Source organism: Oncorhynchus tshawytscha, linkage group LG12 (assembly GCF_018296145.1).
Source record: "Oncorhynchus tshawytscha isolate Ot180627B linkage group LG12, Otsh_v2.0, whole genome shotgun sequence".
Classification (NCBI taxonomy): domain Eukaryota; kingdom Metazoa; phylum Chordata; class Actinopteri; order Salmoniformes; family Salmonidae; genus Oncorhynchus; species Oncorhynchus tshawytscha.
The window spans coordinates 36708069-36780157 of NC_056440.1; the positions used below are offsets into that span (position 1 = coordinate 36708069).

Below are 72089 nucleotides of genomic sequence, written 5' to 3' on the forward strand. Positions count from 1 at the left end.
GGTTTATGAACAGGGCCTAAAAAACAATGTTTTTGGTCCACCAGCCACTGTGGCAGTTAGATATAAAAATCTACCAGCCACTCAGAATTCTTACCAGCCAATACATGTATTCACCATAACAACACACAAAAAAACACACACAAAAACATAAATTCTCCAGGTTTCAGATTTCCTCCAGTTTTTTGTTCAGGTTTTCACTTTTAAAATGACACTTTTTGAATAGAAAACAAAAGTGGATGTTAAACCACATCAGGAGAACACTTTTGAGGTCTGGGGAAGAAAAAAGTATATATATTTTGGAGTGTGTATTAATTTCAATTGAGCAATTCAAGAGACTGATGTTTAGCTTGCGGTGTTTCTGTGTTGCATTCACAATAGAAGAGTTTGCTAAACAAAATATGACCCGATTGATACAAATCATTATGATATCATATCATTCAGCCAGGTAAGCCTACTTTGCAGTTAACATTTCATTTGTTATGTTTTATGAGAAAGCCTTTAGAAATGACTGTTTCAGCATCACTAACTTGCTACACAAAGTGGTTGACAGAGGCATTCCCAAGCCATTACATCTTCAGAAAGTTACAAGAAATACAAATCACTGATGCATTCTTTGCATGTGGGCTTTGGATTGAATGAATCTGTTCTCACTTTTCTCTTTAGGACACTCGGAAACAACTGCACAGTGAAGCCTATCATTACAGCAATTATTACAGAGGTGATTTTTTTTCCTGGTCGCACTGGTGCTTCCAAAATAAAATGTCAGGTCGCACAGCAAAATATCCAGGAGCATATGGGACCAAAATGGTCGCACTTTAGAGCCCAGAGCAAGATACCATTCCAAACTCCTCTATTTGTGTGATGAATGGTTGACACAAATAACAGTAGAACATGTAAAAGGATGGCCTTGTGCTGGAGGATTAAAGATGCCTTATGTGTTTTTAGGCTCATACTTTCATCTTTATGGCTGGGGTTTGACTCTTTTTTTCCCCTGCTCAAGAAGTCAGTCTTCACATACCAAGTACCCCTAATTCTAAAATATATCTGATTTCTGCTCCTTTAATCACCTGAATAGGCATTCCTTCATGCAATTTACAACAGACTATCATGTACAAACCTGGCCTCAGATTTTAAAAAATATATATTTTTCTTATCCGAGACATATGTTACGTTCATAGGAGGTTGGTGTCATCATGGAAACCATGTGTTGGATGTACTCAATTTTTGCCGTTCCAGACATTATTATGAGTTATTATGAGTTCCCCTCAGCAACCTCCTGTGGTTACGTTTCGTATGGTATGTATTAATTTGTGGGAGTCCATCATCCATTTCGCATGATATGTTAAGAATTACAATTCGTATGATACAGTATGTTACAAATTAGCAAAACCTACAATATGGCATGAATTTGTTAAACTTATGATATGTTACTAATTCCAATTTGTTGTAGTTAGCTAAGTGGCTAGGTGGCTAATGCTAATGTTAGCTAGCTGGTTAGGGTTAAGGTTAGGAGTTAGGTTAAAGGGTTAGGGGAAGGGTTAGCTAAAAGAGTTAGGGAAAGGGTTAGCTAACATGCTAAGTTGTTGCAAAGTAACTAAAAAGTAGTTAGCTAAATAGCTAAAATGCCAAAGTTGTTCATGATGGAGGGTGGCTCTTAATTGGGGAGGAGAGTTTCGTGGTAATGGTAGGAGTGGAATTGGTGGAATGGTATAAAACACATCCAACAAATGGTTTCCATGTGTTTGATGCCATTCCATTTGCTCCGTTCCAGCCATTATTATGAGCTGTCCTTCCCTCAGCAGCCTCCTGTGTTTTTTTCCCTGTGTTTTTTCCTGAAATGCAGAGACACATTTCAGTTGAAGGCATTCAGTTGTACAACTGACTAGGTATCCCCCACTTTCCCTAAGTGGCTAGGTGGCTAATGCTAACGTTGGCTAGCTGGTTAAGGTTAGGAGTTAGGTTAAAGGGTTAAGGTTACGGAAGGGTTAGCTAACATGCTACGTCGTTGCAAAGTATCTAAAAAGTAGTAGTAGTTGAAAATTTGCTAAAGTTGTTCGTGATGAGATTCAAACATGCAACCTTTGGCTTGCTAGATGTTCATGTTATACACCCACCCACCCTCTTTTCGTTTTCGCATCAAGTAACCTTCTGTCTTATGTAACCATACCAAACGTAACATATCATACTAATTTAAATGTGCTGGATTTACATTTACTGTGTTAGGTCTAGTCTATGAGACCAGGCTGCATGTACAGGTAAAAGGGAAAGAATTTCAGAACAAAAGTGAAGCAATCCATGCAAGCCACAACTGACATGTCCTACATGGGAAACCATGAACTTTCCTTACATACAAAGACTTTTTCACAAAAAAATTCCAGCATGCAATAGATGGATTAGTAGACTTTAGCGATGAACCCTCTAGAAGTCCCAAAGATTCTATAGCTTGACAAGTGTGGTATGCAATAGCTCCATTAGTTCTGCTCCTTGTCTTACAGTATGCATCACTTATAAGGGACTATTCATAAAAGTGTTGGCGTAATGACATAACGTAGTTGTTATCGTTGATGAAACTACCTCTGTCTAGTTGTGTTTTATTTAAAAGCATTCGACTTGGCAAACTGTACAGTATAGACATGATTTCTTACACTTTGTTGATTCATTTCTGTCTCTTCATATGACTTTTCAAGTGGCCGAATAAAAATGTTCTCCTATAGTATATCTTGTCTGCCTGTTGCATTATTCACATCCGTAAGGGATCATCGTTCTCCTGCTCAATGAGGAAAGTCACTTCAAAGGCTTGCCTTAGTCAGAGGGGCAATAGAGGACTGGGACTGACAAATGCACAAGTTGTAAAACTTAACAAGGTGTGAACGCCCTCCCGGTGCCCTGGCCTTCCAATGTGCAGCAGAAGCCTATGTTAGTCCTCAGGGACCTGGTACCAGGCCCGGGGGATGGAACAGTGACAGTGTTGTTCTTAGAGAGGAAACATCAGGTTGTTTTTGGTTGGACCAGAGCTGGCCCTGCAGGAGAGAGGAGTGGCATTGCCTGACTGGCTGGACACTCCTGATTTATCTGTGCATTTCAGAATTACGTTCCTAACCTCTTCACCTCTATGCTATTTATTTTATGTTTTCCCCCTGCTCTGTTCAGGCAAACACCCGTGCGCCTCACCCCTCGCCCAACTCCAGTACATGTTACCAGCTCCAGTGTAATCTAAAGTTTGGCTTGAACGCCACACCACACACTGTCTTGGCCACACTGGAGAGCAAGCATTGGGGAGGCTTGGATAAATTCTGTTATACTGCTGGACATTCTGGGACACATCAAACAGCATACTGTACATACTTTGAAACTGGTTTTAAATGACGTTATAGATTATCTATGCCAATCTAACCACACATTCATTCAGCCTTTGAAGACAAACTAGGAAGCACAGCTCCTCTTCATCAAAATGAAACCACAGCAAACACACAACCTGAGGTCACTGACTCCCTGGGAGGTGTGGCATTCTATTCGTCTCTTGAAAAATCAATCTCCTTTGAAAATGAATCATTTGACATCTGCAGGCAGATGAGCAGAATCATAGGCCTAATTTGTATCGATCTGACAGCTGCCTTTAACCCAGGTCGCCATGCTATATTGACGGATGGTTAGTCTCACGATCTTGGCTGTTGAAAGAAGCATGGACACCAATGAAGAAGATAGACATGGAATGTAGGTTACTGCTGATTCTGTTGTGGTTGATTTAACCAGAGTTGGATCATTTTCTCAAAGCATAGACCAGGGTATGTCTGTAGGTTGCCTCACATAGAATTGTGAGAGAGTAGCACCCTCCACTGGTTCAAATTAGAGAAACATTTCAAATGGAGGTAAATAAAGAGACAGTAATATAGTGCATATGACAAAGACTTAAGGCCATAACTTTATCAAAAGTCTAGCATTTATATTGATCTTGATATGGAATTATTCCACTCTGTCAGGGTAGCAAAACCTGACCAATAGAGATATCAAGTACAGAGAGAACATTTTCACCAATCAAGAGTTGAAGTTTTGCACCATCGATCAAAATCGGTCAATTAGCTTGATATTCTTAATCATCACAATTTTACCTGATTCGTCAAAGGCGTTGTGATGACAAGATTGTGCCACAAGCGAGTGACTTATAGTTTTCATCCTAAGGGTATTTTAACAGGAAACATGTTTCTATTAAATGTGTGTGGACCTGCTGTAGGCTAATATGATCAAAATATCAAATGGCGACACGGTGTTGTTGTGTGTGTGTCCTTCCAGACTTCCCTCTCACTCCATGGCGATCGTGACCAGCGGAGACATCTGTAGCTTCAGACCAACTGCAGGGCACTATTACACCATCATTTCAGAGGTGGCTGACAATCTGCATTTAATATTACCCTGAATGCCTCTTAGAGAGCAAACAACAATGGGGTGTGAATGGCAAAAAAAAAAGAAGAGTTTTCCAACCACTGAACGAACATTTATGGGTAAAAAGAAAGCATTCTTCTGGCCTTTATGACATGGTTCTGATGTTATCACTTCAGCTGAACAAAGGTTAAACACCGTAGGATTAGTAGTACTTGTTTGGCATTTCACTGTATTTCTAACGGAAGAGTTGTAGTTTCTTGGTGGTTACTGTACACCTTAAACTCGCTCCTGGGCTAGACATGCCATTTTATCACCTGTTCTAATTTGCATTCTCTTTGGATACCTATTACTTACCCTCTGAGTGAGTATCCAAAACACAATTGTATTTGCTCCCCTTTGGGATTTTCATCCTACTCAACACTGTCATTCAATCAAATAATATCTTCTCCAGAGTAAATTCAGGTTTTATCACTGGTGTGTTTACCACCGCTGTGGGTCCATCATGAAAAAATATCAAATTATTATCAGGGCATGTGTTGATAGGACAATGGATCTGGCCAAGCCCACATCTGCACTCTCCCACACAAGCCTTTCGCTTTCTTCATGCATGGGCTCGCTGTTATTCTTATTTTTCCTGGCACCGGCTGTGGCACCAGTAACTGGCTCGTTTTGTCGGTCTCTGTGTCAGAAGCGACAGGGCAGCCTCATGAGTACCCAGTACCGTCAAGTCATAGCCCCGGCCGTGTTCCTGCTACTGGGAATAGCAGGGATTCTACTGGTCGTCATCCCGATTGACGACGTGAGGGAACCTCCACAATTCATGGTAATAACGTTCGTTACCTTTTCTCATGTTTACGGGTGAGAAAATGAAAGTAGTTACCGTATTTGCATACACCTGTCGATGGGTGGTTTAGCCAATAATTTCACGACATAGTCTAGATAAAATTAGAGAAAATAACGTTAGGGCTAATGTGATAACAGTATTATATAATCTTTCTTAATCATTGCAGGGACTGATCATTACACAGGTTGTTTAATTAAAGCACCAGTTGGTGCCAACTGTTACAAATATAATATTGTCTGTAGGCTATAGCCCTACAGCTGGCTTGTAGGACTGAAAAACTGAAAATATGTTGGTTATAATGTTATGAAGGCATGCGATAATAGAGGCTAGGAAAACAGGACTATTTTTTGCTAACATAAGATATAATAGCATTTAGCCTACTATAATAACATTTGTAAACAATATTCTTGATGTTTTTGCACTATGGGTTGGGTAGGTTACTTTCTAAATGTAATCAGTTAAAGTTACTAGTTACCCAAACTCAGTAATGTAAAATGATTACATTGTTACTTTAAGATTACTTTCCCCTTAACAGGTATTAGAAGAAGGCAAAAATATACAGTACCAGACAAAATTTTGGATGCACCTACTCATTCAAGGGTTTTTCTTCATTTTTAAAATATTTTCTACATTGTAGAATAATAGTGAGGACATCAAAACTATGAAATAACACATATGGAATCATTGTTTGGGGTGGCAGGTAGCCTAGTGGTTAGAGCATTGGGCCAGTAACTGAAAGGTTGCTGGATCAAATCCCTGAGCTGACTAGGTATAAATCTGTCGTTCTGCCCCTGAACAAGCCAATTTCCCTGGTAGGCCGTCTTGTAAAGAACAATTTGTTCTTAACTGACTTCCCTAGTTCAACAAAGGTTTCTTGTAGTAACCAAAAAAGTGATAAACATATCAAAATATATTTTAAATGTGAGATTCTTCAAAATAGCCACCATTTACCTTGATGACAGCTTTGCACACTCTTTGCATTCTCTTAACCAGTTTGTTGGGAACGGATTACAGTTACATTTTTTTTGTAATCCATTACATTACATGTAATCCATTACTCCCCAACTCTGGGGGTCACTGGGAAACCACCCAGGACTACAACTCAACTGTTATTCCAAAGTCTTTATCAGGGGTCCATTCACCAACTTGCTATTCCTCACATTTAAATCCGTGTTTTTTTTATCCACTGTTTGATTTGAATGTGGGTTTAATGTTGCTTTCCCTCTTAACACAAAGGAGCAGGGGGAACTCCTAAAGTGGTGATGATATGCATTGCCGCAGGGTTCAGAGTTCTGCATTAGTGCATCACAATTGCAATTCATATCCAAGCTATTGTTTGTCAATTGAAGACTTATACTGAACAAAAATATAAAAGCAACATGCAACAATTTCAAAGATTTTACTGATATACAGGCCCTGATCTATGGATTTCACATGACTGGGAATACAGATATGCATCTGTTGGTCACAGATTCCTTAAAAAAAGGTAGGGGCGTGGATCAGTAAGTATCTGGTGTGACCCCCATTTGCTTCATGCAGCGCGACACATGTCCTTCACATAGAGTTGATCAGGCTGTTCATTGTGGCCTGTGGAATGTTGTCCCATTCTTCTTCAATGGCTGTGCGAAGTTGCTGGATATTGGCAGGAACTGGAACACGTCGTCCACGGAAACTGGAACACCCTTCATGTAACAAGACACCATACACACCCAAAAATGCTCAATTGGTCATATGTCTCATGAGTATGCATTCCATGTAAGAACTGGGACATTTTCAGTTTCCAGGAATAGTGTACAGATCCTTGCGACATGGGGCCATGCATTATCATGTTGAAACATGAGATAATGGCGGTGATGAATGGCATGACAATTGGCCTCAGGATCTCATCACGGTATCTCTGTGCATTGAAATTGCCATTGACGAAATGCAATTCTGTTCATTGTCCGTAGCTTATGCCTGCCCATATCATAACCCCACCACCACGAGGCACTCTGTTCACAACATTGACATCAGCAAACCGCTTGCCCACACTACCCCATACATGCTGTCTGCCATCTGCCCGGTACAGTTGAAACCGGGATTGATTTGTGAAGAGCACACTTCTCCAGCTTACCAGTGGTCATCGAAGGTGAGCATTTTCCCACTGAAGTCAGTTATGATGCCGAGCGGCAGTCAGGTACAGATCATTGTGTGGACGCAAGCATGCAGATGAGCTTCCCTGAGACGGTTTCTGACAGTTTGTGCAGAAATTCTTTGGTTGTACAAACCCACAATTTCATCAGCTGTCTGGGTGGCTGGTCTGACGATCCCGCAGGTGAAGAAGCCAGATGTGGAGGTCCTGGGCTGGCGTGGTTACACGTGGTCTACGGCTGTTAGGCCGGTTGGACGTACTGCCAAATTCACTAAAACAACATTGGAGGCTTCTTATGGTAATTTAATGTTAATTTCTCTATCTGGCAAATGCTCTGGTGTATATTTCTGCAGTCAGCATGCCTATTGCACACTCCCTCAACTTGAGACATCTGTGGCATTGTGTTGTACAACAAAACTGCACATTTTAGAGTGGCATTTTAAAGTCCCCAGCATAAGGTACACCTGTGTAATGAGCATGCTGTTTAATCAGCTTCTTGATAATCAATCCACCTGACAGGTGTGGCATATCTTGGCACAGCAGAAATGCTCACTAACAGGGATGTAAACAAATGTGTGCACACAATTTGAGAGGAATAAGCTTTTTGTGCTTATGGAACATTTTGGGGTTCTTTTATTTTAGCTCATGAAACATGGGACCAACCCTTTACATGTTGTGTTTATATTTTTGTTCAGTGTATTTTATGCCTCATTCAGTAGAATACGATTCATTCTTGGAATCTGTAGAAATAATGCTCTCTAAAGCGTCCCGAACCGGTTATATACAGTATATTCCCCATTACAAAGGCAATACAATAAACCACAAATGCAATATTATTTATACTATGGATATGCAAAATGTGTAGTTAAAAAGTTAGATCAAATTTAACAATTAAACGAAGACAGGTCAGAGACAAACAGATACTGAAACTTGGAGATGAGTAAACCAGCATTTCTGCAATTTGGCAATGCAATGCACCTGGACTGTACACTTGTTCATATACAGATCTGCCTGACATGCAGTATCTTGCCTAATAAACCCAACCTCAGAGCATACACTGGAAAACCTTTTTGAAATCAAGCCCAACTTCAAAGGGAAGCATAAAAGGAAGGGATGAAAGAGCAGAAAATAAATGAAAAGATGTAGAGAGAATAAAAGATATGCATGCCTCTTTTATTCAGCAAATGTTCTATTGTCCCTTTTGGTTACTTTTATCCTTTCTTTCTTTCTGTCCTCATCAGTTACTTTGGTGACCTTTTGTGGCCGTACTGTATTAATGAGAAACACATTTTGAAGGACCAGATGTTGGTCAGCGATACTTTGACTTTGGGAACCTTTCACTGTGCAGGGGAAGTAACACACATTTTGAAAATAAAAGCACTGAAATGTCAACAGGTGTAAGATGTACAATACATTTAAAAAGTACTGTAGTTTTGCCAGGTAAATTCTGAAACGTGTATTGCTTATTTACATTTAGTCTGTTTCTCTGATTTTTCCAACCGTTCTGTCTGTTTCAGTATGGAGTTGTCCTGGATGCTGGCTCGTCCCACACTGCCATGTACATCTACAAGTGGCCAGCTGATAAACAAAATGGCACTGGCATTGTCACTCAGCACAGCGAGTGCCATGTCAAGGGTAAGAGCGCTTTTGCTAATACATTATTAGGTATCAACCCCTAACACACCCACTAAAACTGAAGAGATTGCATATGTTAATGTGACACACACAATATCCACTTCGCCTATTTCAGGGAAAGGTGGAGCTATTACCATATTTCTCATACCTATCCATTCCAAATCTACATGAAATGCCTAGGGTAAGGGCTAGTATTGGATTTCGAATTCAGTAGTGTCTATCAGAGCCAGAAAGTCTGCCACTCATCCAGTGTTGGAGTGTTCTGGAAACTTTCACTTCTACTTACATTTTCCTCCAAAGGAATGAGGAATGACCGGTCAGAGACATTCATATTACAGAAGTGATTTTTCACAGTCATTATTTTTGTATAATTTCTGTTTAACTGAGTGGCCAGGTTCCTGTTTTTGTGCCATGTACGCTGTTTGCCCTCTACATTTCTTCCTCTAATACTAAAGTTTGGTTTCAGTTGAGCAGGTTACCATAGAAACACTTGTGAAATTGTATTCCATCCATTCAGATACATGTTCTCTCACGTGAAAGAAAAAAGGTCAGGCACAAGTCAAAATAGGCAGAAGTCATATGCACTTTGTGGTATTTCTTTTCTGATTCCTATTGTATTCTACTCTATTATTTTCTGTTGTATACCTACCCAGGAGGAGGGGTATCCAGCTATGCAGGTGAGCGAGGGGGTGCAGGACGCAGTCTGGAACCCTGTCTGGATCAGGCTTTGAAAGACATCCCCAAATCCAGACACCACCTCACCCCATTGTATCTGGGAGCCACAGCGGGTATGAGGCTTCTGAAGTGAGTGGGCAACACACCATTAAATGTACTTTCAGATCAGATACACAGTGCAATAGCATCTTCCATTCATGGATTATTTGAGCTGTCACATTAGAATGACTAATGAATGGCTTTATACTTAATATATGTTGGATAATGACAACATTTTGATAGGAACAGATCTAGACAATAATGTCTATTTCCTCTCTCTTTCCCACAGTATATCCAAACCCATAGAGTCAGAGAAGATACTAAAGGAAGTTGGCAGTAAGCTGCATACTTATCCTTTCGACTTCAGAGGGGCGACCATCTTGAGTGGACAGGAGGAGGGGGCATATGGCTGGGTCACTGTAAACTATCTGTTAGAGAACTTTATCAAGGTGAAGCTCCAGAGTCCACATCAGAGCCATTCAAGACAACTGAGGAATAAATGTTAAGCTGTGTTGGCAATGTAGATGAATAAGAAACATTGGTTTGTTTTTATTGTTTCTCAAGACCAACTGGCTGTCATTTAAATGTCCTTTTCATTCTTTCTTTTGTCACTTAGTATGGCTTTGCGGGGCATTGGCTTAGTCCTGGCAGAGATACAGTGGGTGCTCTGGACTTCGGAGGCGCCTCCACTCAGATTACCTTTGAGACTGCAGACGTGGTGGAGGACAAGAGTAACGTCATGGAGCTGCGTCTTTATGGTAGAGACTACCACCTATACACACAGAGCTTCCTGTGCTACGGCAGGGACCAGGTCTTACGCAGACTGCTGGCTCACTTGGTCAAGGTAACACACGTTCTCCTAAAACACAGTAGCATTTAAACATAGAATAGCATTCAAACACACAATCAAAGTGCATAATGATTGTAAAAACATAGATCAATGTTAGGCTCAAATATTGTACATCACAGGAGGTTGGTGGTACCTTATTTGGGGGTGAACGGGCTCACTATAATGGCTAGAGCGGAATCAGGGGAATGGTATCAAATACATCAAACACATGGTTTCAATGTATTTGATGCCATTCCATTTGCTCCGTTCCAGTCATTATTATGAGCCTTCCTCCCTTCAGCAGCCTCCACTGCAACTTATATCCATTTATCATGAGGATATGTCTACAGAGGTATGTCTTTTGTCTCCTCTGTCTCTCAGAATCAAGGTGCTGGGCCCCATGTATCACACCCCTGCTATCCAGCAGGTTTCAATGTCTCCATGAAGTTGGACAAGGTGTTTGACTCCCCATGCACGGCAGACCAAATGCCCACTCCCTACAGCCCCCAGGACCCCCTGACGGTGATTGGAACTGGGCATTACCAGCACTGCCTGGGCAACATGTCCAAGATATTCTCCTTTGACAGGTGCTCTTTCTCCAAGTGCTCCTTTGATGGAGTCTTTCAGCCCAACGTCACTGGTAGCTTCATGGTGAGGAGGATCCCCTGCATGGAACACACTTTAGGATCAATACATGGTTCACTGTCAGAATAGATCCCATGTTCTTTCAAATGTACACAGTATCCTAGTATTTAGTTCCAATGCATTCGGAAAGTATTCAGACCCCTTGACTTATTCCATATTTTGTTACATTCGGGGGGCTCCCGAGTGGCGCAGCAGTCTAAGGCACTAATTCTTAGAGCAAGAGGCTTCACTAACGTCCCTGTTTCAAATCCAGGCTGTATCATATCTGGCCGCCCTCAGGGAGTCCCATTGGCCGACGCACAATTGGCCCAGGTTTGGCCGGGGTAGGCCATCATTGTAAATAAGAATTTGTTCTTAACTGACTTGCCTAGTTAATTAAATATAAATAAATAATTACAGCCCATTTCTAAAATTGATTAAATATTTTTTCCCCTCATCAATCTACACACAATACTACATAATGACAAAGCAAAAACAGTTTTTTATAAATGTTTACACATTTATAAAAAACGTAAATATTACATTTACATAATTATTCAGACCCTTTACTCAGTACTTTGTTGAAGCACCTTTGGCAGCTATTAAAGCATTGAGTTGTCTTGGGTATGACGCTACAAGCTTGGCACACCTGTATTTGGGGAGTTTCTCCCATTCTTCTCTGCAGATCCTCTCAAGCTCTGTCAGGTTGGATGGGGAGCGTTGCTGCATAGCTCTTTTCAGGTCTCTCCAGAGATGTTCAATCGGGTTCAAGTCCGGGCTCTGGCTGGGCCACTGAAGGACAGTCAGAGACTTGTCCTGAATCCACTCCTGCATTGTCTTGGCTGTGTGCTTAGGGTCGATGTCATGTTGGAAGGTGAACCTTCAACTCAGTCTGAGGTCCTGAGCGCTCTGGAGTAGGTTTTCATTAAGGATCTCTCTGTACTTTTCTCTGTTCATCTTTCCCTTGATCCAGGGACTGGTCTACCAGTCCCTGCCGCTGAAAAACATCCCCACAGCATGATGCTGCCACCACCATGCTTCACTGTAAGGATGGTGCCAGGTTTCCTCCTGATGTGACACTTGGCATTCAGGCCAAAGTGTTCAATCTTTGTTTCATCAGACCAGAGAATCTTGTTTGTCATGGTCTGAGAGTCCTTTAGGTGCCTTTTGGCAAACTCCAAGTGGGCTGTCATGTGCCTTTTACTAAGGAGTGGCTTCCGTCTGGCCACTCAACCATAAAAGCCTGATTGGTGGAGTGCTGCAGAGATGGTTGTCCTTCTGGAAGGTTCTCCCATCTCCACAGAGGAACTCTGGAGCTCTGGCACAGTGACCATCGGGTTCTTGATCACCTCCCTGACCAAGGCCCTTCTCCCCCGATTCCTGGTGGTTCCAAACTCCTTCCATTTAAGAATGATGGAGGCCACTGTGTTTTTGGGACCTCCAATGCTGCAGATTTGTTTTGGTAACCTTCCCTAGATCTGTACCTTGACACAATCCTGTCTTGGAGCTCTATGGACAATTAATGGCTTGGTTTTTGCTCTGACATGCACTGTCAACTGTGGGACGTTCTTTAGACAGGTGTGTACCTTTCCAAATCATGTCCAATCATTTGAATTTACCACACAGGACATCACAAGGATGATCAATGGAAACAGGATGCACCTGAGCTCAATTTGGAGTCTCATAGCGAAGGGTCTGAATACTTATGTAAATAATTAATTTCTGTTTTTTATTTGTAATAAATTTGCACCATTTTTCTTCTTCATTTTTTTGCTTTGTCATTATGGGGTATTGTGTGTATATTGATGAGGAATTATTTTTATTTAATCAATTTTAGAATAAGGCTGTAACGTAACAGAATGTGGAAAATGTGTCTGAATATTTTCCGAATGCACTGTATGTACTTTGGTACGAGCTATTTAACAATAAGATGCATTGATTTCCTTTCAGGCAAGTATTTATTTGCTGACTTTTGGTCAGAACAATAGGGTTTTATGTTTTCATTCATAGGCTATGTCACTGTATGCCATTGTATGTAGACAAATCCCACAGCTGCATGAGATTAATTAGACAGGCTAATCCTCTGGGTATTGCTCTGATGTCAAGGGGCTGATTGAGCAATCTGTTTTATTTTCCTCTCCACAGGCGTTCTCTGCCTTCTTCTACACTCATGTCTTCCTGCAGCGCACCACTGGCATCACTGTAACATCCCCCACTCTACTGGAGGGAGCCACCCACACTGTCTGCAACATGGGCTATCAGGAAGTACTGTACTGCTGGGCTCAGCTGACTGACTCAGGCTATTCTTAGACAATTTATCTATGTCATAAACTTTGGTTGAAACAATGGTTTTCTCTTATTCTCACAACACTTAGAAAAAAAGGTGCTATCTAAAACCTAAAAGGGTTATTCGGCTGTCCTCATAGGAGAAGTCTTTGAAGAACCCTGGTTCCAGGTAAAACGCTTTTGGTTCCAGGTAGAACCCATTTGTGTTCCATGTAGAACCCTTTCCACAGAGGGTTTTACATGGAACCCAAAAGGGTTCTTTGTGGAAACAAAGAGGGTCCTACCTGGAACCAAAAAGTGTTATCCTATGGGTACAGTCAAAGAACCCTTTTGGAGACCTTTTTTTTAAGAGTGTACCGTGAATCTCGTATTACAGCAACTGAGTCAAATAGCATAAAAGGGTGGATGTTCTCCCAAATGTTGAATGCTGGGAAGAAAATATCTACTTAGGCTGTGAGAGTGAGCCTTAATTATGTTACCTGGAGGGTAGCAGGCACTGCACAGGATTATCAACTGAGTGAAAGGAGATATAATAGTCAGGGAATTTAATTCCATTACTGGTATTTTGGATGTTTTCTGAGAACTTATGAACATGTCCTGTTGATGTGTGTATCAAAGGAGGCAGGTGGGAGGAGCTATTGTAATGGCTGGAATTTTGTATTATTATTTATCGGGAGCCATTTGATTTTAGGGCTCCCGAGTGGCGCAGCGGTCTAAGGCAATGCATCTCAGTACTAGCGGCAGACACCCTAGTTGGAATCCAGGCTGTATCACAACCGGCCGTGATTGGGAGTCCCATAAGGCGGCGCACAATTGGCCCAACATTGTCCGGGTTTAGCCCGGTGTAGGCCGTCATTGTATATAATAAATTGTTCTTAACTGACTTGCCTAGTTAAATAAAGGTTACATCTAAAACCGAAAGGTTGCTAGATCGAATCTCCGAGTTGACGAGGTAAAAATCTGTTGTTCTGTCCCTGAACAAGGCAGTTAACCCACTGTTCCTAGGCCGTCATTGTAAATAAGAACTTGTGCTTAACTGACTTGCCTGGCTAAATAAAAAATATTGGGGAGAGCCGTTATGCTGTGAGGTGTTTTTTTAAACCAGGCTTGCTGTTCATTTACGCTATATGAGATGGGAGTTCCATGCAATCATGGCATGTATAATACTGTACATTTAATTTAATTTGTCTGGAATGGAATCAATGGAAACAAAGTGTTTAACTCCGTTCCATAGATTCCGTTACAGCCTTTACAAAGATCCCATCCTCTTATAGCTCCTCTCACCAGCAAGTGAACAGAGGAATACTAAGAATTCTATGAAATGAACATTGTCATCTTTTTCTAACCCCCCTCCACATAACAGATGCTAGAGAAGGCCCCAGACCAGAAGGGTCGTCTACAGGATTACTGTGCAGCCTCTGTCTTTATCCAGGTCCTCATGCTCCAAGGCTATGGCTTTGATGAGCTCTCCTTCCCTCGGATCTCTTTCCAGAGAAAGGTGAGCAACAAAGTAAACCTTATGAATGTTTGAATCTATTTCAATTAGGGATGCACGATATATCGGTGAACATATCGCAATCGGCCGATAAAGCCAACATCGGTATCGGCAGATGTCTCGTTAAACGACAGATGTGCAAAACCTATGTCAAAGCTGACGTGCATACCTATATAACGAAGGTAAATGACGTAATGACGCCACGTAAAATGTTGCGCTATACTGCAACACAGCATTCCTGAACTTGCCCACAATGTCTGCTGTGTGGATCGAGCAGTCAACAAGTCATTTGAAAGAGTAACAACATTTCAGTGAGACAGCTCAAAGGCGAAATCCATTACAGCCAAGATAATGATATTCATTGCCCTTGACAATCAACCGTTCTCTGTCTGGGTGATGTTGGTTTTCGCCGACTGGTAGAGCACCGGTTAACACTACCAAGTGCCTAATTTTCCGATGTTGCCCTACCGGAGTTACACAGTAATTGAGTCAGTTATTAGCTTCACAACATACATACTATGGAACGCGTTTGGGCCTGTGCATGTCAAGAAAAAGATACAGTAGCACTGTCAAAGCTGTACAAAAAAGTCAGCAAAACACTGCCCACGAACGATGTGTTTACAATACCGCGTTGGTAATTAAGCATAATTTGCTCGACCGCAAATACTCGGGTAGCTAGCTTTAGCTTGGTACCTAGCTAGCACCAATACAACCAGCCTGAAAACAATGACCAGCAAAAACTGCAGTCATTTTCATTATTCTTAGCAATGATTTAGAAATCCTTGTAAGTATTATCTAGGTTGCCACTTGTTGTTCGAATATTGAAATTAAACTTCAGTTAATTAAGATAAATAGCTAGCCAGCTACTTAACTCTGTTGCTCAAAGCTAACGTTATAAGCAGCCAATTAGCTTAATCTGGCTAGTGAGGCTCGACCGGACCAGGCTATGTGTTGTGAAGCTAGCCACAATAAGGATTAGGGACAATAGGTGGAATTTGCGGTTTGCCTTCAAAATAAAAGTATGTCATTGACAGTGATGCAAATGAATACAAATAGTAGAATTATGGCATACTTTTATTTTGGGGGGAAGAACATTGTTTGCATCCATGAGATAGCTAGCTTTAAAAAAAAAATGACCAGCACTGTAGGTGCGTGAGACAATTTTACCAGCATAATAGCATACGTATCGATGAATCGTTGTGACATGAAATACGAGTCATAGTGTAATTAATGTGTAATAACTCGGTAAAAAATGCATGAAAGCGTCATATTCAGGTCCTGATTGGTCAACAAGCTGATTTGACACGTCAAATAGTGTTATTTGACACGTTAAATAGTGTTAAATAGTATATTTTTGAGACTCAAAGACCCAAACGGCGTTCCTTAGAAATCCTGGTTGAGAATGAAAGGACTGAACAAATTAACAACGAAACAGCATAGGAAGTAAGTGAAAGAAATAGGTTTTGATTATGTTTCACTAGTAATGGGGACATACATAAATGGCAACAAAATAACGTTTTGGTCTGTGTGGTGCGTGTGTAACCTTTTATTTAACTAGGCAAGTCAGTTAAGAACAAATTCTTATTTACAATGACGGCCTACCCTGGCCAAACCCTGACGACGCTGTGCCAATTGTGCGCCGCCCTATGGGACTCCCAGTCACGGCCAGATGTGATAGATCCTGGATTCGAACCAGGGACTGTAGGGACGCCTCTTGCACTGAGATGCAGTGCCTTAGATTGCTGCATCCATGTGTGTGTGTTAACAATTTAACTGTACTAGAATGCTTAAACGTCCGCCTAAATGTTAAATATCGTATATCGGTATCGGCCAAAAATGTCATATTGGTGCGTCACTAATTTCAATGCAATAAAAGCTATTTCCATATAGATGTTTAATGTACCCATTGACTACTGTATTGAATTTGGAGTCCAGTTATGGTTTGATTTTCTTATTTTGTGCAGGCGGGAGACACCTCTATTGGCTGGGCCCTGGGTTACATGCTGAGTCTGAGCAGTCTGTTGCCAGGGGAGAGCATGGGACTGAGGAAGGCTCTGCGCCCCGAGGCCTGGGCTGGTCTCATCTTCCTCTTTGTCTTCCTCATCCTCATTGTGTCTGGATATCTTCTACTGAAGACCTGCCAAAAGAAGGACAGTGACAGCATCATCTAAGGTCTTCAAAGCACCATTTGGTTACTGTTCTCCCCAAACAGAATTATGCACTTATCAGTCCTAGAGTTTGTCATTCCAATGTCACATATTTTGTAGGAGGCTACAGGAGAACAGTGTATATCCAAATTTACAAAGAGATATTTAATTTGAAGTCAGATGTATTGTTGACCATTTATACTACATTTTGTACAAGTGTTTGATATTTGGTAATGTTTAAGTGATTTAATGTCATGTACTGTAATTCCAAACCATTCTATCTCGAGTACATGTTTTATAATCAAGGAAACTGAGGATAGATTTGTAGTAGCCTATATGCAGGTATGTGAGAGGTTAAATTTAAGTGCTTACAATGCTGTAATGCAAGTTAGCCATCTGAATTCATGAATTGTTTTTTTGTGCGGTTGTTAGACTGTGTTAACTCAGGACTCTGTTGTTTGTGTGTGTCATTCTTTGCTAGCATGTCATAACATTTTAAATGAGTTACATTTATTGCTTTTTCCTTGTTGATAATCTGTCATTTTGACAGACCATACCAAAGCAAGACTAAAAAGAAAAGGGAACCAAAATAATAAAAATCTATGAAAACCACAACTTATTATGTATTCTCTGGCTGATGTGACCTCTATGAGTAGTCATGCTGGTCATATCAATGTTTTGACATTGCGGTGACAGCTAAACATTTTGCTTTATTAAAAAAAAAAAAAAATTAATTGGAAAATCACTTCATAGAGTCCTTGAGACTTAGATAGTCTTGTTCATGTCCCTGTTGACTGTTCCTAATTCATGTTGTATTCTTGAAATGGTTGACGAAATCCGGGTTCCCATATGTCATTCTATGGAGAAGCGGAAATAATTGCGTTTCGGATTGTTTGTGCACATCGGCCTCTTTACTGGGTGCACTGCTTACATGAATCGTGCGTCATTAGCTAAAAAATAAATTATCGAACTTGTAGTCATTCGTTTACGAATATATTGCATTATTCGCCCTATGTTTCTTTAATTAAATGTATGTGTAGTTATATCGTACACAATTGAAAATGTTTGCGGGCCTACCTGAACTTGGGATATCCAATGGCGAGGATCTAAAAGAAACACTGACTAACTGCACAGAGCCTCTGAAAGCCATTGACCAGTTTCAGGTAAGCTAAGTAGCTTTAGCTAATCATGATGATACTAGCGGATCTGCAAAGTGGTTCAAGCTATGCGTTGTGTTCATTATTGACCATAATTATAATTTAAGTGGGTAGTTAACGTACTGCTGTCATTTAAACAACGTTAGTCCAATAGTCTTGCACTAAAATAGCCGTACGTTACTCCTACTATATTTCAAGTATTCTATTTGTTGACGAATTGGCTCTAGCTGCCAAATACTCTACTAAACGTGAATCGATTCTCAATTGCGGTATGGTTCTAGAAACAAAGCCCTCTACTTTCATAGCCGGTTTTAACACCGTTGCAGCTAACATAATGTTTCAGTGACAACAAAGCAAAGGCAGTATTGCCTTTAGATAGGTGGGTTAGCTGACGTCACCAAAAACGATGTGCACACTTCAATGAGTCCGTGAGTAGTTGTGATTCTGGATGGCCAGATAACGTTAGCTACCAACAATGAAACGGCCATGTAGGGACTCGTTTCATCTTGTTCATGATACCATGTCTTGTTTTGAGATATTTCATGTCAATGTTAATATGTTTAAAAAAATCCAATAGCTAGCTAACCAGCAACTGTAACGATGTATTTGAGACACGTGCTCATTGTGCAGCTGTAAACTATATTTCGTCTCATATGTTTTTTAATATTTTTTTTTACATGTTAACAATCTAAACCAGTCCCATAGTTGCAAAATAAAATATTCCTCAACTGCTTGCCGTCGACTCAAGCTTCGATTCCGTTAGGTATTGACTCCTACGATTCAGTATTTTTGCAATGGAGGAAACTTTGCCGTAGTCTATCTACTACGAGAACACAAGGTCCAGTGTTGTCAATTTAGCGACTTTGTTGCTATATTTAGCGAGTATTCAGACCCCTCTAGCGATACATGTTCAAAAAAGTGACTAGCGACTTTTTCTGGTGTTATTGGAGACTGACATGAAAGCACGTATCGTTCTCAACGAGCAGACGGTGCTGCGGTGGGCCCCCGCTATAAAAGCACCAGTCTCAACGTCCACAGTGAAGAGGCGACTCCTGGAACCTGGTCTTCTAGGCAGAGTTGCAAAGAAAAAGCCCTATCAGACTGGCGAATAAAAATAAAAGATTAAGATGGGCAAAATAACAGACACTGGATAGGGGATTTCTGCCTAGAAGTCGCCTCTTCACTGTTGACGATTATTTTATTTATTTTTTATTTATTTATCCGTTATTTTACCAGGTAAATTGACTGAGAACACGTTCTCATTTGCAGCAACGACCTGGGGAATAGTTACAGGGAAAAGGAGGGGGATGAAAGAGCCAATTGTAAACTGGGGATTAATTAGGTGACCTTGATGGTCTGAGGGCCAGATTGGGAATTTAGCCAGGACACAGGGGTTAATAACACCCCTACTCGTAAGATGCGACTGGTGTTTTGCAGGTACTAAACTCAGGAAAAAAATAAACATCCTCTCACTGTCAACTGCGTTTATTTTCAGCAAACGTAATGTGTAAATATTTGTATGAACGTAACAAGATTCATCAACTGAAACATAAACGGAACAAGTTCTATAGATCTATGACTAACATAAATGGAATAATGTGTCCCTGAACAAAGGGGGGGTCAAAATCAAAGTAACAGGATCTGGTGTGGTCTCCAGTTGCATTAAGTACTGCAGTGCATCTCCTCATGGACTGCACCAGATTTGCCTGTTTTTGCTGTGAGATGTTACCCCACTCTTCCACCAAGGCACCTGCAAGTTCCCAGACATTTCTGGGGGGGAATGGCCCTAGCCCTCTCCCTCCGACACAACAGGTCCCAGACGTGCTCAATTGGATTGAGATCCGGGTTCTTCGCTGGCCATGGCAGAACACTGACATTCCTGTCTTGCAGGAAATCACACACAGAACGAGCAGTATGGCTGGTGGCATTGTCATGCTGGAGGGTCATGTCAGGATGAGCCTGCAGGAAGGATACCACGTGAGGGAGGAGGATGTCTTCCCTGTAACGCACAGCATTGAGATTGCCTGCAATAACAAGAAGCACAGTCCAATGATGCTGTGACACACTTCCCCAGACCATGACGGACGCTTCACCTCCAAATTGGACGATAAACGGGAATCCGATCATCACCCCTGATAAGACTAAATTGCGACTCGTCAGTGAAGAGCACTTTTTACCAGTCCTGTCTGGTCCAGCGACAGTGGGTTTGTGCCCATAGGCGATGTTGTTGCCGGTGATGTCTGGTGAGGACCTGCCTTACAACAGGCCTACAAGCCCTCAGTCCAGCCTCTCTCAGCCTATTGCGGACAGTCTGAGCACTGATGGAGGGATTGTGCGTTCCTGGTGTAACTCGGGCAGTTGTTGTTGCCATCCTGTACCTGTCCCACAGGTGTGTTCGGATGTACTGATCCTGTGCAGGTGTTGTTACACGTGGTCTGCCACTGCGAGGACGATCAGCTGTCCATCCTGTCTCCCTTTAGCGCTGTCTTAGGCGTCTGTCTTAACGACCGTTCCACAGGTGCATGTTCATTTAATTGTTTATGGTTCATTGAACAAGCATGGGAAACGGTGTTTAAACCCTTTACAATGAACATCTGTGAAGTTATTAGGATTTTTATGATTTATCTTTGAAAGACAGGGTCCTGAAAAAGGGATGTTCATTTTTTTTAGTTCATTTAATTAAGCTGCCAGTTGAGGACTTGTGAGGTGTCTGTTTCTCAAACTAGACACTAATGTACTTTTCCTCTTGCTCAGTTGTGCACCAGGGCCTCCCACTCAAGTTTGTATTCTGGTTAGAGCCAGTTTGCGCTGTTCTGTGAAGGGAGTAGTACACAGCGTTGTATGAGATCTTCAGTTGCTTGGCAATTTCTCGCATGGAATAGCCTTCATTTCTCAGAACAAGAATAGACTGAAGAGTTTCAGAAGAGAGGTCTTGTTTCTGGACATTGTGAGCCTGTAATCGAACCCACAAATGCCGATGCTCCAGATTCTCAACTAGTCTAAAGAAGGCCAGTATTATTGCTTCTTTAACCAGGACAACAGTTTTCAGCTTTGCTAACATAATTGCAAAAGGGTTTTCTAATGATCAATTAGCCTTTTAAAATGATAAACTTGGATTAGCTAACACAACGTGCCATTGGAACACAGGACTGATGGTTGCTGAGAATAGACCTCTGTACGCCTATGTAGATATTCCATTTAATAATCTGCCCTTTCCAGCTACAATAGTAATTTACAACATTAACAATGTCTACACTGTATTTCTGATCAATTTTATGTTATTTTAGTGGACAAAAAATTTGCTTTTCTTTCAAAAACAAGGAAATGTCTGTGACCCTGAACTATTGAATGGTACTGTGTGTATAGTTGAAAGCAAAATCCATGCCATGAGGTTGAAGGAATTGTCTGTAGAGCTCTGCGACAGGATTGTGTCGATGCACAGATCTGGGGAAAGGTACCAAAACATGTCTGCAGCATTGAAGCTCCCAAGAATACAGTGACCTCCATTTTTCTTAAATGGAAGAAGTTCCAGTGAGCAATCAGGGGAGAAGAGCCTTCCTTGGTCAGGGAGGTGACCGAGAACCAGATGGTCACTCTGACAGAGCTTCAGAGTTTCTCTGTGGAGATGGGAGAACCTTCCTGAAGGACAACCTTCTCTGCAGCATTCCACCAATCAGTCCTTTATGGTAGAGTGGCCAGACGGAAGCCACTCATCAGTAAAAGGCACATGACAGCCCGCTTGATGAAACCAAGATTCAACTCTTTGGCCTGAATGCCAAGCGTCACGTCTGGAGAAAACCCGGCACCATCCTTACGGTGAAGCATGGTGGTGGCTGCATCATGCTGTGGGGGACGTTTTTCAGCAGCAGGGACTGGGAGACTAGTCAGGATCGAGGGAAAGATGAACGGAGCAAAGTACAGAGATCCTTGATGAAAACCTGCTCAGACTGAGTCAAAGGTTCACTTTCAAACAGGACAACGACCCTAAGCACACAGCCAAGAAAACTGAAGGGTGGCTTCGGGACAAGTCTCTGAATGTCCTTCAGTGGCCCAGCCAGATCCTGGACTTAAACCTGTTCGAACATCTCTGGAGAGACCTGAACATAGCTGTTCAGCGACGCTCCCCATCCAACCTGACAGAATGGGAGAAACTCCTCATAGAGGTGTGCAAAGCTTGTAGCGTCATACTCAAGAAGAGCTGTAATTGCTGCCAAAGGTGCTTCAACAAAGTACTGCATAAAGGGTGTGAATTCTTTATGTAAATGTAATGTGTGTGTGTGTGTGTGTGTGTGTATATATATATATATATACACACACACACACACACACACACACACACACACACACACACACACACACACACACACACACACACACACACACACACACACACACACACATTACATTTACATAAAGAATTCACACCCTTTATGCAGTACTTAATAATAATATTAATAATAATAATAATAATAATATTCAAGTGTGTGTGTGTAATACACACACACACATTTGAATATTTTTTTATTGAGAAATGCAATGGCGGCCGCTGTGCAACTTAGAAATAGCCCATAAAATGCCACCCGTGACCAATACATTTTCACCCACGTCTTTGTTTTCAAAGTAGCACAATTTGACAGAAAATAACCTGGCTAGCTAGCTATGTGCTAACAACAAAGGTATCTAGCTAACGTTAACTAATGTTATTTGAATGACGAGACCTATGCTCACTAACCACTTGCCACTTAACTCATAATTATTGTTACTAATTAACACAACATTTAGATTGATCCTCTTTCTCTACTTAGCAACCTCCCTGAGTATAAATTACAATAAAATATCACTGCTTCGATTTATCAAATGAATAACACCACTATTTCACTGCATTGATTATTATCTTACCGCCGGTCTGATAATGTGTTGTTTGCAGACAGAAAATGGCATTTTGTTGCCAACTCTTCAGTCAGCTCTTCCCTTCCTGGACCTTCACGGGACTCCTCGGTTGGAGTTTCACCAGTCGGTCTTTGACGAGCTTCGTGACAAGTTGATGGAGCGAGTCGCCACTATCGCAGAGGGCAAGGATGAGGAACGGTGCGACATCTCTTTACATATGTATAGCTGGCTAATAGTTAGCTAGTAAACACCAGGTCTGTATAGCGAAATCATCCGTTTAAACCGTTGTACATGTTTGACATGATTGATTGTTTGTGTATTCCACCTCCCTCTACAGTTATGGTAAACTTGAAGAGCTTCTAGAGAAGAGTTTTCCACTGGTGAAGATGCCCTCCATTCAGCCAGTGGTCATGCAGGTTCTGAAACATCTTCCAAAGGTAAGTCTCTGTCTTCCCACCATACTTTTAGTGAATGCATCTTTTAACCTGCAATGCAGATCTTTTCTATTTATAGTTGTTTGCACCTGCCATTGGCCATGTTTTCTCTCTTCAAAACACTGGTATCCTATCACAGCTCAGTATTTGAAATGTATTTCCTGATTGACTTTCTATGAACAGGTTCCAGAGAAAAAGCTGAAGCTTGTAATGGCTGATAAGGAACTGTATAAGGTCTGTGCTGTTGAGGTGAAGAGGCAGATCTGGCAGGACAACCAGGCTCTCTTCGGGGATGAGGTTTCGCCCCTGCTCAAGCAGTATATTGTGGAGAAGGAGGCAGCACTTTTCAGCAGTGATCTCTCTATTCTGCACAACTTCTTCAGCCCCTCCCCCAAAGCAAGACGCCAAGGAGAGGTGAGCCACCCGAGTACATCTGGACCTTTTCATTGCCTTTTGATTCCCAATAGATTCTGTTCACATTCCAGTAAGGATTTGTTTTGATTAGGGCCAGGAGCCTGTTATAAAAAATCGTTTTTACTAGTCAATCAACCTTTTGTCTATGAACTCCGAAGAGAGTTGGGTGTGTTTGAGGTGTGGTGGAAATTCTAACAGAGTGAGAGAGACTTGGTCATTTCTTCAAACTATCAATTAATTATTGCAATAATGAGGCTAACCTTTACTCAAATGCACAGTACTATATATAGCTGACTCTAACAATGCTCAGCCATGGTTGGTTCAATCCCCTCATGCAGACCAAGGAGCATCATAAGGCACTCTGGGTTCATCCTGTTGTTATCTGCACGTGGGTTGTTGTCTTAACCACACCCTGGCTTAGTTTCCCAGATGCCAGGATGATTTAGAGACAATGAGGAATTGTTCTAAACTCCTCCTGGCTATCTCTATCTCGGTTACACCCACCACGTCTTGTCTATGTAATGCGGTCTTTAACTCATTTGTCAGCTCAAGCCATCTCTAGTGACCATATGCCCAGATTAGCTGCAGGGAACTAGAGTGGAACCCATGAATACGCAGACACTAACAGCACAGAAATATCCTCCTATTTGAGAAGTATTAATTGCTAACTATTAATATCAAATCAGGTAAATATGTAATTTTTCTCTCACAGAGGCTAACCCTTTTTCTGTTTCATGTATGTACAGGTAGTCTTGAAGTTGACCCAGATGATTGGGAAGAATGTGAAACTGTATGACATGGTACTTCAGTTCCTGCGAACCCTCTTCCTGCGTACGCGTAACGTCCACTATTGCACCCTGCGTGCAGAGCTGCTCATGTCCCTCCATGACCTGGACATCAGTGAGATCTGTTCAGTAGACCCCTGCCACAAGGTATTCTCAATTCCTAGGAAAGAGACACTGCAACTGATCTGAGTTGCCTTCTTCTGTAGGCAAACTGAAACAGAAATCGTATTGATTTCAAAAAGCATGCAAATACGGTGGTGAATGTTCTGCATGCTGATGCAGAGTGCCGTATTTATGTCTATCTTGGCAGTTCACCTGGTGCTTGGATGCCTGTATCCGTGAGAAGTTTGTGGATGCCAAGCGAGCCCGGGAATTGCAAGGTTTTCTGGATGGAGTGAAGAAAGGACAAGAGCAAGTACTTGGGTGAGAAAATAAGAGTGGAGGAAATGTGACTGAACATGGCTTATGATTGTAGGATTCATAAAAACATGTGACAAATGTTGTGGGTCTTCTTGCTTTCCAGGGACCTGTCCATGATCCTGTGCGACCCATTTGCCTGTAACACCCTGGTTTTGAGTACGGTCCGAAACTTGCAAGAATTGCTCAGCCAGGACGCTCTACCCAGAGTAAGACGTTCAATGTTGTCTTTTGTGGTCTTAATGTTCTTTCTATCCATTTCTATATTCTGTCAATGCTTTGGGGAAACCTACTGCCACTACTAAAGAGAGATATTTCTGTGGGAATGAACAGGACAGTCCAGACCTGATGCTGCTGCTTAGAATGCTGTCTCTTGGACAAGGGGCTTGGGATATGATTGACAGCCAAGTCTTTAAAGAGCCCAGATTGGTATGTATTCACTTCTTGTTTCCACTAGTATTATTTTATAACCATGTGTTTTTCTTCAGTGAGTTAACGAGTGTAGTATATTTCTTATGCGCTACACAGTAACAATAGTTTGATTCACAGAGCTGGAAAACAACCTCTTTACAATTACCACTGCTAGATGGCGTAGATGTGACGTAACCAGCCAGGGCAGAGACTCATCATATTTGATTCGTTCCCCCTCAGGAACTGGAGGTTGTAACCCGTTTTCTACCAGCCATGTTGTCAGTAGTTGTGGACGACTACACCTTCACCGTAGAACAGAAGCTCCCCAGTGAGGAGAAGACGTCCCTCACTTATCCCACAGCCCTGCCTGATGCCTTCAACAAGTAAGCACTGGGATGGGCTGTCACACAGGGGATGGGGTTAGAATGGAACATGTTACTTTGGTAGACTTTGTATGGCTCTAAATAAATGTTTTATAAAAATATAGAATGTAAAACACGTTGTATTGATATTCTAAAATATACATGTATTTATTTTATTTAACCTTTATTTTACTAGGAAGGTCAGTTAGGAACAAATTCTTATTTACAATGACAGCCTAGGAACAGTGGGTTAACTGCCTTGTTCAGGGGCAGAACGACAGATTTTTTTTTTTTTTTTTTTTTGTCAGCTCGGAGTTTTGATCTTAGCAACCTTTCGGTTACTGGCCCAACGCTCTAACCACTTTGCTACCTGCCGCCTCCATGTAAATTTAAATTGTCAATATTATGTGCGGTGCACATGAGAGCTTTATGTTTAATGCATTTCAATGAGAAGCCTCTGATTTAAAGTGAGTTCTCCTCTGCCCTAGGTACCTGCAGGAGAACAGGGTGGCATGTGAGATAGGTCTGTACTACACACTCCACATTGCCAAGCAGAGGAACAAGAATGCCTTACAACGGTTACTTCCTGCTTTGGGTAGGTTCTGCCCTTGTTTTGCCACAGGTTAATAATAGAAGGAAATAAATACTGTTAGTGTATTGTTGTTATCCTGGCTCTCAACATTTTTTTCATTTAACTGCAGTGGAGACCCACAACGAAATGGCCTTTGGGGACATCTTCCTGCACCTCCTGACAGGGCACCTCACCTTGCTCTCTGATGAGTTTGGGACTGAAGAGTTCTGCTCTGCCGTGTTTGATGGCTTTCTGCTCGCCTCTTTCTCTAGGTCGGTCTTGTCATGGGTGGTACAGGAGATTACTGCAAATGTTGCATTTGAAACTGATGGAAATCTTACTGCACAGTTATGAAATCTGTAACATTGAAGTAGAATACTGTACTCACAATAGGCAAAAAAACAGCTATAGATTTCTCAATAATGGCTGATGCAAAAAAGGCTTTTGACCGTCTTGATTGGACTTTTCTATTCAAAACATTGGAAGCTTTCAACTTTTCATCTGAAGTAACATATTTTATTAAAAAATATATAAAAAATGTGTATAAATGTCCTAAAGCAAAAATATATATAAAATAATACATTATCTGATGGAATTGCTTTAGAAAGGAAGACAGTACCGGGATGTCCTCCCTCACCCTCCTGTTTCACTGGCAATTGAACCTCTTGTAGAAAGAATTAGACAGGACCCAAACATAACCGGTACTGGTAAACATTAATATAAATAATATTGCAGATGGTCTATTGATATACCTGACCAATATTGCCCCCTTTTCAAAAAATATTTGCAGAATACAAAAAAAATCTCAGGATATAAAATGAACGTGGGAAGAAAATGAAATGGCAATAGGAAGAAAATAAAACTTAAGATCTACAGCAATCCTTTAAGTATACCACAAAAAAATATGAAATGCTTAGGATCCTTAATGAGTGACAACAAAGTATATGAACGTCATTCCATTACTCAACTATATGAAAGCAGATCTAATTAAAAGGAATAATCTTCCCATAAATCTTACAGGTAGAGTAAACCTCTTTAGAATGGCATGGCTGACAAAGTTTAAAAAAAAATATATATTTTCGGTAATATTAATTACCCCACTGAAGACATTGCCTTTTAAAAAGTATACTTGGTCATAAGACTTTACAGTGCATTTGCAAAGTATTTCAGATCCCTTGTCTTTCCCACATTTTTGTTACGTTACAGCCTTATTGTAAAATGTATACTTTAAAAAAAATCTTCAATCTACACACAATACCCCATAATGACAAAGGAAAAACTGATTATTATATATTTTTGCAAATGTATTAAACATTTAAAAACGTACATATAATTTACATAAGTATTCAGACCCTTTACTCAGTACTTTGTTGAAGCACCTTTTTGTAGCAATTACAGCCTCAAGTCTTCTTGGGTATGACGCTACAAGCTTGGCACACCTGTATTTGGGGAGTTTCTCCCATTCTTCTCTGCAGATCCTCTCAAGCTCTGTCAGGTTGGATGGGGAGCGTCACGGCACAGCTATTTTCAGGTCCGGGCTCTGGCTGGGCCACTCTGGGATATTCAGAGATTTGTCCCGAAGCCCGAAAAATAGTTCAATCTTGGTTTCATCAGACCAGAGAATCTTGTTTCGTATCGCTTATCGAGAGTTCTTTAAGTGCCTTTGGCCAAACTCCAAGCGGGCTATCATGCCTTTTACTGAGGAGTGACTTCCATCTGGCCACATTACCATAAAGGCCTGATTGGTGGAGTGCTGCAGAGATGGTTGTCTTTCTAGAATGATCTCCACAGAGGAGCTCTGTCAGTGTGACCATCGGGTTCCCTTTTTACCTACTTTGTTACGTTACAGCCTAATTTTAAAATGCATTAAGTTAAAAAAAAATAATAATAATCAATCTACACACAATACACCATAAAAACAGATTTATTTTTTGTGTGCAAATTTATAGCAAATGCATCCTGTTTCCATTGATCATCCTTCAGATGTTTTTACAACGTGATTAGAGTCCACTTGTGGTAAATTCAAATGATTTGACATGACTTGGAAAGGCACACCTGTCTATATAAGGTCCCACAGTGGATGTCAGAGCAAAAACCAAGCCATGAATTGTCCGACTTCAACTGCATGTATGGATGGATGGATGGATGGTTGAAGTCGGAAGTTAGTAAAGACAAGTAAAAATGCCCTGTTTTAGGTTCAGTTTGGATCACCACTTTATTTTAAGAATGTGAAATGTCAGAATAATAGTAGAGAGAACAATTTATTTTAGCCTTTATTTCTTTCATCACATTCCCAGTGGGTCTGAAGTTTACATACACTGAATTATTATTTGGTAGCATTGCCTTTAAATTGTTTAACTTGGGTCAAATGTGTTGGGTAGCCTTCTACAAGCTTCCCACAGTAAGATGGGGGAATTTTGGTCCATTCCTCCTGACAGAGATGTTGTAACTGAGTCAGGTTTATAGGCCTCCTTGCTCGATACACGCTTTTTCAGTTCTTCCCACACATTTTCTATAGGATTGAGCCCAGGGCTTTGTGATGGCCATTCCAATACCTTAACTTTGTTGTCCTTAAGCCATTTTGCCACTTTGGAAGTATGCTTGGAGTCATTGTCCATTTGGAAGATCCATTTGCGACCAATCTTTAACTTCCTGACTGATGTCTTGAGATGTTGCTTCAATATATCCACATAATTTTCTTTCCTCATGATACCATCTATTTTGTGAAGTACACCAGTCCCTCCTGCAGCAAAGCACCCCCACAACATGATGCTGCAACCCCCGTGCTTCACGGTTGGGATGGTGTTCTTCGGCTTGCAAGCCCCCCCCTTTTCCTCCAAACATAATGATGGTCATTATGGCCAAACAGTTCTATTTTTGTTTCATCAGACCAGAGGACATTTCTCCAAAAAGTATCATCTTTGTCCCCATGTGCAGTTGCAACCCGTAGTCTGGCTTTTTTATGGCGGTTTTGGAGCAGTGGCTTCTTCCTTGCTGAGCGGCAATTGAGGTTATGTCAATATAGGACTCGTTTTACTGTGGACATAGATACTTTTATACCCGTTTCCTCCAGCATCTTCAAGGTCCTTTGCTGTTGTTCTGGGATTAATTTGTACTTCCGCACCAAAGTACGTTCATCTCTAGGAGGCAGAACGCGTCTCCTTCCTGAGCGGTATGACGGCTGCATGGTCCCATGGTGCTTATACTTGCGTACTATTGTTTGTACAGATGAACGCCGTTTGGAAATTGCTCCCAATGATGAACCAGACTTGTGGAGGTCTACCATTTTTTTTCTGATGTCTTGGCTGATTTCGTTTGATTTTTCCAATGATGTCATGCAAAGAGGCACTTAGTTTGAAGGTAGGCCTTGAAATACATACACCGGTACACCTCCAATTGACTCCAACGATGTCAATTAGCCTACCAGAAGCTAAAGCCATGACATAATTTTCTGGAATTTTCCAAGCTGTTTAAAGGCACAGTCAACTTAGTGTATGTAACTTCTGACCTACTGGAATTGTGACACAGTGAATTATAAGTGAAATAATCTGTCTGTAAACAATTGTTGGAAAAATGACTTGTCATGCACAATGTAGATGTCCTAACCGACTTGCCAAAACTATAGTGGGTTAACAAGAAATTTGTGGAGTGGTTGAAAAACGAGTTATAATGACTCCAACCTAAGTGTATGTAAACTTCCGACTTCAACTGTGTGTGTATATATGTGTGTGTGTATATGTGTATATATATATATATATATATATATATATATATATATATATGAATGACTGAATACAGCACTTCCTATACAAATGGTTACATATTTTGCCTTATCTCATGAAACCCATAACTCCCTGACATATTTTTGTGTATTCCAGTAAAGAGAATGTCCACAGACACACCCTACGCCTGTTGCTTCACCTTCATCACAAAGTGTTGCCATCTTGTGTGGAGACCTTACTGAAAACCCTGGAACCCCCAAAACAGGTGGGCAAGCTGCCATTTGGATGTATTTTTTTTGTAGCTTGAAACAGGTTCCGAACAATGCATGTCATTGAGACATCTGATTAACTTATGGTGTAATCATGCATTTTCCGCATGAGAACATTGTATTAACCGCATAAGCTCAGTGATTGAGGTTAGATTCATATTTCTAGTATGTGGCTCACACTAGGTGTTGTGTATTTTTATTCATTTTTTACTCCACCTGTGGCTTGTACTGTAACTAAAGTCAGCATTTCTCTGGTTATGTCACAAAGTCAGGGACATAGGAAACTCCTGGCCCTATGACATAGCTACTGTATTTCCATATTCCTCATTCTCTGTTCTCTGTGCTTGTCTGGTGTCTCTAGAGCAGTGACCAGGTGAAGGAGTTGTACACCCAGCTGACAGAGAAACTGGAGGCCCAAAAGAAGAGTCCTGCCCAGCCAGACGAAGCCCCCTCTCTTGACCTGGGGCTCCATCCTGTTACAGTGCCCACGACAGCCTCCACTCCAACCACACCACTTTGAGAGGAGGAGGTAGGACGCATCGAAAGAAACAAACCTAGTGGTTTGAAAAAAGGATGCTGATATTACATGTAGAATTGAGGTCGGCTCATGAAAACGTTAAAAAAAAAACGGCATAATGAACATTACAATATGCAATTTCCTCTATGGTTACTATGGTCAAGGTTTAGTTTGTGTTCTAATGCTTGGTTATTTTTTTAAAGCTATTTTTAAGGAATGGGGCAGTCCCACTCCTTTTGTCATTTGTTTTGCTTTATTGAAGAGATGGTAAAGTGTATGAAGACGGAGGCTGGACCAAACGGGCCACGGTGCTTGTTTAATTTTAAAGCGGTCTATTTTTAAGCAGTCTTCCAGCTTTACAAATGTAATTCGATGGCAGTTATTACTTTTATTAATATGTAGTCTTGCTGAATTATTGTTCAAAGTATGTTTTAATATGTACTGTAGCTATCTATCTAGACTGAATGTCAATGTGTGTAGGCCTACTGTTGTTTGGTTTGTGTCAGTGGTGAAACAAGCTGTAAATAAAATCACTATTTAGAAATTAAGTCCCAAAATATTTTCAAACATTAAAGTTGCCAAGGGAAGCAATATGACTAGTACTGGAATTAAGTAATCAAACATACAGTACCAGTCACAAGTTTGGAAACACCTACTCATTCAAGAGTTTCTTTATTTTTACTATTTTCTACGTTGTAGAATAATAGGAAAGACATCAAAACTATGAAATGACACACTCCCGATTTTGCAGGTTTCCCTACTTACAAAGCATGTAGAGGTCTGTAATTATTATCATAGGTACACTTCAAATGTGAGAGACGGAATCTAAAACAAAAATCCAGAAAATCACATTGTATGATTTTTAAATAATTAATTCGCGTTTCGCTTTGCTTATTTGAGCTGTTCTTGCTGTAATATGGCCTTGGCCCTATTTGGTGAAATACCATCTTCTGTATACCACCCTATACCTTGTCACAACACAACTGATTGACTCAAACGCATTAAGAAGTAAAGAAATTCCACAAATGAACTTTTAACAAGGTACACCTGTTAATTGAAATGCATTCCAGGTGACCGACTACCTTATGAAGCTAGCTGAGAGAATTCCAAGTGTGTGCAAAGCTGTCAAGGCAAAGGGTGGCTACTTTGAAGAATCTAAAATATATTTTGAATTAACACTTTTTTTTGGTTGCTACATGATTTCATATGTGTTATTTCATAGTTTTGATGTCTTCACTATTATTCTACAATGTAGAAAATATAAAAAATAAAGAAAAAACCTTGAAGGATTAGGTGTGTCCTTCAGGAGTGTGTGTGTATATTAATGAATGACTGAATACAGCACTTCCCATACAAATGGTGTTGAAGTTTATATACTCCTTAGCCAAATACATTTAAACTCAGTTTTTCACAATTCCTGACATTTAATCCTAGTAAAAATTCCCTGTCTTAGGTCAGTTAGGATCACCATTTTTATTTTAAGAATGTGAAATGTCAGAATAATAGTAGAGAATTATTTATTTAAGCTTTTACTTCTTTCATCACATTCCCAGTCAGTCAGAAGTTTACACACACTCAATTAGTATTTGGTAGCATTGCCTTTAAATTGTTTAACCTGGGACAAATGTGTTGGGTAGCCTTCCACAAGCTTCCCACAATATGTTGGGTGAATTTTGGCCCATTTCTCCTGACAGAGCTGGTGTAACTGAGTCAGGTTTGTAAGCCTCCTTGCTCGCACACACACTTTTTCAGTAATTCCCACACATTTTCTATAGGATTGAGCCCGGTGCAGAGTTAACAACCCTACGGTGCTTCACCGTAGGGTTGGTGCCAGGTTTCCTCCAGACACGTGACGCTTGCCATTCAGGCCAAGGAGTTCAATCTTGGTTTCATCAGACCAGAGAATCTTGTTTCTTATGGTCTGAGAGTTCTTTAGGTGTCTTTTGGGAAAACTCTAAGTGGGCTGTCATGTGCCTTTTTTTATTGAGGAGTGGCTTCCGTCTGGACACTACCATGAAGGCCTGATTGATGGAGTGCTGCAGAGATGGTTGTCCTTCTGGAAGGTTCTCCCATCTCCACAGAGGAGCTCTGTCAGTGAGGTCACCTCCTAGGCCCTTCTCCCACGATTGCTCAGTTTGGCTACTAGGAAGACTCTTGGTGGTTCCAAGCTTCTTTCATTGAAGAATGATGGAGGCCACTGTGTTCTTTGAGACCTTCAATGCTGCAGAAATGTTTTGGTACCCTTCCCCAGATCTGTGGCTCGACACAATCCTGTCTCTGAGCTCTACGGACAATTCCTTCGACCTCATGGCTTTGTTTTTGCTCTGACATGCACTGGCAAATGTGTGATTATATGGACAGGTGTGTGCCTTTCCAAATTCGTAAAAATATTTTTTTATAACATTTATAAATAAATTTGCAGAAATGTCTAAACCTGTTTTCACATTGTCATTATGGGGTGTTGTGTGTAGATTTGCTGAAGATTTGAAATCAAATGTAATCCAATTTAGTATATAGCTGTAACGTAACAATGTGTGAAAAGTAAATTGGTCTGAATTACTTTCCGTAGACACTGTAAGCATGTATGTATATGACTGTGGTGGGTAGGGTACATGATAGCCTAAATTTGTACCTTTTTATAGGTCGTCTTTTATTGTCTCGTCATCAAAATTCAGACGGAACTTTGTTGCAGGTGCGTGGTAACAATTGAATAACGTGAAAAAAAATAAGAAACCCGTCAAAGGAAGTGACAAAGTTAAGCTCAGTTAAACATGAGGTTATAATGAAGGAGATTCTTGGCTCGGACTTCACAGCCATAGACGACACAATCAACCAATCCATTGGGTAATACAGAGACTTCCTACAAGCAACAAAGATCAAGATATATCAGCGAGACAGAGGACTACCAGCTCAACCAGGTTTATGCATGGGATGGCCCAAGGACGGGAGCACCGAGAGGCCGACATAGGCACGCACCACTGAGCGCGGGGGGACTCGGCATCCACTGAGAGCAAATTCCCTACAGACAGCGACTCCAGCTACCATCGCACATAAACAGTTTTTTGTTGTTGTTGTTGTTGCCGAAAGCAGTACAACAAGGCTCCAAAAATAAACTATGCAGGAGAGGCAAGTGGTCAGAGGGACCAGGAACACAGGCCGTGGACACGGAGCTACAGCATAATCGATAAGAAACTTCTCCAAAAAAAAAAAGCTCACTGATGCACAAGGCTCAGTCTTATCTCAGGGCCTCTTTTGTACCTACATGTACAGACAAACCATTTGTTACGAAAGTATATGTGTTAATTCTTTCGCAAGATTAAATTTAAATGTGTTTTCCCAAAATAATGTTTCTAGCCTAGAAACCTAACAAATAACTTTACTCATTTTAAGCCCCAAAGCAAATTCTGTACCATGGTTAACAACCCCTCAAATAATACCTGTTGTAGGTTAGTTGAACAAGAAGCCATGTCTGTATATACAATAAAAATAAACCATATTCAAAAGAACCTCACCAGGATAGACAAATCAAAATCAAATCAAATTTATTTATATAGCCCTTCGTACATCAGCTGATATCTCAAAGTGCTGTACAGAAACCCAGCCTAAAACCCCAAACAGCAAGCAATGCAGGTGTAGAAGCACGGTGGCTAGGAAAAACTCCCTAGAAAGGCCAAAACCTAGGAAGAAACCTAGAGAGGAACTAGGCTATTTTTTTATTTTACCTTTTATTTTACTAGGCAAGTCAGTTCAGAACAAATTCTTATTTTCAATGACTGCCTAGGAACAGTGGGTTAACTGCCTGTTCAGGGGCAGAACGACAGATTTGTACCTTGTCAGCTCGGGGATTTGAACTTGCAAATTTACTAGTCCAACGCTCTAACCACTAGGCTACCCTGCCGCCCCGCTATGTGGGTTGGCCAGTCCTCTTCTGGCTGTGCCGGGTGGAGATTTATAACTGAACATGGCCAAGATGTTCAAATGTTCATAAATGACCAGCATGGTCGAATAATAATAATAATAAGGCAGAACAGTTGAAACTGGAGCAGCAGCATGGTCAGGTGGACTGGGGACAGCAAGGAGTCATCATGTCAGGTAGTCCTGAGGCATGGTCCTAGGGCTCAGGTCCTCTGAGAGAGAGCGAAAGAGAGAAGGAGAGAATTAGAGAACGCACACTTAGATTCACACATGACACTGAATAGGACAGGAGAAGTACTCCAGATATAACAAACTGACTCTAGCCCCCTGACACAAACTACTGCAGCATAAATACTGGAGGCTGAGACCGGAGGGGTCAGGAGACACTGTGGCCCCATCCGAGGACACCCCCGGACAGGGCCAAACAGGAAGGATATAACCCCACCCACTTTGCCAAAGCACAGCCCCCACACCACTAGAGGGATATCTCTAACCACCAATTTACCATCCTGAGACAAGGCTGAGTATAGCCCACAAAGATCTCCGCCATGGCACAACCCAAGGGGGGGCGCCTACCCAGACAGGATGACCACATCAGTGAATCAACCCACTCAGGTGACGCACCCCTTCCAGGGACGGCATTAGAGAGCCCCAGTAAGCCAGTGACTCAGCCCCTGTAATAGGGTTAGAGGCAGAGAATCCCAGTGGAAAGAGGGGAACCGGCCAGGCAGAGACAGCAAGGGCGGTTCGTTGCTCCAGAGCCTTTCCGTTCACCTTCCCACTCCTGGGCCAGACTACACTCAATCATATGACCCACTGAAGAGATGAGTCTTCAGTAAAGACTTAAAGGTTGAGACCGAGTTTGCGTCTCTGACATGGGTAGGCAGACTGTTCCATAAAAATGGAGCTCTATAGGAGAAAGCCCTGCCTCCAGCTGTTTGCTTAGAAATTCTAGGGACAATTAGGAGGCCTGCGTCTTGTGACCGTAGCGTACATGTAGGTATGTACGGCAGGACCAAATCAGAGAGATGGGTAGGAGCAAGCCCATGTAATGCTTTGTAGGTTAGCAGTAAAACCTTGAAATCAGCCCTTGCTTTGACAGGAAGCCAGTGTAGAGAGGCTAGCACTGGAGTAATATGATCAAATTTTTTGGTTCTAGTCAGGATTCTAGCAGCCGTATTTAGCACCAACTGAAGTTTATTTAGTGCTTTATCCGGGTAGCCGGAAAGTAGAGCATTGCAGTAGTCTAACCTAGAAGTGACAAAAGCATGGATTAATTTTTCTGCATCATTTTTGGACAGAACGTTTCTGATTTTTGTATGTTACGTTACGTAGATGGAAAAAAAGCTGTCCTTGAAATGGTCTTGATATGTTCTTCAAAAGAGAGATCAGGGTCCACAGTAACGCCGAGGTCCTTCACAGTTTTATTTGAGACGACTGTACAACCATTAAGATTAATTGTCAGATTCAACAGAAGATCTCTTTGTTTCTTGGGACCTAGAACAAGCATCTCTGTTTTGTCCGAGTTTAAAAGTAGAAAGTTTGCAGCCATGCACTTCCTTATGTCTGAAAAACATGCTTCTAGCAAGGGCAATTTTGGGGCTTCACCATGTTTCATTGAAATGTACAGCTGTGTGTCATCCGCATAGCAGTGAAAGTTAACATTATGTTTTCGAATAACATCCCCAAGAGGTAAAATATATAGTGAAAACAATAGTGGTCCTAAAACGGAACCTTGAGGAACACCGACATTTACAGTTGATTTGTCAGAAGACAAACCATTCACAGAGACAAACTGATATCTTTCCGACAGATAAGATCTAAACCAGGCCAGAACTTGTCCGTGTAGACCAATTTGGGTTTCCAATCTCTCCAAAAGAATGTGGTGATCGATGGTATCAAAAGCAGCACTAAGGTCTAGGAGCACGAGGACAGATGCAGAGTCTCGGTCCGATGCCATTAAAATCTCATTTACCAACTTCACAAGTGCCATCTCAGTGCTATGATGGGGTCTAAAACCAGACTGAAGCATTTCGTATACATTGTTTGTCTTCAGGAAGGCAGTGAGTTGCTGCGCAACAGCCTTTTCAAAAACAAAAAAATGAGATGAATGGAAGATTCAATATAGACCAATAGTTTTTTACAAAGTAATGAAAGACTTGTCTTTGGTTATCAAACCTGCAGACAAGGGGGGAGCTGTGGTCATTTTAGACTGAAAAATACAAAGAACCGATTTAGAGACAACTTTAATAATGAACTTTTATATAGAACAATTAGTGTTGGTCCTACAAATGTGTTCCAAAGGGATATTAGCTCAAATCTGAGAGAAAAAGGCACAGCACACCAACATCAAAACCTCATCCCAACTGTAAAGTATGGTGGAGGGAGCATCATGGTTTGGGGCTGCTTTGCTGCATCAGGGCCTGAACAGCTTCCTATCATTGACAGAATAATGAATTCCCAAGACATTTTGCAGGAGAATGTTAGGCTATCTGTCCGCCAGTTGAAGCTCAACAGAAGTTGGGTGATGCAACAGAACAACGACCCAAAACACAGAAGTAAATTAACAACAAAATTGCTTCAACAGAAGAAAATACGCCTTCTGGAGTGGCCCAGTCAGACTCCTGACCTCAACCCGATTGAGATGCTGTGGAATGACCTCGAGCACAGTTCACACCAGACATCTCAAGAATATTGATGAACTGAAACAATTTTGTAAAGAGGAATGGTCCGAAATTCTTCCTGACCGTTGTGCAGGTCTGATCCGCAACTACAGAAAACGTTTGGTTGAGGTTATTGCTGCCAAAGGAGGGTCAACCAGTTATTAAATCCAAGGGGTCACCTAATTTTTCTTGCCACCTGTAATTCAGGTTTGATGATGAATACTACTTCCACACAAATTAAATGGTCAATGGGCTCCACATTCACTCCAAGCTATGCTAACATTTTATTTGGGGCTCCTGAGTGGCGCAGCAGTCTAAGGCACTGCATCTCAATGCTAGAGGCGTCACTACAGACCCTGGTTCGATCCCGGGCTGTATCACAACCGGCTATGATCTAGAGTCACATAGGGCTGCGCACAATTCGCCCAGCGTCGTCCAGGTTAGGGGAGGGTTTGGCCAAATCCTGAAGTGGTATCGATATATTGGTGCCTTGTTTTGCATATGGGGAGTAACTGGAGAAGAGCTGTCGGATTGTATGGCATTACTTAATGACATTGACCTTAATCTCAGATTCACTATTGATGTGACACTAAACGTGTTTATTACCTCGATATGTGGATTGAGAAATCGAATGGAACCCAGTTTACTACTCTGTACAGAAAAGAAACGGACAGAAATACTTTATTACAGGGGGACAGCTTCCTCCCTGATCCATTAAAAAGACTTCTAAGAAGCCCGTTTTTCAGACTGCGCCCTATATGCCACTCCACAGAGGACTATTAGAAAAAGCTGCGGAGATGCCCAATAGGTTTCTAGTAAGAGGCAACTCACCACAATGTGTGGATGAAGCTCTTAATTTGGCATTGGGGAAAACATGAGATGAACTGCTACAAAAAATACCAACTAGAACCTAAAGAACACTGTAATTAATGTTCACCCCCACACATAATTTGAACTCGCGCGAAGTGGGAGATGCTGTCGAGAAACACTGGCATGTTTTATCATCAGATCCAGCTTTGCCAGCTGAATTTAAGAACCCACCATTTATGCAATATAGATCGTAGGTCGTAATTTACGCGACCAATTGATCCCTGCCAACTGCTAGCCACAAAATAATGAGCCAGGCTCTTTTACGCCTATAAATGCTAAGGCTGCACACAGTGCGACAATATGTTGAAGTGTGAATATTTCTAACTAATGCCACCACTTCGGCCTACTCTGACGTGTTTTATTGCACTGTACACAATGATTTCTGGCAACTTAATTGATAGGATGTATTTATTTTCCCTCGACTCCAATCCCATTCGAATGCATTGAACGGATGTGGGTGGAGTAGTGTCTACCTAAAGGTGCACATTTAAAAACTCTTAACAAAAGCTCTGATGAAGGCCTCGATGTGAAGCTTAATAAAGAGCAGTGATACTAGCATGAGCAGTGAGCTGGTTTCCTTTTTTTTGTCTTAATTATAATAATTGAATCATTATTGCTACATTCTTGAGAATTCTTTGTCTAATTACCATAGCCACATCCATATAGATGACTGGCAACACCTAGCTGACAGCATTTTAGCAACATGTAATCTTATTTTAATCTGTTATACAGAATGTGACACTTAGTGCTCGCTTGTCAGACATGTTTTTTTCTAAGGCATTTGTGAGAATTTGATAGCAATATAGAGTGGGGGAGCGGCCTTGCATTTGGACAATTAATTGACAATGTAGTAAATAAAAATATCTGTCTCATCCAGGACCAGAGTCGAGGCAGACCAGTGTGACACAGCCAATCAGAGCTACAGTAGGCCTTTATACAAATAAACCTTTTGCCAGACGGGCCTGCCTTCACTCACGTTGAACTGGACTGTGTGTTTACAGGCAGTTGCAACAGTGCGACTTTAGATCATTAGAACACATTTGCCTAAAGCCACAAATAACACCCGACTGGATTTCTGCAAATACCACAGGAGTCTGCTTACATTTGGGAACTCTTAACCTTCTTATTGATCAAACAACCATGAAAAGGTAGGCTCTCTCCTTCAGTTATGCACATCAACAAGATCATCAATGAATGCTAGCCAGAGCAAGATGAACTAAAGTCTAACGAAGGAACATTAGATAAAACCTGTCAAACTTTTTCATCTAGTTGGCCATCAAAATTAGACTGATAAACGATGGGGAATTGTAGCCTTCCAGTGCATGCTTGTCCCAACCAAGCATCTAATCTAACTGGCTAAAGTTCGCTAGGTTGCTAGCTAGCTACTTCCTTGACACAAATGAGAGAACACCTCACTCTGACCATTTTACTCGTCCTAGCAGAGCTCGTTAGGCTGTTTACATGTTGTCTAGAGTGTTCATGACTAACTTACTTTTTTTTGCCTACATTTACTGACACAAGTCACATTCAGTGGGTGTTGCGCGATAGTAAATTAATCAATTATTCTGCGCTGTGGCACACTCAGACAATAGGGCTCTGAAATCAGAGTAGATAGCCAGAGTGAATTTGGTAACGCAAGAGATATGCTAACTAGATAACAGTTATTCAAGTTCTTGTATCAGGCCTGCTGTGATTTACAACCTGATAGCAATATTTTTTGGATTACCAAGAAATGTATTGTTGAATTTGATTAATTATGCATTAAACTGCATCAATCTAGTCTTGCAACAATGCCTTCATTTACGTCATGGAATGTTGAGTCAAATATAACCTATTTTTAAAACTTCTTATAAAGTTTGTTTTGTAGCATAAACTTTAAAAAAAAAATTGGACTGATACTTGATTGTCTGTTTCATATCTGCAAAGGAGTTCAAACACTGTCAGTTCCACTTTAAATGTATTTGGCATTGCTATGGTAATTGGACAAAGGAAAGAATTTGCAATTCTCAATGTAGCAATACTGATTCTATTATCACCAAGACACTAGAATCAAAATAGGGTACAACAAATCTAAATGATTGGACCTAGGAAAGACAAAAATAAAAGTTATTAGGATAATTGTAAAACATTGAATTAATAAAATGTTTTTTTACTGTTTATTTCAATTCAATCCATTACTCAGGAACTGTTTATCAGCAAAATCATTTAGTGGGCATTTTTGTACAACCAGTAGGCCTGTTTGACTACTATTGACTATGACAAACTGTCCAGGTCTTGAAAGGGAAAGTTTGTATGGACTTGTTTAAAAAACGTCTCAATAAATAAATGTATTCAGTGAAGTGATGTCACAACTTGACTATAATAAGGTTAGCGGTTGCAACTCCTAGAATCACACAGGAAAAATAATTAGGATTAGGCCATATTTGTGCTGCACCCCATCATGCACCCCATCAAAGGAGACGATTGTGGACTACAGGAAAAAGAGGACCGAGCGCGCTCCCATTCTCATCGACGGGGCTGTAGTGGAGCAGGTTGAGAGCTGTGTGTGTCCACATCACCAACAAACTAATAAAATTTGATGTGATTTTGAGAGAACAATTCTGCTTCTGTCTGCTTTACATTGCATGGTTGTGGGCAACCACCTCTTGTAGTCGGGGGAAGTTATAACACGTTTCTCATTCAGGTCTTGTACCACTGATGGACTACAAGTGCAAGCTTAAGTAAGTAGCCTACTCGAAAGTAGACTTTATGACTTTTCATCATAATCACAAGTTCCATTGTGTAGAGATATTGTAACCTTAATCTCACAATTGTTTTCAGTTATGTATGCTTGAATTAGCTTTACATGTTTATATTTTAGTAATTTAGTAGACACATTTATACAGTAGTGAGTACATACATTTTAATGCTTTAGTGCCTACCTCCGGTAGGACATTAATTGAATGTTCACTTTCAAATATAGTATTTGTACTTTAAATCAGGGAATTCTTTTTTTGCTATGATTAAAAGCTATTTTGTGTCAAAATGTATTTCCTTCTGGTAGGTGAGTCATGGTGAGATCTTTTCTCACCTCAGCTCCAAGTTTTACATCCTGTTCAGTGGCTACACTTAACACCGATTTACAAGAATTGACAACGATGTAGCACACAATGTGTTCATTATTTTTTAACTAAATATGTACATTTTCTTTGTTCTGACTAGCACTCTGTTCCATTTTCAATTTTTCAAGGTGAATGTTTATGTCCTGCATCCCCCCCACATCCCATCCCAAGATGAACAGCACAATGCTGCCTCTGGACAACATTACAGCCAACAGCAGTCTCTGTACAGTGGAACCCCAGCATATCTCCATCACTGTTTTCCTCCTCCTGGTCTTCCTGGTTGGTTTCCTCCTCAACAGTTTCAGTCTGTGGGTCTTCTGCTGCCGTATACCACAGTGGAGCTCTGGTGCCGTCTTGCAGTTTAATTTGGCTGTCAGTGATGCTATCATCACACCAGTTGCACCATTTATGGCAACATACTTTGTCATGGGTAGCCACTGGCCCTTTGGAGCTTTTCTGTGCAAGTTGAAGATTGCTCTGCTGTTCATTCACTTCTATGGCAGTATCCTGTTCCTCACACTCATCAGCATTCATCGATATGTGGCAGTGGTCCGGTTTAAACAAGGCTCCTGCATGAAACGAAAGGCGTTTGTTCAGAAGCTGTGTGCTGGAGTCTGGCTGGTTTTGCTGGCTAAGGGGATTGCCTGTTTCTACTTCTTTACCACAAGCCAAGTGGGAAACCGCACACTATGTCTTAGCATTCATCAGCGAGATTACATTGAGACTTACTTTGCCATCAACTTCGTTTTGCTCACCCTTGGGTTCCTAATGCCTTTCTCAGTGGCAGTGACGTGCTACGTTCAGATAGCAAGATCAGTGTCTCGTATCAATATCAACACGTTTAAGGGCCGTGGTATTAAGGCCAAGTCCCGTAAAGTGGTGGCCATGTGTCTGGTGATATTTGGACTGTGCTTCATGCCTTTGAACGTGATACGCACTGGGGCTGTCGTGTTAAAGAAGTACTTTCCAGAACAATGCATCCTTCTGCAGGTGGAGACCTTATACTATTATTCCTGGGTTTTGGCTGGAGCAAACTGCTGTCTGGACCCATTGCTTTACTGTTTTGGATCACACAATTTTGTCAAGGCTATTCATAGGTCTCTCAGAAAATGTGATGTCAAGTTCAAAGAAGACCCTGCCACAAATTACCAGATCAGCTACGATGCTGCTATTGATTCTCCCTCCATTGTATTAGAACACAAGGAAACCATGTCCACACCCAGCATTTGAACACATCTTGAAGAAGGAACCTCATAGTAGTCTCATCACATTTGCTCAGTGTCTTCATCATCCTGAGAAAGTATAGTTTTATTATCTATAACATAAATAGTATTCATAGAATTGACATGGGACATGTGAAGAAAAAATGTATGTCCCTGAGAGTGATCACAAATGTATTCTTTATTGATGTGTAATAATAATTAAATACTGTAATTGTAAAGCAAAACCTATAAACATGCGCTGTTTTCAACTAATCAAAGTGTATATCATATGCATGTTAAAAGGAATATCTTTTCCACGGCATTCATTTGAAAAAAGTATATTTTACTTGGTTATAAGCAACAACAAAAAAAGTAATGGGGGTGGGGTTGGATGTTCTATAGCTTGATGATTGAGTAGCTGATTAAAAAAAAATGCATTTCCTCTTTCTGTTTAATTTTGTTATTACCGTCTCAATCAGGAAGTCTCTAGAGGAGTTGTGACGAGGTGTTCACACAGTCCCGTTCTGAACAGCACGTGTGAACGAAGTAATGCTTTAAGTCTTTGTACATTCTCTCTTCTTTTGGGCATATAATAACAGGTTGTCTTTGGCATGATTATAAGGAGGGCAGAGAGCGAGATGATTACTTACTGTCAACAACATACAGTTATAAATTCACAGTCTAGATATTAAAATCATTATAGTTTAAATCCAGCAGGGGTGGAAAAAGTACCCAATTGTCATACTTGAGTAAAAGTAAAGATACCTTAATAGAAAAGGACTCAAGTAAAGTTTACAGTAACCCAGTAAAATAATACTTGAGTAAAAGTATTTGGATTTAAACATACTTAAGTATCAAAGTAAATGTAATTGCTCAAATATATTCAAGTATCAAAAGTAAAATTATAAATCATTTAAAATTCCTTTATATTAAGCAAACCAGACGGCACAATCAAATCAATTTACGGATAGCCAAGGGCACATGCCAACACTCAGACATAATTTTCAAAGAAGAATTTGTGTTTAGTGAGTCTTCTAGATAAACATCAGTAGGGATGATCAGGGATGTTCTCTTGATGAGTGTGTGAATTGGACCATTTTCCTGTCCTGCTAAGAATTCAAAATATAATGAGTACTTTTGGGTGTCAGGGAGAATGTATGGAGTAAAACGTCCATAATTTTCTTTAGAAATGTAGTGAAAATAAAGTCAAAGTAATCAAACATATAAATAGTAAAGGAAAGTACAGACCCCAAAAAACTATTATACTTTACACCACTGAAGTCCAGACGTACTTGTTAAAAAATAATACAAATATTAGTATTTTGGGGATTTGTGAACTGGATAATGTTAGACAATTTTACCATTGTTATATAACAATTGTTGAAAAGCAGAGGTGAATTGTAGGGCAAGAGAATGTGGCAACACAGGAAAGGTAAAATGTGATATCATCCGTTGACACATCACTCTACGAAGTGTTGCAAAATACATTCTGATATTTTTTTGAATACATGGAAAAGAGAAACATCAATGTGATAATTCCCGTCCTAGGTATTACTCTTCATATATTGTCCTTCTAAGGTGTTTTAAGCATTAGTCTATTTCCACTCTACATCAATTACTTCTCAACATGACAGAACAGTGTCAACCTCCATGACCCTCCAGTCCCTGACCACCATCCCAACTGACATAAATATCCAAAAGCAGTCACAGACTTTCATGGTGTGAGCTTATCAATATAACAGCAATATCATTGAATGTATCTCATTCTATATACAGCATGCAGCTTTCTCTCACTTCCATATTCATATCTCATTGATAATTGTCTGCATGCGGGTTAATGGGTCAACTCTTAACTGTTAAACAAATCGTTTTTTGGGTTGTTTTTTCCCCCATTGTGTAAGAATTATTATATTTTGTAATATAATTATTGTTTCTGTGATCTTTTGCTTTCATTTTAAAAATACATTTTAAAAATCCCTTGCAAATGTACATAGAGTTGTCATCTCACAAACTCACTGAAGGGGGAAAGTGTTGACTATCTATACAGTAGGCATATCAGACACCCTAACTTGTATTTTAGAGGCACGTCTCAGTCCTGTAAAATATTTTACTGAGTCAATTTGATGTATGGAAATAACATTGAAAAAAAACAACTATGATATTTTGTTTACCGGACGGATGCGTTACATTTCAATAAGTATTTAAATGAGACGTTTAAATAAGAGACCTAGTTTCATGCTAGTGACGTCACGTTGGGAGGCTGAACGGAAAGGGAAGAAAACGCCACCACAGAGCACAGGTGATAGACCGAGCCGTCGGTGGCAGCCTTTCGTGATGGGAAACATGGGAAAACTGCAAGAATTTGACATCACTTTTAAGGACAATAAAGTTGTTTATAGTCCTGGAGATGCCGTTTCAGGCACGCTGAAAATTACAACCGCCCAGGCTCTACTATTTAAAGGTAATGTTCTTTCAGCTGTCGTGAAACCTTCGTCTCCTCGGACTGACAAGAAAGTCGAGTTCCACTGAAACGAACGCAATGGTGTGATTTGTGACGCGCATTTTATTTACAGTAAAAACTTAGGATGTTGAAGTGATTACTATGCTGTCACTCGAACAGACACTTTCTAAAGATGTGTTGGGGGGGAACAAGGTGATCAATCTCATTTATAGGTGCTGTCAGAAAGGACAAATTTGACCGTCCTTTTTTTAATACTCACCATATCTTAAGGTAAAACAACAACACTAACAAAAAACAATATTTGTTTGCCCATTAACATTTGAACCCAAGGATGAAATGGCAAGGCAAGCTTAGAAGTGGCAATCATAAACTCAAGTTGTTTTATTCCAGAAATGTAGTAGGATAGAACATTGAATTGTTCAATGGAACTGGAACTGTGTTCCTTATGTCAAGGATCTCAAATGGGTGGTGGTCACCCTCATCCCGATCACTTGTTGCTAGAACAAAAACACAAATTCACTCATCTTTTCAACAACATTGTAATCTGGGTGATCAAACATGTTTTGAAACCGTGCGTGGAGTTAGAAAATACATTTGTTGGTTTCTATTTTTTTAAATGTTCTCTGAACTTTAGCCAACATGGAAACTAAATTGCCCTCTTGACACACTGAAGGTGTTTTGTGTCATGGTTTGTTTACATTGCAGGTCAGAAAAAACAGGTTGGGCAGCTTTTGTCATTGCATTTCGATACTGGGCACAGTGTCACTAGCTGCACTGTTGTTGATAACTGATGTCTTATGAACTTGATAACCTTCCCAAATTACTACAGTATTGGCTATCTGACCCATGAGTTGTGAGGACTTCAAATTACACTGAACAACAATTTCAGAGATTTTACTCAGAGTTCGTGTAAGGAAATCTTGGGCCCAAATCTATGGCTTTCACATGACTGGAAATACAGATATACATCTGTTGGTCACATATACCTGGGGCGTGGATCAGAAAACAAGTCAGTATCTGGTGTAACTACCATTTGCCTCATGCAGCGTGACACATCTTGCTCGTATAGAGTTGATCAAGGCTGTTGCTTGTGGCCTGTGGAATGTTGTCCCACTCGTCTTCAATGACTGTGTGAAGTTTCTGGATATTGACGGGAACTGGAACACACTGATGTACATGTTGTTAGGCTGGTTGAGTTGTGATTGTTAGACTGGTTGGACGTACTGCCAAATTCTTTAAAATGACGGAGGTGGCTTATGGTAGAGAAATGAACATTCAATTCTCTGGCAACAGCTCTGGTGGACATTCCTGCAGATAGCATGCCAATTGCACACTCCCTTAACTCGAGACATCTGTGGAATTGTGTGTGTGTAACCAAACTGCACATTTTAGAGTGGGCTTTTGTAGTCCCCAGCACAAAGTGTGTAATGGTCATGCTCTGTTTAATAAGCCTCTTGATATGCCACACCTGTCAGGTGGATGGAATATCCTGGCAAAGCATAAATCCTCAATAACTGGGATCTAAACAAATTTGTGCACAACATTTGAGAGCAATAAGCTTTTTGTGCGTATGGAAAATTTCGGGGATCTTTAGTTTCAAAAACATGGAGACCAACACTTTACAAGTTGCGTTTTATATTTTTGTTCAGTGTAGTTTTTCACAAGAGCTGGTACTCCCTACAGAGCAGATTGTTAGTCTGTAATAGTGGACCCACTCTCATGTTCTTAAAAAGTAATAATGGGAAGTTAGAATTAAAATTGTGTGATGTAAGCAGAGTATTTAACTGAATATCAATCAGAGTACTGCACTTCATACTTCTACAGGGTTTGTTTATAGATTTGTTTTTACTTGGCCATCATCCTCCAGGATTGTCTGTCTTACTGGGCTCAAACCAGAATTATGATTGATTGAGCTATTCATTAATTTGGGTCATAAATATGCACACTGCTGGCTAAGAGCTGTTGCCAATCCCCGCTGGGACTACCATTTAGTACCCTTTAATTTCTGTGCTCACGGGCTTGTGACTTCAGTGTGTTTTGCAGCCAGGCATGTGACTCACTGAGGAAAGCAAACCGATCAAGTGTGCTGCATTACATCACACCAGGAAAACTACAAGTCACTGCCAAAATAAAGGAAACACTTGAGTAAATGAGGGTTACAAAGTATATTGAAAGCAATGTGCTTCCGCAGGTGGTGTTCCAGAGTTAATTAAGCGATTAACATCTCATGCTTAGGGTCATGTCCAGTTGCCCATTTATTTTGGCTACCATTTTCTTTATAACATTTTTTTTTTAACCTTTATTTAACCATGGCTAGAAGAAGAGATTACTTTTTAAAGAGGGGTCTCAAAGGATCAAAGGGGGTTTTAAAGGATGTGTGTGTGTCTGTCACCAGATATGCCAAGGCTCATTCAAGCTGTTCTGGTGGCCTAATGCCCTATTAAGACGCTTTCATTTGGTGTTTCCTTTATTTTGGCAGTTACATGTATGTTTGTCTTTCTTTTACTGGTCTTTGTATTTGGAATCCTCAGTATTAGAGTTTGCTTTTTTAGTTCTGTTGTGTGTATATATCTCTCTGTGACGTGTTAAAGTAGGTGTCCACAATAGCTGCTTTGTTTGCAAAAAAAAAAGAACAATCAATCATAATGTCAACTATCCTAAAAGGGCTTTCAAGAATACATTGCCATGCTCTGCTTCTGTTTGGATCTCCATTTTGTTATGAAGTCTGAGGACCTCAAGTTCTCTTATGTTACTGTGTTGTACTATGTATTATCCCTGAAGATATCAAGGTGAATTGCCAAGGCTTCTGTGGTGTCACCAGCAAGATCGACGACACAGCCTGGACAGTGGAAGAGCAGTACTTCAGCAGCACTCTCTCTGTGGCAGATAAAGGTACTGTCAACGGGGACTTTACCTGCTTCTTTCTCACCTTTTTGGAGCTTCAAACATTAAATTAATTTAAACATACACCTTCCAGTAAATCATTGTTTTGTAATGGATATTTCCTTCATCACCTATGTATGTCAGAAGGAAACGGTAAACAAACATTTAATCCATATTCTCAGAGGTTCCCCTTCTACCCTGAAATGTGATTCCTCGAAGATGAACAATTGTTAATGGACAGAATGTTTTCCAGCCAGCTGATCTGATGTTTATCTTTTTTTCTGGTGTCCCAGGAACCCTGAAACAGGGAGATCACAGTTTTCCATTCAAGTTTCTCATTCCAGGTAAGGCCACTGAGTGATGGAGCTTTGTAGGCCTGTTGCACCACATTCCTTTAAACATATGGGGTTTTCCTCATTTTATAATTAGACATGTCGAGGCATGTAAGTTTACTGTAGTTCTGACATAGCTCATTCACAATAAGCAGAAGTAATGTGAGCAATAAATTACAGTACCGCTTCCTGTGGCTCTACATCAATGGTTATGAGGATTACCATAGGGACCATTGTCATGTGTTTTCAATGGAAATGGGGCTACAAATGAGCACACCGGAGAGTAATTGTAAGGTAGTTTACTCGTGCCCATGATCCGTTATTGAGGTATACTTTATCAAGGGGTTATAAGTAATTTAAAAATGATTCCTGATTAGCTTATAGTTAAACTCTGTAATAAACTTTTATGACACATTTTTTGAGATTTTATCCTCGTGCCCATTAGCCTCCTCTTCTCCATTTGTTCACTAGTGTGGTATGGACTGAGAGCATAGATGCCCTGAGGTGTGCAAAGCCACCTGTTGTCATACTATCTCCTGTACATGGTGGTCGTTTATGCTAACAATCTGTCATGGCCTACTTGTCTTTTTGTTTCAAACCTTTACATGCTAAGGAAATGAGTGCGATAGATCACTCTTAAAACAGTATCACATGTTCTCCCTTATCTATGCTATAGCTCTCTATGCTATAGATAACATCACAACCCCTCCGCCCTTTACTCATCGATAAGGTCTATCAGACAGACCGACAGACAGACTGCCTTTCCAGCTGAGAAGGGATTCCCTTTCACTCTGATATAGCGGTCTTTCTTAACAACGTACATGACACACACCACACACACCCACACCAACCTATCCGGTCGTAATCAACTGTCCGTTGTGATTTAAAATCTGTCACCTGAAACCTGCACACCTTCAAGATGTTTAATTGTAAAACAATTGCAATAGATAGAAGCCATTTGAAAGTCTGTTGCCTGTATTCTTGCCTCTGTGAAAATATATATGTGATAAATACCTTTACTCCTTCCCTCCTATATAGCCTCTATTCCCACATCCTTTGAAGGGAACTATGGAAAAATTATGTACAGAGTGAGGGCTTTCATCGACACTTCTCGCTTCTCTAAGGACTATAAGACTGAGAAGCCTTTCTACCTGCTGAGTCTCCTCAACCTCAACGAAGTGCCTGACATCCATGTGAGTTCTTCCCTAGCAGATTTGATACATTTTCACTTAATCAGAAATATCCAAGTCTTAGCAACAGGACATTAGGGAATCAATCCTTAACCTAATATTTCCCACCTGTTTCCAGGGACCTAGTTCATCTTCCGTTACTAAGACGTTCACCTACCTGCTGGGGGTGAAGACCGGAACGGTGGTGCTGAAGGCCCAGAGTGACATGAAGGGCTACACCCCTGGTCAGGTCATCAAACTGACCACAGAGATCGACAACCGGTCTGGGAAAACCACGGGGACTGTGGTGGCCCGTCTCATTCAGGTACTGAGAATACAGCGCTTGAAATAAAGCAAAGCTATGGATTTACAACAGAAGAGTGTTGTACAACCAAGTGTGATTTATTCAATGGTGTTATAAAGCTGCAATGTGGTCATTATTGTCTCATCATTTTGTACCATATTTTTGTGTGCTCATCTCCAATAGAAAGTGACTTACCAGACGAAGAAGCCTACCATTGACTTGAGGACTTTAGTGCAGGTGGAAGGTACTGGGGTGAAGGCTGACAAACAAGCTGAGTGGAAGGAGCAGATTATTGTACCTCCTCTGCGCCAGTCATCTATGGCTGACTGTGGCCTAATAAACATGGAATACTTTATTCAAGTAAGCAACGTTTCTCTTTTCACAATACCGTTTCCTCTACAGCCAAACCCTTTGGTCCTCAGTTTAGCACGCATGTTTTGATGAAACCTTCTCCCCTTTACTCCCTGGTACATTAGATCTCTCTGAAATCTCCTGTGGTGTCATTTTTGTTGCCCATCCACATTGGAAACATCTCAGTGGACACCACGTCAGCACAGCTCTCCAGACCACCTCCCCAAACCCCTGATCCTCTTTACTCCTCTGCCAAGCCTGCCAAGCTAGAACACAGCAGCCGCTCTGAGCCATCCTCCCATAACCAAGGACATCCTACTACTGCCCCTCGCTCTGCCCGCCGCCCAGCCCCAAAACCTGTTCCCAGGATGAGAGTCTCTACTTCTTCCCCCAGTGCCCCTCCAGCTGAGATGGACTATCTGGCCAACTCCATGCCCACCCTCTACCCACTACTACCGCCAGAGTACAGCACCTCCACACTCCCACATGGTCAGTCTTTGACCCCTATTGAATAACCTGTAGTGACTGGCAGTGCTAATGCTATTTAGTTTTTACTTAGTTATCTTATTACACATTTTGATATTAAGTATTTGGGTTAAGTGTTTCTGGTGTTGTATTGTCATCTCACTGTATCAGTTGTGGCTGGCTTAAATCTTGGCTAATATTCAATATGAATATAAGAGTCTAATTGCCATTCTGTAGACATTTATTCCTTTGCTTCGTAAGCGTTTGCCATGCCCATGACTCATGTTGTTTCTGATGAAAGTATGTAGTTGGGTGGGTATTGTGTAGTAATGTCTCTTTCTGTCTGATTACTGATATCCGCTGTCCTCTCTGTTACAGAAGCTCCTCCCAGCTACGTTGAGAGCTGTATCAGCAACACATAAACATCATGAAACAGGAGAGACTGACTGCTGGCAACTGTACACTGAACATTACAATCAACCTCCCTACTAGAGGATCATGATGCCAGGCAGCCCTCAAGTTAATTAGTATTGGTTAAGCAGCACCTTTTTACTGATTGTTTTCACACAATTTTAGCACTTTCAGGACAGTAATATGTTTGTTTTTTTTATAGCTGGAGCCAAGTTTTTAAAGTTAAGTCTGTGTCATATAGGATTAGTTTAGGGGTCTCCCGTGTGGTGTAGCAGTCTAAGGCACTGCATCGCAGTGCTTGAGGGCTTCACTAAAGACCGGGTTCGATCCCAGGCTGTGTCGCAACCGGCTTTACTTGGCTCATCACGCATTAGCAACTCCTTGTGGCGGGCCGGGCACCTGCAGGCTGACTTCGGTTGTCAGTTGAACAGTGTTTCCTCTGACACATTGTTGCAGCTGGCTTCTGGGTTAAGCGGGCAGATGTTAAGGTGCGTGATTTGGCGGGTCATGTTTCGGAGGACGCAATGACTCAAACATCGCCTCTCCTGAGCCCGTTGCAGCGATGAGACAAGATCGTAATTGAAATTGGGAGAAAAAGGGGGTGAAACACAACAACATTTTTTACAGTATATATTTTTTTCCTTGAATATGTTGAAATTGCATGTGTGATGCTTGAAATGTGAAGAACAGAGATTTTAGTATTGTATGTTTGAAAGTTGACTTGTGCTGCTGATATGTTTAGATATTGGATCCAACACACCTAGCTTAGTGGGTGCTCCCATAATGCTATGGTTTGTTCTCTCTGTCTGAAAACAACAGATTAATCTTATAAGGGGCACACTGTGATTGATGATTTGACTATGTAAGATTCTTAGTTTGCTGTATAATAGTTATAGTCAGATTGTAGGATGTATAGTGTTGTTTAAAATCAAGCTAGCTGTGCATAGCGCTGTTGCCTTCATTTGGCTATGAAATCAACTGTGGTATATTATGTGATCTAGCATTTGCCATGGGATATTCTGTATATGATTTACACCAGCAAGCAGCTTTTCAACAGCAAGATTATATTTGAGATTTATTTAAAGGTCCCAAACCAGATCAAAGTAAGACTACCAAAGTGTGAAAAATAACAGTTGCTTCTACATTGATAAAGTTTGATTATAACTGGTCCCCTCCCCCATGCCAAACACTTGGATACGGGAGGTGGGACGTTACAAAGGTCACTTGTCTTGATATCACAAAAGCCTCATTTTAATACAACAATGGTTATTCTCTCACCTAATTTTGGTTTTGGTTTACATAGCTAGGTTGCTAGTCTACTGGTGCCATAATTTGACTGCAGCGTGACAGCAACTACAATTTGAGGTTTCCCCTATTGATCTCAATCAAATATAGGTTTCCGCTTTCATCTGTGTCTTGTGTTAGCAAGCAACTGGCTAGCTAGGTCTTCAGCCAGCATGTAACTAAAGCGCGGGAAGGGTTGCCCAAAACTCAGATCCAGTTGTCATGTCATTACATCAAGATATATGCCAAACGGAACATTCATACAAACGTCTTGACATCATTGATAGTCATGTAATATGAACATTGACTGACAGAACATTGTCTGATATATATATATATATATATATCATGAGAAGTACCCAGACCTCACCCTGTTAAGTAAATTTCTACTAAAATTGCCAAGATGAACTAGCTAGCTAGTGATAAACAGTGCTGACAATTCCATTTAGGCTAGCTCGCTAAATTATACAGCAAACATTTTGTCTGATGCTGTTACAGTAAATTGGATTAACAAATAATTGTGAAACCATGATGTGGCGTATGACAGGATTGGATGTTGCATGCAATTTCAATGTTTGAGTTGCTTTGTGTATCAGCAGATTAGCTTGAGATAATGTCACTGCAACACTGCTCACAGCATTTATGATGCTCACTGCTTTCATGTCTTTTTCAAAGAACCGCCAGTCAAGGTGAGCTCCCCGCCTATTCAGTTTGTCTTTTCAGACTTCCTGTTAGTTTGACATGAGAGAAATTACTTTGCTTTTTTTTATCACGAAAAAATATTCTGGGTGATCTTTTAGTAACTCAAAAGGCTATTTTACATGGGAATCAGAATGACTGTTCGGGTCATTTTGAGACAACCCCCTGTAATGCTGTTGTTTTAAGATGTGAAACTGAACACCATACTGTAAATCCTACTCTATAGATACCTCTGGTGGCTGATAAATAAATGTCAATGGCATGCTTTACTCATTATTTTACACTGCTCAATGCATACCAGTGGAGGCTGCTGAGGGGAGGAAGTCTCATAATAATGGCTGGAACAGAGCCAGTAATGGAGCTCCATCCATTACTATGAGCCCGTCCTCCCCCAATTAAGGTTGCACCAACCTCCTGTGATCCAGACACTGTTTTATGTGACGTGTTTTTATTTGTACTTTTCACAACTGTCTTATAAACAATTCACTATTCTATATCCAAATAATTTTGTATGCATAGGAAAAACAGTGCCTTGATGATCTACAATGCACCACCTAATAAAGTTGTTGTTTTTCACCATTTTTTTGTTTTGTGTTGTTGATTATGCTGGGATAATTGTACATCTCCATTCAGTGTCTTAAATGTAAAACTGATACAGGCTCCCTAACACATTGTTTATGGCCATGTTCCAAATTACAAAGATACTGGTCTATTGTTCTGCAAGAAATTGAATTCTAGGGGTCAATCTAGAATTGGACCCAGTTTCTTTACTAGTAGGCATGTTACTTCTGTGGGTAAGAGGAGGCTTTACAACATCCTTACTTTCGCAGCAAGGAAAAACATCCCCTTACAGTGGATTAGTGATAAGGTTCCTTCTATTAAAGATTGGCATAAGATACTATTTGAATGGGTGCCATTGACATATCTGACATGCACATTGCATTGTAAAACAGATCAGTTCGACAGAGTATGGGAACCTTATCTAAATGATCTAGAACCTGATTTATCAGCTATTATGCTACAAGGATTTTCTTTAGAATGGTGGTGATCCATTTGTTTCAGAATTACACTGTACGTTCCATGTGTTGGACCTAACTTCTTTATTCAAACTGAGCTTTTGTGTTGAATTTCTGTCTGTATGTTCGTTTAAAATGTATGTATTGAGAGACGCAATGACGGGGATGGGGTGTGAGTGACGAGGAGGGGAAGATGATGTGTATATGTATGTATATATGACTAAAGAATTAATCAGGGTGATTTTTCCACAAATAGACAGGTGTTGTCCATTCCATGGTAGCAAAATCTTATCTAATTTGACTAACTTTATTTTTTTTGTAACAGTATTTTTATTGGAATTTCACCATTTTCACCCATTTTAAGAGATACAACAACAAAGACAAAGCAACAAAAAAACAGCACACACTTACACAAACTACTTAAGTAATTGTTTTGTATCTGTACTATACTTTACTATTCATATTTTGGACAACTCTTCACTACATTCCTAAAGAAAATCATGTACTTTTTACTCCATACATTTTGCCTGACACCCAAAAGTACTCATTATGTTTTGAATGCTTAGCAGGGAAATGGTCCAATTCACACACTTATCATGTGAACATCCCTGGTCATCCTTACTGCCTCTGATCTGGAGGACTCACTAAACACAAATGCTTTGTTTGCTTGGTTTGTATATGATATCTGAGTATTGGAGTGTTCCCCTGGAATTGCGCCGTCTGGTTTGCTTAATATAAGGAATTTGAAATGATTTATACTTTTTCTTTTGATACTTAAGTATATTTGAGAAATTACATTTGCTTTTGATGCTTAAGTATATTTAAAACCAAATACTTTTAGACTTTTACTGGAAGACTCACTTTTACTTGAGTCCTTTTCTATTAAGTATGACAATTAGGTACTTTTTCCAACACGGCCTACGAGGTCTAGAGCCTGCTTGTTTTCTGTTCAACCTGATCATTAATTGCACCCACCTGGTGTCCCAGATCTAAATCAGTCCCTGGTTAGAGTGTAACAATGAAAGAATGCAGTGGAACTGGCTTCGAGGTCCAGCGTTGAGTTTCATGGGTCTATGGCTTAGGCAATTTTTCAGACCTTCCTCTGACACTGCCTGATATAGAGGTCCTGCATGGCAGGGAGCTCGGCCCCAGTGATGTACTAGGCTGTCCGCACCATCCTCTGTAGCACTTTGCGGTCGAGGCAGGTGTATTTGGGAAAGGGAAAGGGGGATACCTAGTCAGTTGTACAACTGAATGCATTCAATTGAAATGTGTCTCCCGCCATACCAAGCAGTGATGCAGCCAGTCAAGATGCTCTCCTTGGTGCAGCTGTAGAACTTTTTGAGGATCCGGAGGTCCATGCCAAACCTTTTTAGCCTCCTGAGGGGGAAGAGGCGCTGCCGTGCCCTCTTCATGACTGTGCGGATGTATGTGGACCATGTTAAGTCCTTGGTGATGTGGACGCCAAAGAACTTGAAGTTCTCGACCCGCTCCACTACAGCCCCGTCAATGTGGATGGGGGCGTGCTCTCCCCTCTTTCTCTCATAGTCCACGGTCAGCTCTTTGGTCCTACTGGCGTTGAGGGAGAGGTTATTGTCTTAGCACCACACTGCCAGGTCTCTGACCTCCTCCATGTAGGCTGTCTCATCACCATTGGTGATCAGGCCTCTCACCCTCGTTTCGTCAGCAAACTTTATGATGGTGTTGGAGTCATGCGTGGCAACTCAGTTGGAGTGAACAGGGAGTACAGAAGGCAACAAAGTACACACCCCGGAGGGCCCCCCGTGTTGAGGGTCAGCGTGGCGGAGGTGTTGTTGCCTACCTTACCACCACCAAGGGCAGGCCCGTCAGAAATTCCAGGATCCATTTGCAGAGGGAGATGTTCAGTCCCAGGGGTCCACAGCTTGGTGACGAGCTTGGAGGGGACTATGGTGTTGAACGCTGAACTGTAGTCTATGAATGGCATTCTCACATAGCTTTTTCCCCTGTGTCTAATGTGGCTGTAGAGTGACAGGTCTTTTGTGGAGCAGTACTGCTGTGCCACACTCTGGCTGGCTCATGCACTGCTGCTCCTGAAAGGGGCCACATATGTTGACTGAGCATGCTCCATCTGGGCTGTGCAGATGGAACCAATAGAGCTGAACTGTACGAGTGGGGAAAGGAAGGGGAAGCAGTGTGCTCTGTCCCCCCCCCCCTCCCTCCCCACTCTGGCTCAAAACTGAGGCCATCGAGAAAGCAGGTACAAAGCTACTTTCTTGCCTAAACCTTTGCAAGGGCCAACTTCTGGATCTTACTTGTATTTGGCATGTACTTTTTGGAGTCTTTTCAGTACTTCCCTATGTGCGTGTGGTCGTAAGGTTAAGCTTTGTTTTTGTTTTGTTTTGTTTTCCTCAACGTTTTACACAACCCTTTTGTAAAGATGTAGATTACGGATTTGAAAGATGGTTTCTGGTAGTGCAGCATCATTTGTAGAAGTACTAAACATGGATTAGAGAAGTACTTGTGTTTGTTAAAGTTTGGTGAAAAACTAACTAGTAGGCACAGGTACTGCGATTGAGATACTGAACTGTGCTGAAATGTCAAATGGGATTGTCCTGATTTTGGTGATATTTCTCAGCTTGCCAGGTGCGGCCCTAAGGTAGTGAGGTAGTTGCTGAGAGATCTACGTTGACAAAGGAACGCCACGCCGCGCCGCCCCCAGACCCAGAGGGACTGGTGAGTTCTATCTATGCTATAATCACTCTCACATTGGCCTCATTTACAACTACCACTTGCCCACTTAACAGTGTGTGAATGTGATCAATGTGGCATCTTATTTGATGGGACTAACAGCTGTAATCTTCCAGGTGAAACTGTTGACATTGGTGTGGAGAGGCCAGAGGATTCCTCCAGGACAGCATGGAGAGTAGGGGAGTCAGTCAGGAATCAGAGGCAGGTCAACCCCCCTGTGACACCCACAGGGGCCAGGGCGAAGATGGCTCTGAGTGCTAAAATGCAGGTCAACAAAAAAGCTCAAGCCAAGATGACATCAGTTCATGGCTCTGTCACTGGCTCCAATGGTTTTACTGTGCATGAAAAAAGCATGCAAAAAAAAAAAGCAAGCAAGAGAAGACCCTCAAAGGACAGGTGGTTCAGCCCATAAACTGACCAAAACCCCTCAAACCCCTGCAGACAATGGTAGAGACGCTGTTGCAGCAGGGATCTCAGATTTACAAACTCATAGCTCTCCATCTGTGGACTCTCCAGCCAGGACACGGTGTGCATGGAAGACTATGGGCAAACCTGCCGCCAATCCAGCAGCACTGAAGGTAATGTTCATCTTAACCCAGAACATGAAATGTTGTCCTTTTAAATGATGACTGGTGTCCGATGTCATTAGAGTCTGTTCTAAAGCTTTTTAACAGGGACGGAGCAGAGTTGAGCATGGCAGGCATGTAGATGGAAAACTCAATGGCCCCCTCCCCCATGAAGCTACCTCCAAGCCTTAAAAGAAAGAGTATTGTCTCTACCAAGCCACATCCGGGTGAGTCATCTTCCTTTCTGGGAAGACTGTTCTTCTACACTGTCTCTCATGTCCACTTTATTTAGTGATGACACACTGTGCCAGCTTGAACCGCCATCTGCCACTTCTCCGTCCGTATGTGTTTGCAGGGTCTAGGACAGGGAAGAGGAAGATGGGAATGTACAACTTTGTTCCAAAGAAGAAAACCAAGGTGTTGAAGGTAAGAGACCCCATCCCATCTACTCTATTGTCAATATTTGTGTAGAAATGCACTGCGGGTGAACAGTGTCCGAATGATTCAGAAAGACGGAAAAGCAAGAAAGTGTCAGAAAGAAGAGAGAAGATCTGACGCACAGAGAGATTTGTGAAATGCAAGAAAGCCATGCACTGTTAGCCAAGCAGTGAGTAGAAAATGAAAAAGATTTAACCAAAGGAAACAAAATGGAGATAGAGGACAACAGCAGTAAGCAGGAATACATTGAATTGACTTTAGAATCGCTAAATCTGAAAGCCCAACATGAGCTGATGTCTCCTTCTCTCTCAGGTAACACTTTACCTAGAGACGAGTTAAACATTTTGTTGTGAAATTATACTTGTACAATACATTAATATGCTGTACATTAAATCTGTTTTGTTGACCTGGATGTTGATTTGTGTTATTTTGCAGGCTTTCCAGTTGATGGTGAGGTGACAGAGACGGACCTGTCTGAAGAGCTCCCTCTGTGCTGCTGTCACATGGAGACCCCATGCAGTAGGGAGAGCCTATTCCAGGCTGAGCACACCTGCATGGCCACAGAGAGGGTGTATGGTCTGGTGAGTCTGACCTGCTCTGAAGCAACATTTCCCTAGTCTTGCACACCAGATATCCTCCCCCAAAGTTTGAAATAGCCTGGGGGCGAAGTTAACCTTTACCCAGGCTTTGTGTGTTGAGCTAGTGTCTAAACAACCATTATCTCTCTGCTCCTTTCTATTTATCTCTCCGTTCATCTCCTCCCTACAGTTGAGTCGATGTCAGAGGAATGTTGTGAAGCCTGAGATGATGCGTCCGTCCAACACAGTGCATCTGCTAGTTCTGTGTGAGGACCACAGGCCAAGCACCAGTGATGCCCTCCCTGCCTGTGGCCTCTTCTGCAGGGCGGTGAGTGGAGGAATACAACAGGGATAAACCAAGATAGACCTGATAGGCTGAGACACCTGTCCCATGACTTTATTGTGGTTGTTCATTCTTAAAGCACTCTGCTTTGCCTTTAATATTAATATCTGACTAATCATGTATGTGTTATGCAGGGGACCTTCATGGAGTACAGACCGTATGGCAGCATCTCTCAGCATTTCCACAGTGGCTGTGCCTCAGTCATCAAGGCCCAGAGCTTCTGTCCCCACTGTGGGGAGGATGCCACCGGGGCCCAGGAAGTCACTGTTCCCAAACCTGTTACTGCCCCCAAACGCGAGCCCGTACTTCCTCTTGTGCCAGCTGTTTCCCCTGTGGCCCCTGTTCCTGCTGTGTCCACCAGGCCCCTCATTCACAGGGCTAAGAAGACCACTGAGCTTGAGAGGACTCTGGACACCTCCCCCAACAACAGATTATTTAGACTTTACTCTTCCATTCTCAATTTGATTCCATCTATCCTCATCTGTGTCTCTTTCTCTCTGCATTAGTGCTAGCATTGATCATTTTCTTGGGTATTTAGCTTAATATGTAATGGTAATGATTGCTGTATGCTGTCTTGTACTAGCCTGAAGAGAGGGCCTTTATGTGATGGAGAGAAACCATCTAAAACGTCACTGGAGAGCATCCTGATGGCCCTGGATGAGGAAAAGTAAGTTTAAAATGTAGCTATTTTTAAAGTCATTACTTAGACTTTTAGCAGTTTGGATGAGATAATACGATATAATGAACATATAGTGGGTCTGTAGTCATTACTGTTTCATGTCAATGATGACTGTAATAGGCACTCTTACAGATGTTTCTGCTGCATACCAAGTGATGTACTGTAGCTAGATTTCTCTTTTTGGTATTTAGTATGAGGCAAAAGAAAGTGAAATATCACACAAAGCAACTGTCCATCACTGCCCATCACGGGGAGCTCCAGAAAGTCATCCATCTGCTGGGTAAGAACATGCCACATCTCTCCAGGTTTCATGTGTATGCCTAGTTCGTTCCTACATGGAGCAACCCTCTTCTAATATTTTAACTTGAATGAAAAAGTAAACAACTTGTTGATTTTATTTTATTTTCACGGTATACTCTATTGTCCCCGGGGGGAAAGTTGTCAACATGACTCAAAAGGCAATTTACCTCTTTGTTCCAGTGGATGGAAAAGACCTCAACACCCTGATGGACCGTCAGAACAAGAGGACCCCTCTACATGCTGCAGCAGCTGAAGGACACCAGGAGGTCTGTCACATGCTCGTCCAGGTGAGGAGATGTACTCTGACATGTAGCAGGTATTGGCTCTCTCTTCACATTAGAATCACTTGGCATACAAGTGTGGCAGATGACTAAGTTAGCAGCTCTGCTGCATTCCTGTCCCTCACGCCAAGAAAATGTATTTGCTTTTCGGGGTCAATATTGACAGTGCTTCTTGAGTACGTTGTGTTTTCAGTGCAGAGGGCTGTGAGTTTCACTCTATTATACAGTGCAAGCAGACAGGTGTAAAAGGTTTCTGATTCCCCATCCCGCTCAGGCTGGAGCTAACCTGGACATTGTTGATGAGGAGCAGAGAACTCCCCTGATGGACGCCTGTGACAACAACCATCTGGACACGGTCAAGTACCCGCTGAGGGCCGGGACAGCGGTCAGCTATAAGGTCAGTGTGTGGAGCAGAGTTCATTGATCCCCTCCATAGATAGGCCATGATCTTCTGTCAACCCCACCAGCTGTGTTACCGTTCATAAGACAAGACTTTCGCCCAAATGAGCTGGACCTCTGGTGTACTGTAGATGTAAAGTGATCAAGCTGTGTTATGTCCATGACACATGTCTTAAACTATTAACCACATGCTGTAGCAGCTCAAGGTAGGTGTTTCGGGCCTCCCGAGTGGCACAGCGGTCTAAGGCACTGCATCGCAGTGCTTGAGGCGTCACTACAGACCCGGGTTTGATCCCAGGCTGTGTCACAGCCGGCCATGACCGGGGACACCCATGAGGTGGTGCACAATTGGCCCAGCATCGTCCGGGTTAGGGGAGGGTTTGGCTGGCTGTGAATTCCTTGTCCGGTCGCGTTCTAGCGACTCCTTGTGGCTGGCCAGGCGCCTGCAAGCTGAATTTGATTGCCAGCGTGCGTTTCCTCCGACGCATTGGTTCGGCTGGCTTCCGGGATAAGTGAGCAGTGTATGTGTCAAGAAGCAGTGCGGCTTGACAGGGTCGTGTTTCGGAGGACGCATTGCTCTCGACCTTCGCCTCTCCCGAGTCCATAAGGGGAGTTGCGGCAATGGGACAAGATTGTAACTACCAATTGGATATCACAAAATTGGGGAGAAAAAGGGGTAAAAAAAAAAGATAAATTGGTGTTTTTTTAAACAGTCATGAACAAAACCAGTGAATAACATTTTGATATTCATCTCCTCTCAGGATATCAGCTACACTGGGACATTACACCATAGTGGATCATCTCCTGTCCAAGACATCCGAACAGGTCAACTGTCAGGTAGTTCCCCATCCACGCTCTGCTCCTTCTTCGACTAACAGGTCCAGTTGAAATGTTAACAGCTTCGTTGAAATCGTCTATCCATAATTCACCCATACTATCAGCTAGGCTTTGGCAGGGTGAGTTGGAGGTCAGTGCTGTTGGAAGACAGTTTAACAGTCTGCCCATTAGGATGTTCAATATATTATGGGTGATATTAAATGGATTGTAAAACTCCTGACCTTAATGGGAAAGCTAGAGACTGAAATTGCTCCTCACTGTTGTCATGATTCCAGGTGATTTACCATGTTTTGCCTTGCATTTCTATGCCTTCAAACTGTTAGTAAGTAATGCCCTCTCACATTGTGTGCAATAAGATAATCCAAAGCAGGGGTTTCAAACCCTTTTTCATGGAGTAACTACAGTGTTGTTGATCCATTCTCAGTTTTCTCCTATCACAGCCATTAAACTCTGTAACTGTTTTAAAGTCACCAGTGGTCTCATGGTGAAATCCTTGAGCGGTTTCCTTCCTCTCCGGCAACTGGATTAGGAAGGATGCCTGTTTCTTTGTAGTGACTGGGTGTATTGATACACCGTCCAAAGTGTTGTTAGTAACTTCACCATACTCGAAGGGATATTCAATGTCTGCTTACTTTGATTTTTTTTAACCCATCTACCAATAGGTGCCCTTCTTTGAGAGGCATTGAAAAACCTCCCTGGTCTTTGTGGTTGAATCTGTGTTTGAAATTCACTGCTTGACTAAGGGACCTTGCAGATAATTGTATATGTGGGGTACAGAGATGAGGTAGTCATTCATGTATGAAACACTATTATTACAAACCAGAGTGAGTCCATGCAACTTATTATGTGGCTTATTTACTCCGGAACTTATTTAGGCTTGCCTTAACAAAGGTGTTGAATACCTATTGACTTAAGACATTTCAGCCTGTAACACAACAAAATGTGGAAAAAGTCAAGGGGTGTGAAGACTTTCTGAAGGCACTGCAGCTGCGAGCAGCAATGAACAGTGTTCACAGGATGTCAGAAAGGACACAAGATCAGTTGGAAAACAAAGTGAGCATTCTATCGCATAGGAACTATCTTCCTTTGTGTGTAATCGTGAGTCTAAATACAAAATCTGTGTCGTTTCAGATCGGTATGATCGGTAACAGATCGGTAACAGATCGGTAACAATCCAGATTTTTTTTTTACCCCTCAAATAAAGGTTTCCGTTTTGTAAAAACATTTCTATTTAGTTTTATATTATTCAGTTTTAGTTCCAGTCTTAGGGACAGAAAGTAGCCTATGCGTGGGAGGCTAGAATCCAATTATGTGTATTTTTTGTATTTTTGGGGATGTCACTTCTTTCCACTGAGGGACAGCAATGCATAAAGTGATGGGTCAGGTCATAGGTCCGGTTTAAAGGTAGACTCAGTGAGATGATGCAGATGCACCAGGTGATTTAGAAAAAAAGCTCAGCTATCACCATTGAGACCGTGTCTGTGCCTCGACCTAGGTTGGGCAAAACTAAACATGGCGGTGTTCACCTTAGCAATCTCACTAGGATAAAGACCACCTCCATTCCTGTCATTACTGAAAGAGATCATGATACCTCACATCTCAAAATAGGGCTACTTAATGTTAGATCCCTTACTTCAAAGGCAATTATAGTCAATGAACTAATCACTGATCATAATCTTGATGTGATTGGCCTGACTGAAACATGGCTTAAGCCTGATGAATTTATTGTTTTAAATGAGGCCTCACCTCCTGGCTACACTAGTGACCATATCCCCCGTGCATCCCGCAAAGGCGGAGGGGTTGCTAACATTTACGATAGCAAATTTCAATTTACAAAAAAAAAATGACGTTTTCATCTTTTGAGCTTCTAGTCATGAAATCTATGCAGCCTACTCAATCACTTTTTATAGCTACTGTTTACAGGCCTCCTGGGCCATATACAGCGTTTCTCACTGAGTTCCCCGAATTCCTATCGGACCTTGTAGTCATAGCAGATAATATTCTAATCTTTGGTGACTTTAATATTCACATGGAAAAGTCCACAGACCCACTCCAAAAGGCTTTCGGAGCCATCATCGACTCAGTGGGTTTTGTCCAACATGTCTCTGGACCCACTCACTGTCACAGTCATACGCTGGACCTAGTTTTGTCCCATGGAATAAATGTGGTGGATCTTAATGTTTTTCCTCATAATCCTGGACTATCGGACCACCATTTTATTACGTTTGCAATTGCAACAAATAATCTGCTCAGACCCCAACCAAGGAACATCAAAAGTCGTGCTATAAATTCACAGACAACACAAAGATTCCTTGATGCCCTTCCAGACTCCCTCTGCCTACCCAAGGACGCCAGAGGACAAAAATCAGTTAACCACCTAACGGAGGATCTCAATTTAACCTTGCGCAATACCCTAGATGCAGTTGCACCCCTAAAAACTAAAAAAAATTCTCATAAGAAACTAGCTCCCTGGTACACAGAAAATACCCGAGCTCTGAAGCAAGCTTCCAGAAAATTGGAACGGAAATGGCGCCACACCAAACTGGAAGTCTTCCGACTAGCTTGGAAGGACGGTACCGTGCAGTACCGAAGAGCCCTTACTGCTGCTCGATCATCCTATTTTTCTAACTTAATTGAGGAAAATAAGAGCAATCCGAAATTCCTTTTTGATACTGTCGCAAAGCTAACTAAAAAGCAGCATTCCCCAAGAGAGGATGACTTTCACTTTAGCAGTGATAAATTCATGAACTTCTTTGAGGAAAAGATTATGATTATTAGAAAGCAAATTACGGACTCCTCTTTAAACCTGCGTATTCCTCCAAACCTCAGTTGTCCTGAGTCTGCACAACTCTGCCAGGACCTAGGATCAAGAGAGACGCTCAAGTGTTTTAGTACTATATCTCTTGACACAATGATGAAAATAATCATGGCCTCTAAACCTTCAAGCTGCATACTGGACCCTATTCCAACTAAACTACTGAAAGAGCTGCTTCCTGTGCTTGGCCCTCCTATGTTGAACATAATAAACGGCTCTCTATCCACTGGATGTGTCCCAAACTCACTAAAAGTGGCAGTAATAAAGCCTCTCTTGAAAAAGCCAAACCTTGACCCAGAAAATATAAAAAACTATCGGCCTATATCGAATCTTCCATTCCTCTCAAAAATTTTAGAAAAGGCTGTTGCTCAGCAACTCACTGCCTTCCTGAAGACAAACAATGTATACGAAATGCTTCAGTTTGGTTTTAGACCCCATCATAGCACTGAGACGGCACTTGTGAAGGTGGTAAATGACATTTTAATGGCATCGGACCGAGGCTCTGCATCTGTCCTCGTGCTCCTAGACCTTAGTGCTGCTTTTGATACCATCGATCACCACATTCTTTTGGAGAGATTGGAAACCCAAATTGGTCTACACGGACATGTTCTGGCCTGGTTTAGATCTTATCTGTCGGAAAGATATCAGTTTGTCTCTGTGAATGGTTTGTCCTCTGACAAATCAACTGTAAATTTCGGTGTTCCTCAAGGTTCCGTTTTAGGACCACTATTGTTTTCACTATATATTTTACCTCTTGGGGATGTTATTCGAAAACATAATGTAAACTTTCACTGCTATGCGGATGACACACAGCTGTACATTTCAATGAAACATGGTGAAGCCCCAAAATTGCCCTCGCTAGAAGCATGTGTTTAAGACATAAGGAAGTGGATGGCTGCAAACTTTCTACTATTAAACTCGGACAAAACAGAGATGCTTGTTCTAGGTCCCAAGAAACAAAGAGATCTTCTGTTGAATCTGACAATTAATCTTAATGTTTACATACTTATCTCATATGTATATACTGTACTCGATATCATCTACTGTATCTTGCCTATGCTGCTCTGTACCATCACTCATTCATATATCCTTTATGTCCAAACATATTCAGAAAAATTTATCCCTTTTAACACTGTGTATGACAGTATTTTTTTGGAATTGTTAGTTAGATTACTTGCTTGATTATTACTGCATTGTCGGAACTAGAAGCACAAGCATTTACTGCTAACACTCGCATTAACATCTGCTAACCATGTGTATGTGACAAATAAAATTTGATTTGATTTGATTTGATTTAATGGTTGTACAGTCGTCTCAAATAAAACTGTGAAGGACCTACACATGGAATAAACGTTACACTAACAAAGGAAAACCCTGATCTCTCAATTTTGAAGAACATATCAAGACCATTTCAGAGGACAGCTGGAGTGATTTTTCCATCTACAGGTAACATTGCAAGTAAAAAATCAGTATGGGGAAACTTTCTGTCCAAAAATGATGCAGAAAAATTTATCCATGCTTTTGTCACTTCTAGGTTAGACTACTGCAATTTTCTATTTTCCAGTCACAGGCAGCGGATAAAGCACTAAATAAACTTCAGTTAGTGCTAAATACAGCTGCTAGAATCCAGTGACTAGAACCTAGCATGGAAAAATTTGATCATATTAGGGCCAGTGCTAGCCTCGCAGTACACTGGCTTCCTGTCAAAGCACAAGGGCTGATTTCAAGGTTTTACTGCTAACCTACAAAGCAGTTTTACATGGGCTTGCTCCTACCTATCGACTCTGATTTGGTCCTGGAGATAGACATACCTACACGTACGCTACGGTCACAAGACGCAGGCCTCCTAATTGTCCCTAGAATTTCTAAGCAAACAGCTGGAGGCAGGGCTTTCTCCTATAGAGCTCCATTTTTATGGAACGGTCTGCCTACCCATGTCAGAGACGCAAACTCGGTCTCAACCTTTAAGTCTTTACTGAAGACTCATCTCTTCAGTAGGTCATATGATTGAGTGTAGTCTGGCCCAGGAGTGGGAAGGTGAACGGAAAGGCTCTGGAGCAACGAACCGCCCTTGCTGTCTCTGCCTGGCCGGTTCCCCTCTTTCCACTGGGATTCTCTGCCTCTAACCCTATTACAGGGGCTGAGTCACTGGCTTGCTGGGGCTCTCTCGTGCCGTCCCTGGAGGGGGTGCGTCACCTGAGTGGGTTGATTCACTGTTGTGGTCATCCTGTCTGGGTTGGCGCCCCCCTTGGCTTGTGCCGTGGCGGAGATCTTTGTGGGCTATACTCAGCCTTGTCTCAGGATGGTAAGTTGGTGGTTGAAGATATCCCTCTAGTGGTGTGGGGGCTGTGCTTTGGCAAAGTGGGTGGGGTTATATCCTTCCTGTTTGGCCCTGTCCGGGGTGTCCTCGGATGGGGCCACAGAGTCTCCTGACCCCTCCTGTCTCAGCTTCCAGTATTTATGCTGCAGTAGTTTATGTGTCGGGGGCTGGGATCAGTTTGTTATATCTGGAGTACTTCTCCTGTCCTATTCGGTGTCCTGTGTGAATCTAAGTGTGCGTTCTCTAATTCTCTCCTTCTCTCTTTCTTTCTCTCTCTCGGAGGACCTGAGCCCTAGGACCATGCCCCAGGACTACCTGACATGATGACTCCTTGCTGTCCCCAGTCCACCTGGCCATGCTGCTGTTCCAGTTTCAACTGACCTGAGCCCTAGGACCATGCCCCAGGACTACCTGACATGATGACTCCTTGCTGTCCCCAGTCCACCTGGCCATGCTGCTGCTCCAGTTTCAACTTCCACCTGACTGTGCTGCTGCTCCAGTTTCAACTGTTCTGCCTTATTATTATTCGACCATGCTGGTCATTTATGAACATTTGAACATCTTGGCCATGTTCTGTTATAATCTCCACCCGGCACAGCCAGAAGAGGACTGGCCACCCCACATAGCCTGGTTCCTCTCTAGGTTTCTTCCTAGGTTTTGGCCTTTCTAGGGAGTTTTTCCTAGCCACCGTGCTTCTACACCTGCATTGCTTGCTGTTTGGGGTTTTAGGCTGGGTTTCTGTACAGCACTTTGAGATATCAGCTGATGTACGAAGGGCTATATAAATAAATTTGATTTGATGTGATGCACCAAGCAAACAGTAGCAGTGGGTCAATTTTCGCAACAACCAGGGGCTGCTTTCCCGATAGCGATGGAAGTTAGGCTTACGAGTGTTTTAAAGATGCATTGTTCCTAAAATGGCAGAAGATGCGCTTCCCAAAAGAACATGCGCTTCCCAAAACACCATGCAGGGAGAACGTTTGTTAAGTGCGTTGTTGGAGCGTGTGTTGATACTGATAGGATCGAAAGAAAGGCAGTGCTGTTCTCGGATCATCTTTCTCCCTTAAAATCTTCTCATAACATAATCATTTCTTCACAATACTGACGAAGGATCACCGCCTAGAGAGATATTACCACCTATTGCAGCAAATATTGAGACAGATTTTTCTAATGCTTACCGAATAACAATAATCCACTAAATCACAGATTAGGCACATCCATTGTGCACATGTTGTTGCACATGAAATAAATATATTGAGGCAAAAATTAGGCCTAGCCTACAATGAGCAAAAATAAATTGATCGATTGAACATGAAATTGATTTCAATATGATTGAAATATGTAGGCCTATACTATTTATCTTTTATTGCAGTCATCTTGGTTTTTGTCCTTCGCTTGTTGGTAACAATTTCAAAAACATTGGCAACCTTGTATTTGTAGTCAACTTTGGTATGAAGTTATCATTGGTAAAAGAGAGACTGATAACATCTTGATTCTGTGTTTAGTGGAGATCTACTGTGTCTAAAGTGAAGCGGAAGGGCAAAAAAGCATTTAACAACGCACTTAGCTGTTGTGTTCAAGTGGATCACACAGTCCACCTGGCCGTGCTGCTGCTCCAGTTTCAACTGTTCTGCCTGCGGCTATGGAACCCTGACCTGTTCACCGGACGTGCTGCCTGTCCCAGACCTGCTGTTTTCAACTCCCTAGAGACAGCAGGAGCGGTAGGGATACTCTGAATGACCGGCTATGAAAAGCCAACTGACATTTACTCCTGAGGTGCTGACTTGTTGCACCCTCGACAACCACTGTGATTATTATTATTTGACCCTGCTGGTCATTTATGAATATTTGAACATGTTGGCCATGTTCTGTTATAATCTCCACCCGGCACAGCCAGAAGAGGACTGGCCACCCCTCATAGCCTGGTTCCTCTCTAGGTTTCTTCCTAGGTTCTGGCCTTTCTAGGGAGTTTTTCCTAGCCACCGTGCTTCTACACCTGCATTGCTTTCTGTTTGGGGTTTTAGGCTTTTTGTACAGTACTTTGAGATATCAGCTGATGTAAGAAGGGCTTTATAAAGAAATGTGATTTGATTTGACTTTTGTCAAGTCGATCGCCACCTTTCACAGTGTGTTGCATTCTGAACTTGACCAAAGACTAAAACAGGAACCAATGAATGATTTATGTGTTCAGTGGATGTATACAAATCAATGTCATATTTGAGTCTCTCTGTCAATAATTGATTGTACAATGTACACTCAATATTATATTATGATTTCAGTTTGTGAGTATGTAATACGGGAATGTGAATATGTGAATTTCGACATTCTAAATAATTGGATGTTCTAATTTGACAGCCATGGTTAAACTACATCAGGAGGTACATTTTTCCCGGACATCAAAAATTAAGAAATTGTTTGCAAAACAATTGGCCACTGGATTGACGCAAATAATCCTGATATCATTCTGCCAGGTAAGCATAGGCTATTCGTAGTTAACATTTAATTGAGATGTGTTTTGGGAAAACCTTACCAGCTTTCAATAGATGTAGTTGATTTCCTACTAAGATCAATACATTTTTTAAATATTGTTGGATTTCGTTTTAAGGTCTGGATTCCGTGGTTCCGTCCACATTCTCTGCAACGCAGAATTTATAGGGCCCTATTTATCCTTACCACTCAAATGCACCCAATATCTGTGGTGCTGCTTGTGGCAACATCATCTCACTGAATCTACCTTTAAATTATAAAGTTAATCTCAATTTGACCCGCCAGATTCACAAGCTTCAAAACCCCATTCGATTTTGCCCCCCCACAAAAAAAAAACTCAAACTGAACTGTTAGTTCATTTTGGAGTCAAATAATAGTTTCAGTATAGTTTCAGTTTTTCAAAAGGGTTTTGTTAATTATTTTATTTCAGTTTACTAGTTTTTTTCATGGTTCATTTTAGTTTCAATTTTAGTCTTCTTTAATGAACTTGATTGGTTGTGCTTGGTGTCAGGATGATGGTGGGTGCACCCATATCACCTGGGCTATAGAGTACAAGCACAGAGAGTTGGTCTTACTGCTGCTCTCCAAAGGGGCTGATGTTAACATCCGAGACAAGGTCAGTACTCTATAGGATACATGCTGTTCACCCTACTGTACATCCCATCACCTTACCTACCTTCTGTTCTCACAGTCTGAGGAGGGGAGGCTAGACACAGGCAAGGTTACAGTGGGATGGATCCCATGGGGTGCATAATGTTCCAGTCTGCACGTTTCACCTACAGTACATGGTGTAATCCAAGTTAAAGGGATGCTTCAGAATGTCACCTTGGGCGCATACAACAAGAATAATTAACAACTTAAGTCATAACTGCTATATTTTTTGTAAAGGAGAACATATCAATTGGTCTGTATGAGTATGATTTCTTCCTCAAAACATTTGTATAGTGTATATGACGTACTGTCTACTGATACACTTGACATAAATGGCCCAAAAATGTAACAATGTATCTTCAAGATACAGTAGCCTTTAGATGCAAGGTTGTTTCTGTGGTGTGTGGGGAAGGTATTGCTCCTGGGTATGTTTTTCCACGTTGACCTGTGATCCCTGTTCAGGAGGAGAACATTGGCCTCCACTGGGCAGCCCTGTCTGGCTCCGATGACATCACTCAGATCCTGCTTGATGCCAGATGTGACCTCCATGCAGTCAACGTCCATGGGGACTCACCTCTACATATCGCTGCCAGGGAGAACCAACTGGAATGTGTGACGTGAGCAGTAAGTCTCCGTTCTCCCAGAGCTGCAGCATGACACCAGGTTGTTCTTGAAAATGATGATTTGTTATCAAAATCCCACCTGGAATTTTTATCATAAGCGCACTAACCTGCAATGAGACCAGTTGTAGGTGTATAGCCTAGACACATTTATGGAAGGAACCTGTCCACACATAGATGCACACATCCAGAGACAGTGGCTGCGCTAGCCTGGCCAGTGGGTGGCAGTCATGCTGCTGACCATAGCCATGCTGGGGATGATATCTACTCCTCCAGACTGCTTCTGTCCCGAGGAACAGACGTGAACCTGAGGAACAGAGGGGGGGAGACTCCTCTGGACTGCTGTATCTACAACTCCAAGGTGTGGGCGGCCCTGAACACCAATAAGAAGCTGACAGATGCTAGGAGAAGCATCTGTCTGTTGGAGGAGCTGTAGGAACCACGTGGTTCAGAATGGATTCCGGTAACTGGGCATCCCTACCTCACCATCATCTGATCAATCAATCAATCACATTTTATTTGTCGAATACAATAGGTGTATAGTTTCCCATCAAATGCTTACTTACGAATCCTTTCCCCACAACGCAGAGTTAAAAAGTAAGAAAATTAGCAAATGAAATGTCTATATTTTTGTTATACAGTTTCAGCCCAAAATTAAAATATCCGTTTCTCTATGCACTTGATCAACTATGGCTGCACTGTATGTCTTTTGAGTTAGTTGGACTGGATTTATGTATTCTCTTGTCTGTTTTCAGGGCTCGGCTGCAGCTCTATAAAACCCAGAGGATGGGCTGGGGTGTGAGGGCACTGCAGGATATTCCTCAAGGAACTTTTATTTCCGAGTGAGGCCCTGAATGTTATGGAAGGTATTTTATTGAGTGTATGGAAAACTGCCCAACCATAACTATGATTATGTCTTGGTATACAAATGACATGAGGCCAATTGTGATGTCATGAACAGATGTTAAACCAGGATTTGTCATTTTCAGTTCTTCACTTCATTTTAATGTTGTGATTACACAGAGTATACACAGCAGGCTCTCTTTATTGTGCAGGTACAGTGGGGCAAAAAAGTATTTAGTCAGCCACCAATTGTGCAAGTTCTCCCACTTAAAAAGATGAGAGAGGCCTGTAATTTTCATCATAGGTATACTTCAACTATGACAGACAAAATCAGAAAACAAATCCAGAAAATCACATTGTAGGATTTTTAATGAATTTATTTGCAAATTATGGTGGAAAATAAGTATTTGGTCACCTACAAACAAGCAAGATTTCTGGCTCTCACAGACCTGTAACTTCTTCTTTAAGAGGCTCCTCTGTCCTCCACTCATTACCTGTATTAATGGCACCTGTTTGAACTTGTTATCAGTATAAAAGACACCTGTCCACAACCTCAAACAGTCACACTCCAAACTCCACTATGGCCAAGACCAAAGAGCTGTCAAAGAACACCAGAAACAAAATTGTAGACCTGCACCAGGCTGGGAAGACTGAATCTGCAATAGGTAAGCAGCTTGGTTTGAAGAAATCAACTGTGGGAGCAATTATTAGGAAATGGAAGACATACAAGACCACTGATAATCTCCCTCGATCTGGGGCTCCACGCAAGATCTCACCCCGTGGGGTCAAAATGATCACAAGAACGGTGAGCAAAAATCCCAGAACCACACGGGGGACCTAGTGAATGACCTGCAGAGAGCTGGGACCAAAGTAACAAAGCCTACCATCAGTAACACACTACGCCGCCAGGGACTCAAATCCTGCAGTGCCAGACGTGTCCCCCTGCTTAAGCCAGTACATGTCCAGGCCCGTCTGAAGTTTGCTAGAGAGCATTTGGATGATCCAGAAGAAGATTGGGAGAATGTCATATGGTCAGATGAAA

The 72089-nt window shown here is 41.5% G+C and overlaps 4 protein-coding genes and 1 pseudogene across 4 annotated transcripts; all 5 read left to right on the forward strand.

Annotated features, from left to right (window-relative positions):
- Window positions 1–4960: 4960 nt before the first annotated feature.
- Window positions 4961–17697, forward strand: LOC112263090 (ectonucleoside triphosphate diphosphohydrolase 2). Its single transcript, XM_024439085.2, has 9 exons — window positions 4961–5203; window positions 8873–8990; window positions 9644–9794; window positions 9994–10153; window positions 10321–10548; window positions 10915–11184; window positions 13303–13422; window positions 14807–14941; window positions 16903–17697. The coding sequence occupies exons 1-9, from the start codon at window positions 4988–4990 to the stop codon at window positions 17107–17109; spliced, it is 1605 nt and encodes a 534-aa protein (XP_024294853.1). The 5' UTR covers window positions 4961–4987; the 3' UTR covers window positions 17110–17697.
- A 256-nt stretch (window positions 17698–17953) lies between these two features.
- On the forward strand, window positions 17954–31176 carry nelfb (negative elongation factor complex member B). The gene is made up of 13 exons (XM_024439084.2): window positions 17954–18248; window positions 23170–23330; window positions 23470–23569; window positions 23750–23980; window positions 24727–24912; window positions 25076–25188; window positions 25289–25391; window positions 25516–25611; window positions 25834–25976; window positions 26444–26550; window positions 26657–26798; window positions 30405–30513; window positions 30879–31176. Exons 1-13 carry the CDS (start codon window positions 18147–18149, stop codon window positions 31035–31037), a joined length of 1752 nt encoding a protein of 583 aa, XP_024294852.1. The 5' UTR covers window positions 17954–18146; the 3' UTR covers window positions 31038–31176.
- Window positions 31177–41589: 10413 nt separating this feature from the next.
- On the forward strand, window positions 41590–43356 carry LOC112263094 (P2Y purinoceptor 2-like). The gene has a single exon (XM_024439089.2). It carries the CDS (start codon window positions 41716–41718, stop codon window positions 42811–42813), a length of 1098 nt encoding a protein of 365 aa, XP_024294857.1. The 5' UTR covers window positions 41590–41715; the 3' UTR covers window positions 42814–43356.
- Window positions 43357–45057: 1701 nt separating this feature from the next.
- LOC112263092 (arrestin domain-containing protein 1) lies at window positions 45058–51556 on the forward strand. The gene is made up of 8 exons (XM_024439087.2): window positions 45058–45246; window positions 48028–48138; window positions 48423–48473; window positions 49500–49654; window positions 49770–49955; window positions 50118–50294; window positions 50411–50774; window positions 51129–51556. The coding sequence occupies exons 1-8, from the start codon at window positions 45120–45122 to the stop codon at window positions 51170–51172; spliced, it is 1215 nt and encodes a 404-aa protein (XP_024294855.1). The 5' UTR covers window positions 45058–45119; the 3' UTR covers window positions 51173–51556.
- A 6547-nt stretch (window positions 51557–58103) lies between these two features.
- Window positions 58104–72089, forward strand: part of LOC112264101 — a 15829-nt pseudogene continuing 1843 nt past the window's right edge.

Coding starts and splice junctions, on each gene's coding strand:
- LOC112263090 (XM_024439085.2), top strand. CDS start 4,988: ATGGGCTCGCTGTTATTCTTATTTTTCCTGGCACCGGCTGTGGCACCA. Junction 9,795..9,993: donor GCGGGTATGAGGCTTCTGAA/GTGAGTGGGCAA, acceptor TCTTTCCCACAG/TATATCCAAACCCATAGAGT. Junction 10,549..10,914: donor TGCTGGCTCACTTGGTCAAG/GTAACACACGTT, acceptor TCTGTCTCTCAG/AATCAAGGTGCTGGGCCCCA.
- nelfb (XM_024439084.2), top strand. CDS start 18,147: ATGTTTGCGGGCCTACCTGAACTTGGGATATCCAATGGCGAGGATCTA. Junction 26,551..26,656: donor ACGGTTACTTCCTGCTTTGG/GTAGGTTCTGCC, acceptor ATTTAACTGCAG/TGGAGACCCACAACGAAATG. Junction 26,799..30,404: donor CTGCTCGCCTCTTTCTCTAG/GTCGGTCTTGTC, acceptor TGTGTATTCCAG/TAAAGAGAATGTCCACAGAC.
- LOC112263094 (XM_024439089.2), top strand. CDS start 41,716: ATGTTTATGTCCTGCATCCCCCCCACATCCCATCCCAAGATGAACAGC.
- LOC112263092 (XM_024439087.2), top strand. CDS start 45,120: ATGGGAAACATGGGAAAACTGCAAGAATTTGACATCACTTTTAAGGAC. Junction 45,247..48,027: donor CCAGGCTCTACTATTTAAAG/GTAATGTTCTTT, acceptor TTATCCCTGAAG/ATATCAAGGTGAATTGCCAA. Junction 49,655..49,769: donor ACGAAGTGCCTGACATCCAT/GTGAGTTCTTCC, acceptor ACCTGTTTCCAG/GGACCTAGTTCATCTTCCGT.